Raw genomic sequence first — 72,089 nt, 5'->3', positions numbered from 1 at the left:
CCACCACTAACTTTGTTCGTAGTGATGCTTTCTAAGGCCCACTTGACTTCATATTCCAAGATGTCTGGCTCTAGGTCAGTGATCCTGTTATCGTGGCTATCTTGGTAGTGAAGATCTTTTTTGTACAGTTCTTCTGTGTATTCCTGCCACCTCTTCTTAATATCTTCTGCTTCTGTTAGGTCCATACCATTTCTGTCCTTTATCAAGCCCATCTTTGCATGAAATGTTCCCTTGGAATCTCTAATTTTCTTGAAGAGATCTCTTGTTTTTCCTATTCTGTTGTTTTCCTGAGCAGCAGCAGCTGGTGGCTCAGAGGTTAAAGCATCTGTCCGCAATGCGGGAGACCCAGGTTCGATCCCTGGGTTGGGAAGATCCCCTGGAGAAGGAACTGGCAACCTATTCCAGTGTTCTTGCCTGGAGAATCCCATGGATGGAGGAGGCTGGTGGGCTACACAGTCCACAGGGTCGCAAAGAGTCGGACACAACTGAGCGACTTCACTCACTCTCTCACTTCTCCTCCTGGTCACCTCTGTCTCCCTTCTCCATAGATTACATACTCTTATAATAAATGAAAATGAAACTGAAAGTGTTAGTTGCTCAGTCATGTCTGATTCTTTGCGACACCATGTACTGTAGCCTGCCAGGCCCCTCCGTCAATGGAATTCTCCAGCAAGAATACTGGATTGGGTAACCGTTTCCTTCTCCCGGGGATCTACCCCATCCAGGGATGGAACCTGGGTCTCCTGCATTGCAGGCAAAATTCTTCACTGTCTGAGCCACCAGGGAAGCCCATAATAGCTTAATAAGTGTTCTCAAATTCAGTTCTATTATCAGTCCTATTTTACAGGTGATAATACTTAGAGGCTTAGAGAAGTTAATTTGCTCAAGATCACAGAACACTCAAGTGAAAGAGATGGTATTCACTCCAGATTTGCTGATACCAATGCCCATAGTTACAACCACAATAATTTGTGGACACCTCATGAATAGCTTTTTTGTATTCCTTATTGGCTTAATTTCCCCCACTTAATGCATAGGAAATAATACCACATCTGCATCACAGGGCTGCAGTGATGATTGATTCAGGCCAGATATTTAGGAAGACGGGGTCGCAAAGAGTCAGACACGACTGAGCGACTGAACTGAACTAACTGATGCATATATATATATGAAAGTGAAAGTTTCTCAGTTGTGTCTGACTCTTTGCGACCCCATGGACTTTACAGTGCATGGAATTCTCCAGGCCAGAATACTGGAGTGGGTAGCCTTTCCTTCTCTAGGGGATATTCCCAACCCAGGAATCGAACTCAGGTCTCCTGTATTGCAGGCAGATTCTTTACCAACTGAGCTATCAGGGAAGCCCATATATAAACACACATATATAAAATAGCTTTTCCTTTAACAAACTTGGATTTATTTGAGCTGGAAGAGACATGGTGATCATCTAGTCCAGAAACTTCAATCTGAAGCTAGTTTAGCTAAGAGGTTTGCCCAAGATGGCACAGCTAACTGGTAATAGCTTCAATACAATAAATTTGGTACGTAGACACATCCTGTTTACAAAGCTCATTCATTTTAGAAAGGTATACCAACTGTGCCACCTTGGGCAAATCTCTTAGCTCCACTGGCTTCAGGTCCTAGCTGGGAAGCTGAAGTTACTGGACTAGATGGTCACCATGTCTCTTCTAGCTCACATGAATCCAAGTTTGTTAAAGGAAAAGCTATAATTATGAGATCATCATAGGAATATGGGGAAGAGGGGGAATTGAACCTGAAGGGACATGGCAAAGTGGTGCATGAAATTAGCAGGGACAAAACTCCATGACAACCTTGACTCCAGAGAGAAAGTACCTGGAGATTTTTCACCTCCTACTTGTCTTTTTCCTTTCACTTCTGCCCTTAAAAACACATTTTAGAGGCTCCCCTGTGAGGGCATCTCTCTGACTGCCAGTGGACAGCCAATTTCATGGCCCAAATTTTCTTTTCTGAAGTGCAATAGGAAAATTTCTTGGCAAAAGAAAAATACAGTTTCAACCTTTCTCCAGAACTCTGTCTTCCCAGGTACTGTGTCAAGGTGAGAGGGTGATTTATAAAGAACAATGAATTCTGTGTTGTCTCTATGGCCATGTGATTCTTTCAGTTGGACCTTTGTGGAGCAAGGTTTGTAATCTGTAACCTAAAATTTCAGGTCCTACTCTGTGGTAAGGGATGAATGTTGAATTCTCGTCCTGCAATTTCTTAAGGATACTGTCTTGAACTCTGTTGTCTTCTGGTTTTTCACCTGTAAAATGGGGGTAAATTATCATTTAGAATCAAATGACACGTCTGTAAAGTTTAACATACTGTAAAAGTTAAATGCTCTGGGAGTTGGTGATGGACAGGGAAGCCTGGTGTATTGCAGTCTGTGGGGTCACAAAGAGTCAGACATGACCGAGTGACTGGACTGAACTGAAAAGTTAAATGAATGCTGAATTAAGGTAATATTTTCCTGAATTTCAGGAGAATAATGTATGATAAAACGTGCTTGTTTATGTTTACCATCTTTCTTTCTTTTCTTCTTCTTCACAAAGACTCTTACTTTAATTTATTCCCTTGAGGATCTGCTTTTATATAATAACAATTGGATTTCTATTTCAATATATAGTTTTGAGTCATAATTTCTGAAGAGTAAAGCCAAGTTGGTTACTAACAATGATTCAAATACACACTCATGTACAATTCCACTGGTCTTTTTAAAACATTATTTATTTTAAATGAGAGGATAATTGCTTTACAAATGTTGCTTTGGTTTCTGCCGTACATCAACATGAATTAGCCGTGGGGATATGTGTGTGACCTCCCTCTTGAAACTTCCTCCCCGCTCCCACCCTTTCCCTTCGCACTATGTTGTCACAGATCCTCGGTCTGAGTTTCCTGGTTCTTACCGCAAATCCCCGTTGGCTGCTTTACACGCGGTGGCGTCGGTGCTTCCGTGCTCCTGTGTCCATTCACCTCACCCTCCCCTTCCTGCCCTCGCCCGTGTCCACGAGTTTGTCCTCTATGCCTGCATCTCCACTGCTGCCCTGCAAATTCATCAGCACCATCTTTCCAGATTCCACACGTATGTGTTAATATGCAATATTTGTTTTTCTCTTTCTGAGTCCACTGGTCTTTGGAAATACGTCAAGTAGCTCTCCGGCATCATCCTTGGAGACCCTGGGGGACTGGAGACTCTAGGGTAGGTGACATAGGTGTCAGAGAGGCCCCCTTCCAAGCACGGGGAGGGTGGACATGACCATCCCTTTTAAGCTTGCTCTTCTTCAGCCAGCAGCTTCCTTCATCTTCTTCATTCCTGCCTTTCTTTCCTGATTTTGTGCCCTGTACCACTCTCCCAAATGACCATGTCCTTAGTAGATCACACTTGGATAAGGTTTTAATAAGCTCTTTATGTCATTCAGTCTCTGCAACAGCCTTGTGAGGCAGTAAGTATTATTAACCCCATTACAAATGAGGCAACTGAGGCACAGAAACGTTAATAACTTGCCAGGGGTCACACAGCCAGAAGGTATTAATAAAAGGAAAGTCTGAACATCTATTCTCTGTCATTCTCTCACTGTAACTCTCTCTCTGTCATTTTCCCTCTTCCTCTCTCTATCCTAACAATTAAGGGTTAGAGATTTGCATATCTTAATAAGTTGTTCTTATAAACATGAGCTGTAGAAAACTGAAAACCAACAGATAAGTATAAAGAAGAAAATAAAAATGACGTCACTCATTACTCTGCTGCTGCTGCTCCTGCTAAGTCACTTTAGTCGTGTCCGACTCTGTGTGACCCCATAGACGGAAGCCCACCAGGCTCCCCCATCCCTGGGATTCTCCAGGCAAGAACACTGGAGTGGGTTGCCATTTCCTTCTCCAATGTGTGAAAGTGAAGTCGCTCAGTCGTATCCGACCCTTAGCGACCCCATGGACTGCAGCCTACCAGGCTGCTCCATCCATGGGATTTTCTAGGCAAGAGTACTGGAGTGGCTTGCCATTGCCTTCTCCGACTCATTACTCTAGGCATTTGTAATTGGAACACGCGCTGTGTGCGTGTGTGTGAGAGGGAGAGAAGTAGAGAGAGCGCAGTCATATGATTGTTTTCTTCCAGAAGTGATGAAATTATTTTGTGTACTCATCAGCACTGTGCATGGATGCCCATCTCCTAGTGACATACTCTTCGTATTCATATTGAAGGTTTACCACGTTGTCTGTTTGTATATGTTTTTTACTATGTTTCCCATTTCATTGCGTATTTCAAAATTATATAAGTGGGTTTTCCAACCATAACCAAGTTTCAAGTTGTTATATTTTTTCTCTTAAAGTTTCTGGTTTATTGTTATATTTCATAAATTTGTTTTTCATCCCAAGATTACACAAATGTTTATCTACTCATTTCCCTAATGCTTTTTACTTACAATAAGCCAGGACTGATAGAACACTGAGGAAGGACTTTTCTATCAATTTAAAACTACTAACTTTGTCATATGTTAAATTCTCAGCCATATTTGAATGTATTCTTAAACTTCTATTTATTCTTTTGACATATTCCCATTTCTATAAGAATAATGAAATATCAGTGTTTATAAGACTTCTAACCGGCCCCGGCGGCGCAGACGCGACGCGAGAGACGCCGGCCCCAGCGGCGCAGACGCGACGCGAGAGACGCCGGCCCCGGCGCAACGAACCACACAAAGAGGTGCGGCCGTGAGGAGCTACCCCACGCCTGAGGCCAGGGCCGGCGGCCGAGAGGAGCTACCCCACGTCCAACAGGCGGTGGCTGCGCTGGCGCAGGAGGGCCGAGAGGAGCTACTCCACCTTCAAGGTCAGGAGGGGCGGCCTTGAGGAGATACCCCTCGTCCAAGGTAAGGTACAGCAGCTGCACTTTGCTGGGGCGGCTGTGAAGAGATTTTCCACGACCAAGGTAAGAGAAACCCAAATAAGACGGTAGGTATTGCTAGGGGGCACCAGAGGGCAGACAAACTGAAATCATAATCACAGGAAACTAGCCGATCTGATCACATGGACCACAGCCGAATGTGGTCCACTGGAGAAGGGAATGGCAAACCACTTCAGTATACTTGCCTTGAGAACCCCATGAACAGTAACAAAGGGCAAAATGATAGGATACTGAATGAGGAATTCCCCAGGTCGGTAGGTGCCCAGTATGCTACTAGAGCTCAGTGGAGAAATAACTATAGAAGGAATAAACGGATGGAGCAAAAGCAAAACCAATACCCAGTTGTGGATGTGACCAGTGATAGAAGCAAGGTCCAGTGCTGTAAAGAGCAATATTGCATAGGAACCTGGAATGTTAGGTCCATGAATCAAGGCAAATTGGAAGTGGTCAAACAGGAGATGGCAAGAGTGAACGTCGACATTCTAGGAATCAGTGAACTAAAATGGACTGGAATGGGTGAATTTAACTCAGATGACCATTATATCTACTACTGTGGGCAGGAATCCCTTAGAAGAAATGGAGTAGCCATCATGGTGAACAAAAGAGTCCGAAATGCAGTACTTGGATGCAATCTTAAAAATGACAGGATGATTTCTGTTCGTTTCCAAGGCAAACCATTCAATATTACAGTAATCCAGGCCTATGCCCCAACCAGTAATGCTGAAGAAGCTGAAGTTAATCGGTTCTATGAAGACCTACAAGACCTTATAGAACTAACACCCAAAAAAGATGTCCTTTTCATTCTAGGGGACTGGAATGCAAAAGTAGGAAGTGAAGAAACACCTGGAGTAACTGGCAAATTTGGCCTTGGAGCACGGAATGAAGCAGGGCAAAGGCTAATAGAGTTTTGTCAAGAGAATTCACTGGTCATAGCAAACACCCTCTTCCAACAACACAAGAGAAGACTCTACACATGGACATCACCAGATGGTCAACACCGAAATCAGATTGATTATATTCTTTGTAGCCAAAGATGGAGAAGCTGTATACAGTTAGCAAAAACAAGACCAGGAGCTGACTGTGGCTCAGATCATGAACTCCTTATTGCGAAGTTCAGACTTAAATTGAAGAAAGTAGGGAAAACCACTAGACCATTCAGATATGACCTCAATCAAATCCCTTATGATTATACAGTGGAAGTGAGAAATAGATTTAAGGGACTAGATCTGATAGATAGAGTGCCTGATGAACTCTGGATGGAGGTTCGTGACATTGTACAGGAGACAGGGAACAAGACCATCCCCATGGAAAAGAAATGCAAAAGAGCGAAATGGCTGTCTGAGGAGGCCTTACAAATAGCTGTGAAAAGAAGAGAAGCGAAAAGCAAAGGAGAAAAGGAAAGATATAAGCATCTGAATGCAGAGTTCCAAAGAATAGCAAGGAGAGATAAGAAAGACTTCCTCAGTGATCAATGCAAAGAAATAGAGGAAAACAACAGAATAGGAAAAACAAGAGACCTCTTCAAGAAAATTAGAGATTCCAAGGGAACATTTCATGCAAAGATGGGCTCGATAAAGGACAGAAATGGTATGGACCTAACAGAAGCAGAAGATATTAAGAAGAGGTGGCAAGAATACACAGAAGAACTGTACAAAAAAGATCTTCCCGACCAAGATAGTCACGATAACGTGATCACTGACCTAGAGCCAGACATCTTGGAATGTGAAGTCAAGTGGGCCTTAGAAAGCATCACTACTAACAAAGCTAGTGGAGGTGATGGAATTCCAGTTGAGCTATTACAAGTCTTGAAAGATGATGCTGTGAAAGTGCTGCACTCAATATGCCAGCAGATTTTGAAAACTCAGCAGTGGCCACAGGACTGGAAGAGGTCAGTCTTCATTCCAATCCCAAAGAAAGGCAATGCCAAAGAATGCTCAAACTACCGGACAATTGCCCTCATCTCACACGCTAGCAAAGTCATGCTCAAAATTCTCCAAGCCAGGCTTCAGCAATATGTAAACCGTGAACTCCCAGATGTTCAAGCAGGTTTTAGAAAAGGCAGAGGCACCAGAGATGAAATTGCCAACATCCGCTGGATCATGGAGAAAGCAAGAGAGTTTCAGAAAAACATCTATTTCTGCTTCATTGACTATGCCAAAGCCTTTGACTGTGTGGATCACAATAAACTGTGGAACATTCTGAAAGAGATGGGAATCCCAGACCACCTGACCTGCCTCTTGAGAAACCTGTATGCAGGTCAGGAAGCAACAGTTAGAACTGGACATGGAACAGCAGACTGGTTCCAAATAGGAAAAGGTGTACGTCAAGGTTGTATATTGTCACCTTGCTTATTTAACTTATATGCAGAGTACATCATGAGGAACGCTGGGCTGGAAGAAGCAGAAGCTGGAGTCAAGATTGCTGGGAGAAATATCAATAACCTCAGATATGCAGATGACACTACCCTTATGGCAGAAAGTGAAGAGGAACTCAAAAGCCTCTTGATGAAAGTGAAAGAGGAGAGTGAAAAGGTTGGTTTGAAGCTCAACATTCAGAAAACAAAGATCATGGCATCTGGTCCCATCACTTCATGGGAAATAGATGGAAAAACAGTGGAAACAGTGTCAGACTTTGTTTTTTTGGGCTCCAAAATCACTGCAGATGCTGATTGCAGCCATGAAATTAAAAGACGCTTGCTCCTTGGAAGGAAAGTTATGACCAACCTTGATAGTATATTAAAAAGCAGAGACATTACTTTGCCAACCAAGGTCCGTCTAGTCAAGGCAATGGTTTTTCCCGTGGTCATCTATGGTTGTGAGAGTTGGACTGTGAAGAAGGCTGATCGCCGAAGAATCGATGCTTTTGAACTGTGGTGTTGGAGAAGACTCTTGAGAGTCCCTTATACTGCAAGGAGATCCAACCAGTCCATTCTAAAGGAGATCAATCCTGGATGTTCATTGGAGGGACTGATGCTAAAGCTGAAACTGCAATACTTTGGCCACCTCATGCGACGAGTTGACTCACTGGAAAAGACTCTGATGCTGGGAAAGGTTGGGGGCGGGAGGAGAAGGGGACGACGGAGAATGAGATGGCTGGATGGCATCACCGACTCTGTGGACATGAGTTTGAGTGTACTCCGGGAGTTGGTGATGGACAGGGAGGCCTGGCGTGCTGTGATTCATGGGGTCGCGGAGAGTCGGACACGACTGAGCGACTGAACTGAACTGAACTGAAATAACTGAAATTTCAAGTCCTTTCTAATTACTTTTTTCTAAATTTTCTTTTTTTTGGCCATTATTAATTTCCTCTTTTAGCACAAGGGAAGGCAGTTTGTAGCATAGCAAAGCTGCAAAGCTTGGTTGCAAAACTTCCACATGACTGGGGGAAGCAGAGACTCTTGGAGGCACAAAGAAAACTTGTGAGCACCAGGACGCCCAGAGATCCCTGGAAGAGCCGGAGCCAGCCTGTCTGTCGGTGTGGGGGTCTCCTGCGGAGGCACGGCCGGCAGGGTCCTGCTCTGGGGACAGGGGCCCTGGCAGCTGCAGTCCTGGGTGGCGGGTATGCTGGCATAAGTCTTCTTGAGGAGATCTCCATTAGCCATACCATAGAGCCTGCAAACTCAAGGGCTGGGCTGCCTCAGGCTGAACAGCTGCAGAGAGGGCTCACAGCCCCAGCCGTCTGCAGACAGTTCAATTCAAGTCTTACAGAGCACGGCCCTGCCCACCAGAGGAAGACCTAGTTTCCCCCACGGCCAGTCCCTACCGTCAGGAAGTTTGCACAAGCCTCTTATCCTCATCCATCAGAGGGCAGACAGAAGAAGCAAGAACTATGAACCCACAGTCTCCAGGATGAAAACCACAAGCAGAGAAAGCTAACCAAAACCATCACATGGATCACAGCCTTGTGTAACTCAATGAAGCTATGAGCCATGCCTTGCAGGGCCACCCAAGATGGACAGGTCATGGTGGGAATTCTGACAAAACGTGATCCACTGGAAAAGAGAATGGCAAACCACTTTGGTAATCTTGCTGTGAGAATCCCATGAACAGCATGATAAGACAAGAAGACAGGACACTGCAAGATGAGCCCCCCAGGTCGGAAGGTGTCCAATATGCTACTGGAAAGAGCAGAAAAATAGTTCCAAAAAGAATGAAGAGGCTGGGACAAAGTGGAAACAACTCCTTGTGGTGGCTGTGTCTGCACATGAAAGTAAGCTCCAGAGCTACAGTGAACAATATTGCATAGGAACCCGGGATGTTAGGTCCATGAATCAAGGTAAATTGGACGTGGTCAAGCAGAAGACGGCAAGAGTGAACATTATTTTAGGAATCAGTGAACTAAACTGGATGGTAAAGGGCAAATTTAATTCGGATGACCATTATATCCACTACTGTAGGCAAGAATCCCTTAGAAGAAATGGGGTAGCCCTCATAATAGACAAAAGAACCTGAGATGCAGCACTTGGGTGCAATCTCAAAAACAACAGAATGATCTTGGTTCCTTTCCAAGGCAAATCATTCAACATCACAGTAATCCAAGTCTATGCCCCTGACACTAATCCCGAAGAAGCTGAATTAGAATGGTTCTATGAAGAACTACAAGACCTTCTAGAACTAACACCAAAAAATATCCTTTTCATCATAGGGGATTGAAATTTCAATGTAGCAAGTCAAGAGATACCTGGAATAACAGACATGTTTGGCCTTGGAGTACAAAATGAAGCAGGACAAAGGCTAACAGAGTTTTGTCAAGAAAACATACTGGTAATAGCAAACATCCTCTTCCAACAACACAAGAGATGACTCTACTCATAGACATCAAAAGATGGTCAATACCGAAATCAGATGGACTACATTTTTGCAGCCAAAGATGGAGAAACTCCATACAGTCAGCAAAAACAAGACTGGGAGCTGACTCTGGCTCAGATCATCAGCTCTTTATTGCAAAATTCAGACTTAAACTGAAGAAAGTAGGGAAAACCACGAGGCCATTAGGTATGACCTAAATAAATTCCCTTATAGCTATACAGTGGAGGTGACAAATGGATTCAAGGAATTATATCTGGTAGCAAGAGTGCCTGAAAAACTATGCACAGTAACACTGTATAGGAATCAGTGACCAAAACCATCCCCCCAAAAAAAGAAATGCAAGAAGGCAAAATGGTTTTCTGAGGAGGCCTTACAGATAGCAGACAAAACAAGAGAAGTGAAAGGCAAAGGAGAAAGGGAAAGGGTATACCCAGGTGAATACAGAGTTCCAGAGAGGAGCAAGGAGAGATAAGAAAGCCTTCTTAAGTGAACAGTGCAAGAAATAGAGGAAAACAATAGAATTGGAAAGACTAGAGATCTCTTCAAGAAAATTAGAGATATCAAGGGAACATTTCATGCAAAGATGGGCACAATAAAGGACAGAAATGGTATGGACTTAATAGAAGAAAAAGAGATTAAGAAGCGGTGACAAGAATACACAGAACTGTACAGAAAGGCCCTTAATGACCAGTTAAGCATGATGATGTGGTCACTCATCTAGAGCCAGACATCCTGGAATGTGAACTCAGTGGGCCTTAGGAAGTATCACTATGAACAAAGCTAGAGGAGGTGAAGGAATTACATCTGAGCTATTTAAAATTCTAAAAGATGATGCTGTGAAAGTGCTGCACTCAATATGCCAGTAGATTTGGAAAACTCAGCAGTGGCCACAGAATTGGAAAAGGTCAGTTTTCATTCCAATCCCAAAGAAAGACAATGCCAAAGAACATCCAAAGTATCTTACAACTGCACTCATTTCACATGCTAGCAAGGTAATGCTCAAAATCCTTCAAGCTAGGCTTCAGCTTCATATAAATTGAGAACTTCCAGATGTTCAAGCTGGATTTAGAAAAGGCAGAGGAACCAGAGATCAAATTGTCAACATCTGTTGAAGCATAGAAAAAGCAAGGGAATTCCAGAAAAAAATCTACTTCTGCTTCATTGACTGCGCTAAAGGCTTTGATTGTGTGGATCACAACAACCTGTGGAAAATTCTTAAAGAGGTGAGAATACCAGGCCACCTTACTTGTGTCCTGAGAAACCTGTATGCGGGTCAAGAAGCAACAGTTAGAACCAGACATGAAGCAATAGACTGGTTCAAAATTGAGGCAGGAGTGCGTCAAGTCTGTGTAGTGTCATCCTGCTCATCTAATATATATGCAGAGCACATCATGTGAAATATTGGGCTGGATGAATCACAAGCTGAAATCAAGATTGCTGGGAGAAATATCAGCAACCTCAGATATGTAGATGATATCACTTTAATGGCAGAAAAGAAAAGAAACTTTATAAAAAGTGTCTTGATATGGGTAAAAAAGGAGAGCGAAAATGCTGGCTTAAAACTCAACATTCAAAAAATGAAGATCATGGCATCCAGTCCCATTACTTCATGGCAAATAGATGGGGATAAAGTGGGAACAGTGAGATTTTATTTTCTTGAGCTCCGAAATCACCGCAGACAGTGGATGCAGCCACAAATTTAACAGACGTTTGCTTCTCAGAAGAAAAGTTATGACAAACCTAGACAGTATATCAAAAAGCAGAGACATCTCTTTGCTGACAGAGGTCTGTATAGTCAAAGCTATGGTTTTTCCAGTAGTCATGTACAGACGTGACAGTTGGACAATAAAGAAAGCTGAACGCTGAAGAATTGATGCACTTTAATTGTGTTGTTGGAGAAGACTCTTAGGAGTCCCTTGGACTGCAAAGAGATCCAACCAGTCCATCCTAAAGGAGATCAGTCCTGAATATTCATTGGAAGGACTGATGCTAAAGCTGAAACTCCAATACACTGACCACCTCATGTGAAGAGCTGACTCATTAGAAAAGACCCAGATATTGGGAAAGATTGAGGGCAGGAGGAGAAGAGGGTGACAGAGGATGAGGCAGTTGGATGGCATCATTGACCTAATGAGCATAACTTTGAGCAAACTCCGGGGGACAGTGAAGGACAGAGGAGCTTGGTGCGTTGCTGCCCCAAAGAGTCAGATGGGACTTAGCGACCGAGTGACAGCAGCGAGGGACACAACATAATGATCCGATACGTGTATATGCTGCCAAATGATTACCACGATAAAATAGTTAGCATCCATCACTTTCCATGGACACAATCTTATTCCTTGTATTGAGATCTTTTGAGGTCTATTTTCTTAGAAACTTTCAAATATACAATCAGTTCAGTTCAGTTCAGTTCAGTCGCTCAGTCGTGTCCGACTCTCTGTGACCCCATAAATCACAGCACGCCAGGCCTCCCTGTCCATCATCAACTCCCGGAGGTCACTCAAACTCATGTCCACAGAGTCGGTGATGCCATCCAGCCATCTCATTCTCTGTTGTCCCCTTCTCCTCCCACCCCCAATCCCTCCCAGCATCAGACTCTTTTCCAGTGAGTCAACTTGTCGCATGAGGTGGCCAAAGTATTGCAGTTTCAGCTTTAGCATCAGTCCTTCCAATACAGTATTATTAACTAACATCATCATGTTGTACATTGTATCCCCAAAAATTATCTTCTAACTGGGAGTTTGTATCTTCTGATCATTTTTAACCTGTTCCTCCATCTTCTACTCCTGCCTCTGATAATCACAACCTGATTTTTTTAAAAATGAGATTTATTTTTAGATTCTACATAAAGGGAGATTATACAGTATTTTTTTTTTTCTCTGTGTAACTGATCTCACTTAGTAGAATGCCCTCAAGATCTATCCAAGCTGTTGCAAATGCCAAGATTTTCTTTTCCATGTCTGAAGGTTTCATATCTATGTATGCATGTGTATATATGTGTGTGTGATTTTTTTTATTCATTCACTTTTCAGACAAGATTGGACACGTTCAGGGTAGTGTGGCCATAGTACCCACTCACCTTTCAGTGGACATCTAAGTTGTTTCAATGTTTTGCTTATTGTAATAATTGTAAATAACTCTCTAGTGAGCATGAGTTCTTTATGTATTTTGCATGCTAACTCCTTACTAGATATGTTTCTGCAAATATTTTCTCCCACTTCATGGACTGCTTTTTCCTTTTATTTCTTTTGCTTTTTAGGTTGATATAATCTCACTTTTTTTTTTAAACTACAGCTTTGTAATGCAGTTTGAAATCAGGAAGCACAATGTCTCCAGCTTTGGTCTCTTTCTTAGGATTGCTTCCTCTGTTCAGGGTATTTGTGGTACCATGCCAATTTTAGGATTATTGTTCTATTTCTGTGAAAAATGTCTTTGGAACCTTGATAGGTATTGCATTGAATCTATCAGTGGCTTTGGGCATTATGGACAATTTAACAGTATCCATTCTTTCAATGCACGGATATGGAAGATCTTCCTATTTGCTTGTGTCTTTTCGTTTTCTTTTATCGCTGTCTTATAGTGAGCGCTCATTCTGAAGATCTTTCATCCCCTCAGTTAGTTCATTCCTGAGCGTTTCGTTTCTGATGCTACTGTAAGTGGAATTGTTTTCTTTATTTCTTTTTTTCAGATAATTTGTTCTAGGTAATAGAAATGCAATTGATTTCTGTCTCTTGGTTTTGTTTACTGCAGTTAGCTAAACTTGTTCGTAAGATCTTACAGTTTTGGTGTGGAGTCTTTAGGATTTTCTGTATCAAAAATCACGTTGTCAATAAACAGAAACAGTTTCAATTATTTCCAGTTCTCATGCCGTTTATTTGTTTATTTATCGTTCACACCTGGTTGACCTGGCTTGGATTTCCAGAGCGATGTTGAGCAGGAACGGTTAGTTCCTTGTCTTGTTCCTGATCTTCGGAGAGACGCTTTCAGTCATTCGCCTCTGAGTGTGTTAGATGAAGGCACGTTACCATGTGCTTCACTATGTTGAGATGAAGTCCTTTGATACTTTACTTGTGAATTTTTGTCATGATTGGATGTTGAATTTGTCAAATGCTTTTTGTGCATTTATTGAGAGGATTATGTGATTTTTGCCTTTCATTATATTAAAGCAGTGTATCACATTGATTGATCGACCCGTTCTTGCATCTCAAGAATGAACGCTACCAGATCATGGTGTATGATCCGTTCTATGTGCTCCTGAATTTTATTTGCTAGTATTTTGTTGAGAGTTTAAAAATTTCCATTTATCAAGGGTAATGACCTGTGATTTTTTTTTCTTGTAATTTCCCTATATCACTTAGGTATCAAAGTAATATCGGCTTTGCAAAATGAGTTTGGAAATGATATCTTTTTCTTTAACTTTTTGGAAGACTTTGAAAATGATTGGCATTAATTCTACTTTAAATGTTTGATAGAACTCTCCATGGAGTCTTCTGGTCCTGGGCTTTTCTTTGCTGGGAGGGTTTTAATTACTGATTCAATCTCCTTAGTCGTTGTTGATCTGTTTAGTCTTTCTGCTTCCCCTTGATTCAGTTTTCCTAAGTTGTATATCTCTAGAAATTGACTCATTTTTTCTAGGTTGTCCAGTTTGGCAGGAAAACCATACACCAAGAGGAGCCCTCTTGGCGTGACGCTGACCAGTAGTGGGGAAGGGCAAGGCTGTCAGAGAGGAGCACCTCTACACCCGAACGTGGCTCTTCTTGGTCAGAGTGGTCCAGAGGGGTCTTCACATTCATCTCTGTGCTTTAGGATTTTCACACTGATATTCTTCCTATGACTAGTTGCTAGTTACTGTTTAAGTGAGGGAAACTGAAATTAGGAATGGTCTATACTGCCATCTTGATTATGACACTCAGAACTAAAACTCCAAAGTCTGAACCCTTAACCACAGTTCTCTGCTATTTTCTAAGAAGAAAAATATCATAAAAATAGGTCAATAATGGGGGCCAGTAGTGAGTTGTACTAGCTTATTTTTGAAATATTTTACATGAAGACCTCCCTAAGAACACTTACTACATAACTTAATTGGGCATACCTGCTGTATCTCTCCAATGACACAGGATTACAAATCATGATATATTTTTCTAAGCCATTTAGGAGCCACTGTAATAAAAATATTTGTAAAAAGACTGAGAGGTTATTATAAATGGAGTAACTTTCCTATGGATAAAAGACGAAAATATAAAAAACTCTCTAGATGATCATCTAGGAGAAGAGCTAATTCAAATTTGTCCTGAAATGATACCACTTATGCTATATTATTATAAGGAAGCAGTTATATATTATTAGAGGTCTTCGAAAAACTCAGCATTTTAATCAATGATCTCTTCCTTATATATAATAACCACAAGATTTCTATTGCTTTTTTAAAAAAATTTCAACGTTTTAAATATTTCTTTTAAGTATCATGAGACCTCATGAAATAATTGGGAACCTGGCATGCTGAGGTGGCACTTCTGGACAATTCAAGATGAAAAGCTGAGATCTTTTCTCCAGGGCAGCATAGCATTTCCTTTTATCCAGTACTCAATGGAAGGAGAGTATGGCATATAGGAGAATTGTGATGTTATCATGTTGCCTGAGTCAGCGATGCATTCTTTTGTCTCTATTCTGATTTTAGGAGCATCAAGCCAATGATCGGAGGAGGAAATATCACAGAGATCACCTATTTCATCCTTTTGGGATTCTCAGATTTCCCCAGAATCATCGCAGTGCTCTTTGTCGTGTTCCTGGTGATATACATCTTGACCCTGACTTGGAACCTGTCGCTCCTCATCTTAATAAGAATGGACTCCCACCTCCACACCCCCATGTACTTCTTCCTCAGTAACCTGTCCTTCATGGACATCTGCTACGTGACCTCCACAGCCCCCAAGATGCTCTACGACTTCTTCCAGGAGCGGCAAATTATCACCTTTGTGGGTTGTGCTGTTCAGTACTTTGTATTCTCCACCATGGGGCTGAGTGAGTCTTGCCTCATGACTGCCATGGCTTATGACCGATATGCCGCCATCTGTAACCCTCTACTCTATCCGTCAGTCATGTCGCCCGCCCTCTGCGGTCGGATGGTGCTGGGATCCTACATGGCTGGACTCTCTGCTTCCATATCCCAATTGTGTTTCATGCTCCAGCTCCACTTCTGTGGGCCTAATGTCATCAACCACTTCTTCTGTGACCTGCCCCAGCTGTTAGTTCTATCCTGCACTGACACTTTTTTTGTGCAACTCTTGACTGCCATATTAACAACGATCTTTGGAATAATAAATGCCTTAGTTATCATGATATCCTATGTCTACATTGTCATCTCCATCATGAAGATCACTTCATCAAGTGGCAGGTCCAAAGCTTTCAACACCTGTGCCTCCCATCTGACAGCAGTGAGCCTCTTCTATACCTCAAGTATCTTTGTCTATTTAAGTTCCAGCACTGGTGGTTCCTCCAGTTTTGACAGATTTGCATCAGTCTTCTATACGGTGGTGATTCCCATGTTGAATCCTTTGATTTATAGTCTGAGGAACAAAGAAATCAAAGATGCCTGGAAAAGGTTGCAGAAGAAGAGAGGGTGTTGCTGAGGTCACAGATTGAGATTCCTGACAGATTTGTCTTGTTAGAGTGACCTTCCTTAACCCTCAATAATATTTATATCAATGGACTCCAACAAAGTTCATTCTGCCTTTGACAAAGAAGACTTAATTTGACCCAGATAATATGCCAAAATGGACCAACAACTGAATCAAAGTACACAAACACTGTATCTTTAAGTCCTAGAGACCCATCGTTTTTATCCTCCATGTGGGGTGGCCTCATCATTCATTAATCTATTAACAATTATTCATGAAACATCAAGGTTTAGAGCCTGTTGTTTTTTTTCTATTTCTGAGATGGAAGCCTGTCCCATCTTGGGCTTCTGACCCTGAAGGAGACACACCTGACAGAGGCCCCAGGAGTGCGTAAACCTTGTCCCCCAAATATTCTGACGCAGCACAATCCAGACGTGGTAGTCATTGATGTCCATTCTGTGTTTCTGGCTGGAGTGAGAATGAACACACAGAGAGGGTGTGTCTTTGGACAGAAACAAGGTATACAATTGGCCTACTTGTGCCTTCCCGGAAGACTAGTGCGATAGAGCTAATGTTTGAGTAATACCTCTTTCAGTGCTTTTTATCTGATAAGTTACTGATCACATTCTAGTTCCACAGTTGTAGTCTAAATAGGAGGACATGATTTGAACAATAAAGAGAGGTGGAGTGAAGTGTGTGGCTCCTTCAGGGCAGTTAACTTATGATTTTGATGATGTAACATTTTGCATCTAACGTCTAGTGGGAATTTATGACAGGGATGATATTCAAAATCCATGTCACAGTAGCGATTTCTGATATTATGGAAGTCAAGCCTCTCTTCCCCTGCCTCAGTAAGTCTGGAAAATTTACCCCTGGTTGACACAGCTAGTGGGATCATACTGTCAAAATAATTCCTGCTATTTCAAGTGTTTGAATATATTTGATGTGATGAAAATTGTATGAGAATTCATGGCAATAATAAAGTCACCAAATATTCAATGTTGCAGAATAAGAGCCAATATGGGAAAAGCAATATACATTCCTTTCTATTGTCTGTGTTCAACATGTCATGTCCTGGAAATTTATGGCTGTATGCAGGCAATATAATCACCAAGATGGAATGGCTAGAAGTACTTTAATGCTGATATTTTCCTGGAAACTTCAAACCTCAAGGGGCATAAAAGGAAATAGTTTGTGGGATAAGCAGGATTATCAACTCTAGCCAACTTTTGTCTTCAGAAGCAAGATGTAAATTTATGGTCCCATGGTCTGGTTAAAAAGAAGAACAAGGTGTTTTCCTGACTGTTGAGTTTCCAGATCTCCCAGACTTTAACAAACTAATTGGATTGTACCATTAATTTATATTTTATCCTTAGAGAGCCATTGGATGCTGTTTTAGGGTGTCAATGCCAATGGTCCCATGAATTATCCTACTTAATTAACAACTGTAAGTGAAGAAGTATTTGAAGCCCTTGTACAATTTTCCATTAGTTCACACATGAATATGACTGAGAGAAGGGGATCTGCTGAATTTTTACAAGAGTATAACTAGGGGTACCCCATGCCAAAGAAATAGTGCAATATAAATAAAGGATATGTGCCCACTTCACCCCCATCCAAACATAGGTACATTTTCTTAAGCATTGCTCTTTAAAAATGTGTAAGAGTGTATGCAAAATCTGTTTCTAATAGTCTATGAAGTCTTCAGTAGAAGAGAGACATCTGCTACATGTTGACAATACAGTGTTGATTATAATCACTATGATGTGCATTAGATATCCAGAACTTATTCATCCTCTAATTTCAAGTCTCTGCCCTCTAAATTCACCTCTTCAATTCCCCTGCTCCTATCAAAGTTGAATATTTTTCTGTTCTTCATATGTGCCTTGTCTTCATTATCGAATCATCTGTTGATGAACACTTAGGTTGTTTCCATATTTTGGCTCTGTGATTAATGTGGCAATAAATATGGAAGTACGTATCTTTTTGATATCCTATTTTTATTTACCCTGGATATATACCCTGGATATTTACCCTGGATATATACCCCTGGGTGGATCATATGGTAGGTCTGTTCTTAATTCTGAGGAATCTCCATAATGTTTTCTGTAGCAGCGGAGCCCGTTGGTGTATCCCCGCCCACGGTGTCCAAGCGTTGTCTTATCGCCACATCCTTACCAACACCGTGCTCTCCTTTTTCTTATGCTTGCCATTCTGGCAGTTGTGAGGTGATGTATCATTGTGGTGTTAATTCACATTTCCCTGATGATTAGTGATCTGAATACAAAGAGAACCAAACTGAGCATATCACAAATACAATGTCAAAAAGTAAAGACAAGGAGATAATCTTAAAAGCTGCAAGAGAAAAGCAACTTGTTACATACAAGAGAACTTCCTTAAGGCTGTCAGCAGCTTTTTCACTAGAATGTTTCAGCCCAAAGGCAGTGGCACTATATACTCAAAGTGCTGAAAGAAAAACTTGCCAACCAACAGTGGTCTAGCTGGATAAGTTGTCCTTCAGGACTGAAGGAACGATAGGTAGTTTTTCAGAAAAACGAATCTGAAGATTTTACGCTAGATTGACTTTATAACAAATGTTAACGGGACTTTTTCAAGCAGAAACAAAAGGTCACTAATTAACAATGCAAAACATATAAAAATATAAATCTCTCTGGTAAGAGTCAATAATGTTGAATTCTGAATATGCTAGAGTAGCCATGCTGGTATGTCACTTATAAATCTGGTGTGAAGATTAAAACTCAGAAGAGGTAAACATAACTAACACTCCAATAATTTGTTAATGGATATACAAGATAAAATAATGTAAATGATTACATCAGAAAAGTAAAATGTGAGAGAGAAAGGTAAAAATTGTTCTGACATGCATTTGAATATTAAGTTGTTTTCATGTTAAAATAGACTGTTTTAGGATAAAATCTTTAATGTAAGCCTCATTACAAAGCCAAAGTATAGTAAATTCACAAAAGATAAAGAGAAATGAATCTAAGCATACCACTGCACAAAATCAGCAAATTATAAAGAAAGCAGAAGAAGAAGAAAGAAAGGAATTACAAAACAGTCAGGAAAAAAATGGCAATAGTAAATTCACATCTTTCAATAATAATTTAAATATAAATACTAAATTCTCTGATCAAACACAATGAGTGGCTAATGGATATGAAAGTTGAGCCCAGCTATATGTACCTACAAGAGACTCACTCCAGCTTTAAGAACTGAAAGAAATTGAAATAGATTGAAAGTGAAGGGATGGAAAAAGTAATTCCATGTAAGTAAAAACCAAAATAGAGCAGGGTTAAGCTATACTTATCTCAGAAAAAATTAAACTTTAAGACAAAAAGAAGTATAAGAGGCAAAGAAAGTCATTATACAATGATAAAAGGATCAGTCCCACAAAAGGATATAGCATTTGTAAGTATAGATAAACTCAGCATAGAACATGTAAATATACAAATAAAATATTGACAGACTTGAAGGAAGAAGCAGATAGCATTACAATAATAGTAAGGAAATTCAATATCCCACTTTTTTTAATATTAAAATATGGTATTTTATTAATTTGAAGAAGCTCCAAATTTCAGAAAAGTAGAGAGAATAATAAACTATAAACCTTTAAATTTTTTTTGAAAAATAATGTATTTCATATATATAAAAAGGCATTAAAAGAATATTAAGAGCATCACTATGTCCATTTCTTGGTTCAATCTTACAAACAGTTGAAGGCACCTTCCTGACCCCATTCCCCTCTGTTTTGCTTCTGCCAAAACACTATTGTCCTGAATTTCATGTCTATCATTCTCAGGTAAGTCTTTTTTTTTTCAAAAACAATTTTAGGAATCTTTACTTAAAAACAACCTTATCTTAAAATGGAGTAACTTTGGTTTTATGAGCAGCAAGCAAAGTACAGAAGCAAAAATGCATTACAGGAGCATTAAGTTCTACATTAGGTCACAGCGTCTAATCTGAAATCACACCCTAATATCATTTTTCAGGGTATCTGGGAAATAGTTATTTCCCAGGATGTCTGAACCATAGCGACTCTATTTTGACTTTTAATTGTAAAAAAAAAACAACAATTTTTTTTAATAGCCAAAGCAGATTTTACCATTAATGACGTCAGTGTTTTTCTAGGTATGAGAAGATGCAAGAATTGGAACTCATAAAACCTTTTTCTGAAAAGATCTAACTATCTGAAGGACTGTTCTGCCGTTTTTTTTTTTTTTTCAGAGCACAGAGTGCCTCATTCCTGATTTTCACCCTGAACTTCTTTCAGGGGGTGTTGAAGGTCAGCAGCTTGCAATGGTCATGATGTAATCTTTGTAGAGGCAGCTGGCAAGTACCAACTTCCAGTCAGCAGGGTCCCTTCATAGCCACATATCTGACCATGTGACACCATTTCATGGCCATTGTGTCCCGTGGTGCTGGGAAGGCTCATTCCCAGGTCTAGGGAAGTGATGGGCCACTCAGTGTGCTAAAATTGGACCAGGCCTTGCAAGTAGCAAAAGTCTCTGGACCACTGTCTTACTAGCCTCCTGGTCCAGGAAAATATTTCCTCTTGTTGCTTTTTCCCATACCCAGAGTCACATTATTACAATTATTGATCTCATATGGAACTGTCAGTTCAGCATTATATCACAGGCTCAGTGAAACAAGTGACATAGAAAATAATATAGCCATAGCTAGCAGTTATTAGTCAAATAAGAATTATAAGTCAAGAACTTTCATTAGATAAAGCCTGGTATACCCCAAGTCACCTGACTTCATTCGTTAAATGATTATAGTCTGGTGTTAATCTCTTGGTTGTACATCATGGAGCATCCGACCTTTATCTGAAGATTGGTTACTGAGATAAGCCTTAGAAACTAACCTAGAGTGTCCTTTTTAATAACTTAATTAAATCTTTTAGCAGTATCACGTAACAAGAAACTGTCTCAGCAGTGAGTCTTAGTAAACACTAGACATTAACAAAACTAGAAACTTAATTTAACAATTTACAAAACTTAATATTCCGTGATTTTTCATTATGGAGGCCCTGTAGCCAGGGAGGCTTTAACCCATCAAATAAAAAATGAGGTTTGCCAGGGAGCTGGGAAAAGCTAAGCAGCCATCTTGGATTTCCCATAGCCCTGACTTTGATTTCCAGCTATTGATTTTAATTTTCCAATTTAGAAGCAGACTATTGCCATGGTTTAAGGACATTAGGATGGCACAAGTCTAGCAGAGTTTTTGTATAAGCAGAATGAGCTTTTACATGTCTACAAACCCGACAATTGGATTAATTTCTAAAACTGGCATAGGATCAGGCCTATGGTAGAAAAGCATTTGATTTATATGCAGAGGGCTAAGAAGTCAAGAAAACATTATAAATGATCATACGAATCAGGTCCAGCATCTTGGGCAAACTGTCTGCCTCTGATGTCGTTGTCTTCTCATCCTGGTGTAGTGTAGTTTCTTCTGCGGTGGTGTGCACCTGTAGTCCTAGCTACTCGGGAGGCTGAGGCTGGAGGATCGCTTGAGCTCAGGAGTTCTGGGCTGCAGTGCGCTATGCCCATTGGGTGTCCGCACTAAGTTCGGCATCAATATGGTGACCTCCCGGGAGCGGGGGACTACCAAGTTGCCTAAGGAAGGGTGAACCGGCCCAGGTTGGAATATCCCACTTTTAACAAACAGACAAAACATCAGTAATGAAACATTGGAATTAAGCTGCACATTAAAACAGAGATGTTTAAGTGACACAGAACATATGCACAAAGGAAGTGAAACACACTCCCTTTACAAGTGCATATAAAGCAGACTCTAAGGTAGAGCATATGTTAGGCCACAAAACAAGTCTCAAGAACTATAAGAAGATTGAAATGATATCTCACATCTTTTCCAGACACAAATGTGTGACATTAGAAATTAAGTACAGGAAGAACACTGGAAAATTTGCAAATCTGAGGAGGTTAAACAACATGCTACTGAACATCATGGGTCATGGAAGAAATCAAATTCAAAATTTTTTAAAATTTGGGACATCCTTGGTGGTCCAGTGGTTAAGAATCTGCCTTGCAATGCAGGGACATGAGTTTGATGCTGCAGAACAACTAATCCTGCACACTCCAATGACTGAGCCCATACACCACAGCTAGAGAGTCCGTGCAGTGCAATGAAAGATCCCCCATGCTTCAGATAAAACCCCATGCAGCCAAATAAATAAATAAATGAATATTTTAAAAAATGCTTTGAGACAAAGGAAGTAGAAATACAACATGTCATTTATGAAATGAAGCAAAATCAGGTTTAAGAGGGAAATTCATAGCAATGAATGACTGTATAAATAAAGAAGGTCTTCCAAAGTGACCGTATCAATTTACATTTCCACCAACAGTGCAAAAACATTCCTTTTCTCCACACTCTCTCCAACACTTATTGTTTGAAAACATTTTGATGATGGCCTTTCTTACCAGTGTGAAGTGATATCTCATTGTAGTTTTGATTTGCCTTTCTCAAAATGCCAGCAAATATGAAAAACTCAGCAGTGGCCACAGGACTGGAAAAGGTCAGTTTTCATTCCAATCCCAAAGAAGGGCAATGCCAAAGAATGTTCAAACTACTGCACAATTGCACTCATTTCACATGCTAGCAAGGTCATGCTCAAAATCCTTCAAGCTAGGGTTCAATACTGCATGAACTGAGAACTTTCAGATGTACAAGCTGGATTTAGAAAGGGCAGAGGAACCAGAGATCAAATTGCAAACACCCATTGAATCATAGAAAAAGAAAAGGAACTCCAGAAAAACATCTATTCTGCTTCATTGACTGTGCTAAAGGCTTTGACTGTGTGGATCATAACAACCTGCGGAAAATTCTTAAAGAGATGAGAATATCAGACCACCTAATTTGTGTCCTGAGAACCTGTGTGCATGTCAAGAAGCAACAGTTAGAACCAGGCATGAAACAACAGACTGGTTCAAAATTGAAGCAGGAGTATGTCAAGGCTGTATATTGTCAGTTCAGTTCAGTTCAGTCGCTCAGTCGTGTCCGACTCTCTGCTACCCCATGAATCACAGCACGCCAGGCATCCCTGTCCATCACCAACTCCCGGAGTTCACTCAAACTCATGTGCATAGAGTCGGTGATGCCATCCAGCCATCTCATTCTCGGTCGTCCCCTTCTCCTCCCCGCCCCCAACCCTTCCCAGCATCAGAGTCTTTTCCAGTGAGTCAACTCGTCTCATGAGGTGGCCAAAGTATTGCAGTTTCAGCTTTAGCATCAGTCCTTCCAATGAACATCCAGGATTGATCTCTAGAATGGACTGGTTGGATCTCCTTGCAGTCCAAGGGACTCTCAAGAGTCTTCTCCAACACCACAGTTCAAAAGCATCAATTCTTCGGTGATCAGCTTTCTTCACAGTCCAACTCTCACATCCATACATGACCACGGGAAAAACCATTGCCTTGACTAGACGGACCTTTGTTGGCAAAGTAATGTCTCTGCTTTTTAATATACTATCAAGGTTGGTCATAACTTTCCTTCCAAGGAGTAAGCGTCTTTTAATTTCATGGCTGCAATCAGCATCCGCAGTGATTTTGGAGCCCCCCAAAATAAAGTCTGACACTGTTTCCACTGTTTTTCCATCTAGTTCCCATGAAGTGATGGGACCAGATGCCATGATCTTTGTTTTCTGAATGTTGAGCTTCAAGCCAACCTTTTCACTCTCCTCCCTCACTTTCGTCAAGAGGGTTTTGAGTTCCTCTTCACTTTCTGCCATAAGGGTAGTGTCATCTGCATATCTGAGGTTATTGATATTTCTCCCAGCAATCTTGATTCCAGCTTGTGCTTCTTCCAGCCCAGCGTTCCTCATTATGTACTCTGCATATAAGTTAAATAAGCAAGGTGACAATATACAGCCTTGACATATTCCTTTTCCTATTTGGAACCAGTCTGTTGTTCCATGTACAGTTCTAAGTTTTGCTTCCTGACCTGCATACAGGTTTCTCAAGAGGCAGGTCAGGTGGTCTGGGATTCCCATCTCTTTCAGAATGTTCCACAGCTTATTGTGATCCACATAGTCAAAGGCTTTGGCATAGTCAATGAAGCAGAAATAGATGTTTTTCTGGAACTCTCTTGCTTTCTCCATGATCCAGCGGATGTTGGCAATTTGATCTCTGGTGCCTCTGCCTTTTCTAAAACCTGCTTGAACATCTGGGAGTTCACAGTTCACATATTGCTGAAGCCTGGCTTGGAGAATTTTGAGCATGACTTTACTAGCGTGTGAGATGAGTGCAATTGTGCGGTAGTTTGAGCATTCTTTGGCATTGCCTTTCTTTGGGATTGGAATGAAGACTGACCTTTTCCAGTCCTGAGGCCACTGCTGAGTTTTCCAAATTTGCTGGCATATTGAGTGCAGCACTTTCACAGCGTCATCTTTCAAGGTTTGAAATAGCTCAACTGGAATTCCATCACTTCCACTAGCTTTGTTCGTAGTGATGCTTTCTAAGGCCCACTTGACTTCACATTCCAAGATGTCTGGCTCTAGGTCAGTGAGAGACGCAGGCCCTGTCAGCGCAGATGCGGGAGACGCCGGCTACGGCGGCGCAACCGACCATGCAAAGAGGCATGGCCGTGAGGAGCTACCCCATGCCTGAGGCCAGGGCCGGCAGCCGAGAGGAACTGCCCCACGTCCAATAGGCGGTGGCTGCGTGGGCGCAAGAGGGCCGAGAGGAGCTACTCCACGTTCAAGGTCAGGAGGGGCGGCCTTGAGGAGATACCCCTAGTCCAAGGTAAGCTGAAGCGGCTGCGCTTTCTTGGAGCAGCTGTGAAGAGATATCCCACGCCCAAGGTAAGAGAAACCCAAAAGAGATGGTAGGTATTGCGAGGGGACATCAGAGGGCAGACACACTGAAATCATAATCACAGGAAACTAGTCGATCTGATCACATGGACCACAGCTAAGTGTGGTCCACTGGAGAAGGGAATGGCAAACCACTTCAGTATACTTGCCTTGAGAACCCCATGAACAGTATCAAAGGGCAAAATGATAGGATACTGAATGAGGAATTCCCCAGGTCGGTAGGTGCCCAGTATGCTACTGGAGATCAGTGGAGAAATAACTCTAGAAGGAATGAAGGGATGGAGCAAAAGCAAAACCTATACCCAGTTGTGGATGTGGCCGGTGATAGAAACAAGGTCTGGTGCTGTAAAGAGCAATATTGCATAGGAACCTGGAATGTTAGGTCCATGAATCAAGGCAAATTGGAAGTGGTCAAACAGGAGATGGCAAGAGTGAACATAGACATTCTAGGAATCAGTGAATTAAAATGGACTGGAATGGGTGAATTTAACTCAGATGACCATTATATCTACTACTGTGGGCAGGAATCCCTTAGAAGACATGGAGTAGCCATCATGGTCAACAAAAGGGTCCGAAATGCAGTACTTGGATGCAATCTTAAAAATGACAGAATGATTTCTGTTCGTTTCCAAGGCAAACCATTCAATATTACAGTAATCCAGGCCTATGCTCCAACCAGTAACACTGAAGAAGCTGAAGTTGAACAGTTCTATGAAGACCTACAAGACCTTATAGAACTAACACCCAAAAAACATGTCCTTTTCATTATAGGGGACTGGAATGCAAAAGTAGGAAGTCAAGAAACACCTGGAGTAACAGGCAAATTTGGCCTTGGAGCACGGAATGAAGCAGGGCAAAGGCTAATAGAGTTTTGTCAAGAGAATGCACTGGTCATAGCAAACACCCTCTTCCAACAACACAAGAGAAGACTCTACACATGGACATCACCAGATGGTCAACACCGAAATCAGATTGATTATATTCTTTGCAGCCAAAGATGGAGAAGCTGTATACAATTAGCAAAAACAAAACCAGGAGCTGACTGTGGCTCAGATCATGAACTCCTTATTGCCAAATTCAGACTTAAATTGAAGAAAGTAGGGAAAACCACTAGACCATTCAGATATGACCTAAATCAAATCCCTTATGATTATACAGTTGAAGTGAGAAATAGATTTAAGGGACTAGATCTGATAGAGTGCCTGATGAACTCTGGACGGAGGTTCGTGACATTGTACAGGAGACAGGGACCAAGACCATCCCCATGGAAAAGAAATGTAAAAAAGCAAAATGGCTGTCTGAGGAGGCCTTACAGATAGCTGTGAAAAGAGAAGCGAAAAGCAAAGGAGAAAAGGAAAGATATAAGCATCTGAATGCAGAGTTCCAAAGAATAGCAAGGAGAGATAAGAAAGCCTTCCTCAGTAATCAATGCAAAGAAATAGAGGAAAACAACAGAAAAGGAAAAACAAGAGATTTCTTCAAGAAAATTAGAGATTCCAAGGGAACATTTCATGCAAAGATGGGCTCGATAAAGGACAGAAATTGTATGGACCTAACAGAAGTAGAAGATATTAAGAAGAGGTGGCAAGAATACACAGAAGAACTGTAGAAAAAAGATCTTCAGGACCAAGATAGTCACGATAACATATATTGTCACCCTGCTTATTTAATTTATATGCAGAGGACATCACATGAAATGCCAGACTGGATGAAACACAAGCTGGAATCAAGATCGCCTCATGTTTTAAAATCTGTCTTAACAATCTTTTCAGTCTAAATGGTTAAATCATTGGTTTTTATTACAAGGGTATATAACTACTAAGAAACTGAAAGTGAAATTTGCTCAGTGGTGTCCGACTCTTTGTGACCCCATGGACTATACAGTACATGGAATTCTCCAGGCCAGAATACTGGAGTGGGTGGCCGTTCCGTTCTCCAGGGGATCTTTACATCCCAGGGATCAAGCCCAGGTCTCCCAAATTACAAGCAGATTCTTTATCAGCTGAGCTACAAGGGAAGCCCAAGAATCCAGGAGTGGGTAGCCTATCCCTTCTCCAGCATATCTTCCCAACCCAGGAACTGAACTGGGGTCTCCTGCCTTCCAGATGGAATCTTTACCAACTGAGCTCTCAGGGAAGCCAGAAGTGTCAGTGAGTAGTAGTAGTGTTAGTCGCTCAGCCGTGTCCTACTCTTTGAGACCCCATGGATTGCAGCCCACCAAGCTCCTCTGTCCATGGGATTCTCCAGGCAAGAATACTGGAGTGGATTGCCATTCTTTTCTCCAGACGATCTTCCTGACCTAGGGATTGAACCTGGGTCTCCTGCATTGCAGACAGATTCTTTACCATCTGAGCTTTACCATCCCTGACCCAGGCAACCTGGGTCTCTATTATCAAGAGTTAAATCACATAATTAATTCATTACCCACCCAACTCTTTCTCCCTAGAAGTAAGATTAGTTGAAGAAGATGAAACTGAGAATGGGGCCTTCCTAAAATATCCCTATATCCCGAGGAATGACAGGATAGATGAGTTCCATTTAAAACAAACAAACCAAAAAACCCCAAAAAAGTTTGTGAGAATCATCTTAAGTAGATATTTTTAGTGAATGATTAGTAATTCAGCATATTTTGGAAAGAACTCCAATTTAGAACACATTAGTTACACCTACTATTTGCGGGGGGTGGGGGAGCTGCATCGTGTACTGGGCAGAATCTAAGTTCCACAACCAGGGATGGAACCCATGCACCATGCATTGGGAGCTCAATTCTTTACCACTGGACCCCAGGGAAGTCCCCGTTACACCTACTATTAACAGAAGGCATGCTGCATACTACACACTCTAAATACTCTATGAGCATTCTCTAACTTGAATCTACTATCAGTCCTATATTATAGGTGATACTGCTAAATCTCAGATATGTTAATTTGGTGGAGGTCACACCCTCATCAAGTAGAAGAGCTAAAATTCAACTCAGTTTGGCCAATACCAACGCCTGTGGCTGTAACCATGATAATTTATGGCCCCACTATGAATTAGTTTTATTGTACTTCTTTTTGCTTAAATTTCTCATTTAGGCATAGGAAATAATGCCATGGCCATCTCTCAAGGTGCTGATTGAGTGAGGTTAGGTATTTGAGAAAATGTATGTATGTGTATGGGCTTCCCAGGTGGCACGATTGGTAAAGAAACCGCCTGCAGGAGACATAAGGGACACAGGTCGCTCCCTGGGTCTGGAAGATCCCCTGAGGAGGGCACGGCAACCCACTCCAGTATTCTCGCCTGGAGAACCACACAGAGAGAGGAGCCTGGTGGGCCACTGTCCGCTGGGTTGGAAAGAATAGGACAGAACTGAAGGGACTTAGCACGCATATAGTTATGTGTATATGTATAAAATGAAATCGCTTTGCAAACAGGAAAGTGTTCATATATATGTATTTTGTTATGTTCAAAGTATTTTTCCGGCTAACTGTGTCATCTTGGGCAAAATTTTAGCTCCATATATTCAGACCCTTACTTGGAAATCATAGACGTAGGACTAGAGGATCACCATGTCCATTTCACTTCTTAGGACTCCAAGTTCATGAAAAGGAAAGCTATAATGATGAGACCATGTCAGGCCCAAGGGAGAGTGAGAACTGAATCAGAAGGGACAAGGTAACATAGGGCATGAAATTAGCAGGGACAAAAACTCCATGACAACCATGACTCTAGAGAGCAAGTACTTGGAGTTTTTGACCCCTAATTATCTTTCCTCCCACCCAACTCTGCCCTTAGTAACACATTTAAGAGGATATTCAGTGTGGGCACCTCTCTGGCTGTGAGTGTATAATGGTTTAAAGGTTCCCATCTCAGAGAGCAATAGGACCTGCCTGGAAAATTCCTTTGGAAAATAAATACAAAATTTCAGCCTTTGGCAAGAACGCTGTCTTTCTGGGTATCTGAGTCAAGGTGAGAGGGCAAAATTTAGAGAGACTAGTAGACTGCATGATGTCTCTACAGCCGCGTGAACTGTCCAGCAGGACCTTTGCAGAAGACAGTTTATGGCTCTCAGTATCTCCCATCTGTCTACTCCTCCCCCTCTCTCAAGTCCATACCTTCCGCTTATGGCTCCTCCTCAAGTTTTCTCTCTCCTTTATAGCAGTTCTCTAACCTTCAGTGAAAAGATTAATCTGTAGTGTAAACATCAGCTATTGCTCTGGGGTGACGGATGGATGTGGAGTTCCAGTTCTGCAATTTCTTAAGGATGGGATCTTAAACTTTGTTACCTTCTGATTTTTTTTTCACCTTGAAAATGAGGGTAAAGGATCATCTAGAATAAAACGAGATAATGTCTGTTAAGCCTACTACCTTGTAAAAATGAATTGTGTTGAATCAAAAATAATCGTTTACTGAACTTCATGGGAATTAACTATGGTCTAAACACGTCTGACTTATTCTTGCCAAGAGCATTTCTAATTTAATTTGTTCCCTTGAGCATGCTTTCATATAATAATGGTTGATTTGATATCTGCTTCAATATATAGCTTTGAATCATTAATTTCCGTACAGGAAAGCCAAACTAGTTACTCCATGATAATATGTCAGAACTACTCATGTATAATTCCATGGCCTTTTGAATTATACTTCACTAGTTTTCCCTTGTCATCTTTGGAGATCCTGGGGTTCTGAGGATGCTCGAGTGGGTGACACAGATATCAGAGGTAACCCCGCTCTAAACACATGTGTGTGTTAGTCACTCAGTCGTGTCTGATTCTTTAAGACCTCCACGGACTAGAGCCCACGAGGCTCCTCTGCCCGTGGAATTCTCCAGGCAAGAATACTGGAGTGGGTTGCCATTTCCCTCTCCACCAAACAGACGTAGTGATTGTTTCACTGCCTCCTTTGAACCTTCTTACATCGTTCTTTATCCGGTGACATTCTTGGCTTTCTTTACCTGCACAAACGCCCAAGTGACCATGTCCTTGGTAGATCAGATTTGAAAAAAATTTTGATATATATGTATGCCCACACTTTATTGGCTTATGTTTTTTATGTTACAGGCTTTACCACATGGCCTCTTAAAAATATTTTGCGATTATATTTGCCATTTCATCAAGTGTATTTCAAAATTATTTCAGGTAAGTGGAATTTTCAGTCATAATCAACTTTCAAATTGTTATAATTTTTCTCTTATAGTTTCTGGTTCATTGTTCTACTTCAGAAATTTCTTTTTCATCCCAAGATTATATAAAAGCATATCTATTAAGTTTGATAATCCTTTTAAAAAACTGTTGATTTACAATATTGTGTTAATTTCAGGTATACAGCAAGGTGGTTCAACTGTACACGTACATGTAAATATATACATATTCATTTTCAGATTCTTTTCCTTATAGGTTATTACAAGATGTTGAATATCTTTTCCTGTGCTGGACAGTATGTTCTTGTCATTTATCTAGTTTAAACATAGTAGTGTTGGACGTTAATACTAAACTCCTAGTTTGTGTCTCCCCCTTTACCCTGCTGTCCCCGTTTGTTTTCTATGTCTCTGAGTCTACTCCTCTTTTGTAGAGAAGTTCGTTTGCATCATTTTTTTTTAGATTACACATGTAAGTGATATCATGTGATCTCTGTCTTTCTCTTTCTGACTTATTTCATTTCATATGATAGTCTCTAGGTCTGTCCATGGTGCCACGAATGGTATTGTTTCATTCTCTCTAATGGCTGGGCAATGCTTCATTGTATATGTGTACCAAGTCTTCTTTTCCTTTCTTTTAGAAAGTTTTGCTTCTTTGTATTATTTTCCTTTCAGGCCTGATGCTCCCATGTCACTTTTGTACCCAGTAATGATTTATGCTCACATATTTTCAAAAGAAAATGATGGGAAGTTGTGTTTTATTTTATTTAAGATTTAGTTTCCAACCACTAAAACATTTCTCATTCTCTGATCTCATTCACAGAGTTTAAATTTTTTTTCATTTTATTTTTAACTGGAGGATAACTATTTTACAATTCTGTGTTGATTCGTGCCATACATCAGCATGAATAAGCCACAGGTTTGCATATGTCCCCTTGTTCTTAACCATCCCCCCCACCTCCCTCCCATCCCACCCCTCTAAGTTGGCACAGAGTACCAGTTTTGGGTTCCCTGTGTCACATAGCAGATTCCCACTGGCGATCTATTTACTATATGGGAATGTATATGTTTCAATGCTACTCTCCCAAATCATTCCACCTTCTCCCTCCCCAGCTGTGTAATATTTCACTGTATATATGCACCACATCTTCTTCATCCATCCTTCTGTTAGTCGACATTCATACTGCTTCCAAATCTTGGCTATCATAACTGGCACTGCTATGAACATTGGAGTATATGCATCTTTTTGAATTAGTCTTTTCTGAGCACATGCCCAGGAATGGGATTGTAAGCTCATATATTGGCCGCAGCAATTTACATTCCTACCCAACAATGTGGGAGGGTTCCCTTTTCTCCACACCTGCTCCAGCATTTATTATTTTAAAATGTTTTGATGGTGGCATTCTGACTGAAAACAACAACAACATTCTGACCAGCGTGTGATGATTGTTCTGCAGAACATTTTACTTATGCTTTAGGGGCAAAGGATCGTTAACCAAAGAAACCATTTGATACATACAAATAAATAATTTCAATTTTTATAGATTATCTGACTTAATTTCAATATACAGCCATTAAAAGAAAGGAAATAGAAACAATAGGGAGAAGTAACAGCGCACATCACACATCGCCATGGGCCAGCAACCTACATGCAGACCTGAACAGCACTGGGAAGTCCCAAGTAATGGTCTGGAGTCTCTACTGGGAAACGGTCCCAGGTGGTGCATCCACCCTAAGGGTGAGACTTCCAAATTTTGGGGGCTCCTGTTTGCAATCCGAGACTGCAAACTGATAGCATCATCAGTTTGTGTAAAAATGCAGCTTTGATTTTACTTTAACTTTTACAATGCTGTTTGTTTCACGATGTGAATCATAAGACTTCTTGGACCCCAGGGAGGGTGTTGGCCAGACCTTCAGGGGCTCAAGAATTCCAAGACCCAATCCCTTTTATCTAAAGTACCACCTGACTTCCTGTGCTTGCAAGCGGGCACAGAATCCAAGCAGTGTCCAGGCAGGTCAGAAGCAGGTGAGAGGTCTGTTTCTGAAGTCTGAACAAGACTTCCTCCATCTAATTCCCCTGACAGGTGATACCTCATTGTACTTTTATGTGCATTTTCTGATAAATAGCAATATGGAAAATCATTTCATGTGCCTGTTGGCCATCTGTGTGTCTTCTTTGGAGAACTGTTTATTTAGGTCTTCTGCTCATTTTTTGATTGAGTTATTTGGTCTTTTTGTAATTGAGTTTCATGAGCTGTCTTTATGTTTTGGAAATTAAGCCTTCGTCAGTTCCATCATTTGCAAATATTTCCTCCCAGTCTGTTGGCTTTCTTTTTGTTTTGTTCATGGTTTCCTTTGCTGTACAGAAACTTTTAAGTGTCATTTATTTTTGGTTTTGTTTCTTTTACCTTGGGAGACCATTACTGTCATTTATCAGTGAATGTTTTGCCTCTGTTCTCTTCTAGGTGTTTTGTGGTGTCCTGACTTATATTTAAGTCATCAGGTTAGTTTTGTTTATTTTTATGTGTGGTGTGAGAGTGTTTTCTATTGATTTACATGTGACTGTCCAGCTTTCCAAACACCACTTGCTAAACAGGCTGTCTTTTGTCCTTGTGTACCCTTGCTTCCTCTGTTGCAGACTAATTGACTGTGAGTGGATGGATTTATTTCTGGGCTCTTGATTCTGTTCTATTGATCCATGTTCTGTTTTTTGCCAAAACCAGTCTATTTTGATTGCCATAACTTCACAGAATTGTCTGAAGTCTGGAAGAGGTATGCCTCCAACTTTGCTCTTTTTCCTTAGAACTACTCTGGCGATTCTGGGTTTTTTGTAGTTGCATATTAACTTCAGGATTATTTGTTTTAACTCTGTGAAAACAGTCACAGGTGTTTTGATAGGGATCATGTTAGATCTGTAGATTGCTTTGGGTAGAATGACTATTTTAGAGATATTAATTCTCCAATTCAATAGCATGGGATATCTTCATATCATTTTCAATTTCTTTTGCATTATTTTCAGTTTCCTTTGTTAATTTTTTACAGTTTTCTGTGTGTATGTCTTTCACATCCTTGGTTAGGTATATAATTTTTTTGATATGACTTAAATAGAATTGTTTCTTTTTTAACTTTCTATTATATTCCATTTTTTGTTTAAAGAAATGTAAAAGATATTTGTGTATGATCTTGTATCCTGCTACCTTACTGAATTCATTTATTAGTTTTATTAAGTTTTTGTGTGGGGTCTTTAGGGGTTTCCCTTCCAACTTGGGTACATTTTATTTCTTTTTATTGTCTGATTTCTGTGGCTAGGACTTCCAATACTATAGTGAATAGTCTTGATGAGAGTGGTCCTTCTTGTCTTGTTCCAGAATTTAGCAGGAGGGGTTTCAGTTTTTCACTGTTATGTGTTATATTGGTTGTGGATTTGTCATTATGGTATTTGTGGATTTGGTATTATGCTGAGATATGTTCCCTCCATATCCATTTTGGTGAGAGTTTTTATCATGTTGAATGAGGTTTTTGATGTTGAATTTTATCAAATGCTTTTTCTGCATCTATTGAGATACTGTGGTTTTTGTCTTTTTTTTTGTAATATGGTGTACCACACTGATTGATTTGCGTATGTTGAACCATTCTTGTGACCCTGGGATGACTCCAACTTGATTGTAGTATATCATCCATTTTATATGTTGTTGGATTCAGTTTGGTAGTATTTTGTTGAGGGTTTCTGGATCCATATTCATCAAGCTATTGGCTTGTAATTTTCCTTATTGTAGTGTCTTTGTCTATTTTTGGTATCAGAGTGATAATGGCCTCATAGAATGACTTTGAGAGTGTTCCTTCCTTTTCAGTAAAATGTTCTTTATTATGTTGACGTCCACTCCTTCTATACTCTGTTTGATAAGTTGCTGTCAGTCATGCAGTCGTGTCCGACTCTTTCCGACCCCATGGACTGCAGCGTGCCAGGCTTCTCTGTCCTTCACCATCTCTCGGAGCCTGCTCAAACTCATGTCCATTGAGTCTGTGATGCCATCCAACCATCTCATCCCCTGTTGTCCCCTTCTCCTTCTTTCTTCAATCTTTCCCAGCATCAGGGTCTTTTCTAATGTCAGCTTTTCACTTTAGGTGGCCAAAGTATTTGGAGCTTCAGCTTCAGCATCAGTCCTTCCAGTGAACATTCAGGATTGATTTCCTTTAAGATGGACTGGTTGGATCTCCTTGCAGTCCAAGGGACTCTCAAGAGTCTCCTCCAACACTGCAGTTCCATAGCATCAATTCTTTGCCGTTCAACCTTCTTTATGGTCCAACTCTCATATCCATGCATGACTACTAGAAAAACCATAGCTTTGACTAGACGCATCTTTATCAGCAATGCCTCTACTTTTTCATACGCTGTCTAGGTTGGTCATAGTTTTTCTTCCAAGGAGCAAGCATCTTTTAATTTCATGGCTGCAGTCACCATCTGCAGTGATTTTGGAGCCCAAGAAAATAAAGTCTCTCACTGTTTCCATTGCTTCCCCATCTACTTGCCGTGAAGTGATGGGATCAGATGCCATGATCTTAGTTTTTTGAATGCTGAGTTTTATGCCAGCTTCTTCACTCTCCTCTTTCACTTTCATCAAGAGGCTCTTCAGTTCCTCTTAGCTTTCTGCCACAAGGGTGGTGTCATATGCATATCTGAGGTTACTGATATTTCTCCCGGCAATCATGATTCCAGCTTAAGCTTCATCCTGCCTGGCATTTCGTGTGATGTACTCTGCATATAAGTTAAATAAGCAGGGTGACAATATACAGCCTTGACATACTTCTATTTTAATTTGGAACCAGTCCATGTTCCATGTCCAGTTCTAACTGTTTCTTCCTGACCTGCATACAGGTTTCTCAGATAGCAGGTAAGGTGGTCTGGGATTCCCTTCTCTTTAAGAATTTTCCACAGTTTGTTGTGCTTTACACAAAGGCTTTAGTGTAGTCAATGAAGCAGAAGTAGATTTTTTTCTGGAATTCTCTTGCTTTTTCTGTGATCCAGTGGAACTGGCAGTTTGATCTCTGATAAGAGTATTTTTAAAATCATGAATAGATGCTATATTTTGTCAAATGCTCTTTCTGCATCTGTTGAGAGGATCATGTGATTTTTATCCATTCTTTTGTTAATATGGCATATTACATTGATTGATTTGGTGTGTTAAGCTAGTCTTGTGACCCTGTAATAAATCCAACTTGATCATGGTGTTTGCTTGTTTCATAACTTGGTGGATTCAGTTTGTTAGTATTTGTTGAGAATTTGTACATCCTTGTTCATCAAAATTATTGGCCTGTATTGTTTTGTTTGTTTTGTTTTGTCGTGTCTTAGCCTGATTTCGGCTTCAGGGCATGAGTGACCAATAGTAGAGAGAATCTAAGTGTGTTCTCCCCAGTTTAGTTATTTGTAATAGCTTAAGAAAGATTGTTATTAGTTCTTCTTTATATGTTTGATAGAATTCCCCTAGGATGCTCTCTGGTCTGGGCATTTTGGTAGGCGTTTTCTTACAAATTCATTTTCGCCACTAGTAATCAGTTTGCTCGAATTGTCTGTTTCATTTTGATTCAGTCTTGGCAGGTTATATGTTTCTCAAAATTTTCATTTCTTCTATGCTGTCCAATTTGTTGGTGTGTAACTTCGCAGTATTCACTTATGATTTTCTTTATATCTCTGTGGGATTGATTTTTACAGCTAGTGCCCAAGATACAACTGAGTGACTGAACAGCAAACACACGAATGAGTTCCACACCGAGAGGGCATTGCAAGTCCAATGTGCCTATAAATCTAGCAGAATTAGCCTAGGTACCCAACTAACATGATCAGCTATGTAGTATGGTACTGTTAGAAGTTTATAACACTCTTCACACAAATAATACATAAAAGACAAACACACACACACAAAACATTTTTAATCTTACAATATAGTAACTTGAAAAGTACCATAGACTGCCAGCTGCATTACTTCTGGCTCTATGCTTGCTTTCAGACATTGTGGGCTTAAAATAAAGATATTATACTACTGCACCCTGGACAGTATTGTATAATAAAGTACACAAAAGCCCCCTTGTAGAAGATGGAAGCATGTGACAGCGTACGCCAGACACTTGAACTAACTCACCTGATTGGACATGCAAAGGCATGTTTGCATCTTTGAAGGTTTGCAACTGGAAAGTTTATATATAAGGGATTTACTGTATTTCTCCTCTTTTGTTTGCTGTTTTGTTTACTTGGGTCCTCTCTCCTTTCTTCTTGGTGGTCCTGGCTAAAGGTTTGTCACTTTTGGTTATCTTTCCAAAAAGCAGCTCTCGGTTTCACTCGTCTTTTCCATTTTTTTTAATTTTTTTTTTTTTTTTACTATTTCTTATGTGATCTTTATTCTTTCTGCTGACTTTAGGCTTTATTCTTCTATTTCTAATTCTTTTAGGTGGTACACTAGGTTTTTCCTTTTTTCCTAAAGAAGGCCTCTATCTCTATGAAGTTCCCACTTAAAAATGCTTTTGGTGTATCCCATAGATTTTGAAAAGCTGTACTGCCATTTTCATTTGTCCTGAGGTATTTTCTGGCTTCCTGTCAGATTTTGTCACTGACCCATTGTTTATTAAGGTATAGTTAATGTACAATATTATATAAACTTGAAGTGTACAGTGTGGTGATTCACAATTTTTGAAGGTCGTACTCAGTCCATAATTATTATAAAATATTGGTTACACCCTATACACTGCACAATGTATCCCTGTAGCTTATTTATTTTATAAGCAGTAGTTTTTAATGTCTTAACTCCGTCCCTTTGTCTTGCCCCTACTCTCTTCCCTCTCCCAGCTGGTGACTATCAGCTCGTTCTCTGTAACTGCTATTCTGTCTTTTTATTACTTTCATTCTTTTGTTTTATTTTTTAGATTCCACATGTAAGTGATATCACATAGTATTTGTCTTTCTCTATCTGGCTTATTTCACTAAGTGTAGTACTCTCCAAGTTCATTTACATTTTTGAAAATAAGCATACCTTCTAGGTCCCCACAAAATATCAGATTTATAAATCATGATATAATTTTCCAGATATTTAGGAGCTGCTGTGCTAACTATACTATTCAAAGTTTTAGAAGTTATCTTGTGAGTAAAAGAAGAAAGCTTAAAAATCTGTCCAGATGGCCATCTGGGAGAGAAGAGCTGTTTTGAACGAGATCTCTTAAAAACCCGGTATTTTAATCAATGATCTCATTTATATGTAGCAATCACAGGATTTCTGTTGTTTTATTTCAAAGTATTTTTATTTGAAGTTTTAAAAATTAATTATTTTAATTGGAGGCTAATTACTTTACAATATTTTAGTGGCTTTTCAGCTTTTTAAATAAGTCTTTTAAGTTTCCTGAGACCTCCCTCATGAGATAATTGAGAACCTGGAACACTGAGACATTACTTTTTGACAAGTTAAGACGAAAGACTGAGGTCTTTCCCCAGGACAGTAAAGTGTTTGCCCTTTTCCAGTGCTCAATGGGGGGAAAATTATGAGATTTGTGATGCTACCATCTCACCTGAATCAGCAATTCATCCTCTCTTCTCTCTTCTAACTTTAGGAGCATCAAACCAATGACTGGAGGAAGAAATATCACTGAGATCACCTATTTTATACTTTTGGGATTCTCAGATTTCCCCAGAATCATCGCAGCGCTCTTTGTCGTGTTCCTGGTGATATACATCTTGACCCTGACTTGGAACCTGTCGCTCCTCATCTTAATAAGAATGGACTCCCACCTCCACACCCCCATGTACTTCTTCCTCAGTAACCTGTCCTTCATGGACATCTGCTACGTGACCTCCACAGCCCCCAAGATGCTCTACGACTTCTTCCAGGAGCGGCAAATTATCACCTATGTGGATTGTGTTATTCAGAATTTTGTATTCTCCACCATGGGGCTGAGTGAGTCTTGCCTCATGACCGCCATGGCTTATGACCGATATGCCGCCATCTGTAACCCTCTCCTCTATTCGTCAGTCATGTCGTCCGCTCTCTGCGGTCAGATGGTGCTGGGATCCTACATGGCTGGACTAGCAGCTACTATATCCCAATTGTGTTTCATGCTCCAGCTCCACTTCTGTGGGCCTAATGTCATCAACCACTTCTTCTGTGACCTGCCCCAGCTGTTAGTTTTATCCTGCACTGACACGTTCTTTTTACATCTCTTAACTGTTATATTGACAATGATCTTTGGGATAATAAATGTTTCCATTATCATGATATCCTATGTCTACATTGTCATCTCCATCATGAAGATCACTTCAGCAAGCGGCAGGTCCAAGGCTTTCAACACCTGTGCCTCCCATCTGACAGCAGTGAGCCTCTTCTATACCTCAGGTATGTTTGTCTATTTGAGTTCCAGCTCTGGGGGCTCCTCCAGCTTTGACAGATTTGCATCATTCTTCTACACTGTGATGATTCCCATGTTGAATCCCTTGATATACAGTCTGAGGAACAAAGAAATCAAAGATGCCTTGAGGAGGTTGCAAAAGAAAAGCAGGTATTGCTGAGGCCATAGATTCTGAGATTTCTGATGGATTTTTCCTTTCAGACTCACCTTACACAATAACATTCTTATGAATGAAGTATAGCATAAGTCATACTGCTTTTGGACCAAGAAAGCTTAATTTGACATGTAATATTCCCAAGTGGATCAACTGGATCATGCTACACAAACACAGTATTTATACATCCTAAGGGTTCATTACTTTCAGCCTACATGCAGAGAGGCCTGACCATCTATCAGTATATCCACAAGTATTTGTGAAACACTGGAGTTTCGTGCCTTGGTATCTCTTTTTCACTTCTGAAATGGAGCCCTGTTCATCTCAAACTTCTGACCCTGAAGGAGAGACAGTTGACAGAGGCCTCAGGACTGTGAAAACCGTGTCTCCCCGATATTCTGATACAGCATAATCCAGATGTGGTGGTGGCCAATGTTTGTTCTGTGTTTCTGATGAGAATGTACGCAGAGCAGGAATATACCTTTCAGCAGAAACAAGGTGTACTGTTGGTCTGATTGTGCTTCCCAGGTGGCTCAGACAGTAAAGAATCTGCGGAGAAAGGAAAGGCTACCCACTCCAGTCTTCTGGCCCGGAGAATTCCATGGACTGTATGGTCCATGGGGCCGCAAAGAGTCAGACACGACTGATCCACTTGCACTTCACTTCACTTCATTGGCCTGATTGTGCCTCCTGGGAAGACCAGTATGACACAGCTTATGTTTGAGTAAGTCCTTCTCAGGGACACTTACCTAATAGTTTGGGAGTATATCCTAGGCTCCTCCACTGTAATCTGCAGAAGGCGGAGGTGACAAGGATCGTAGAGAGGAAAGGAATGAAGCATGTGTTCCCTTCTGTGCCATTTACTCATGAGTTCCGTGATGTAATTTCTTGCCTGCAGTGTACAATGGGGATTTCTCATGGGGATGATATTAAAAATCTATATCATAGTCAATAGAGATTTCTGATGTTTTAGGACTCAAATCTCTCTCTCTCTCCCATCAAATTTGGAAAGTTCACCCTAGATGGCAGGCTTCCCTGGCGGTGCTAGTGATGAAGAATCTGCCTGCCAACGCAGCAGATGCAGGAGACGCAGGCCTGACCCCTGGGTTGGAAGATCCCTTGGAGTAGGAAACGGCAACCCACTCCAGCACACTTGCCTGGGAAAATCACACGAGCAGAGGAGCCTGGTGGGCTACAGTGCATGGGGCTGCAGAGTCAGATGCAACTGAGCACACCCTTGTCGGACATCGACAGTGTGATCATGCTACCAAATACTTTCTGCGGTTTAAAGCATCTGAAAATGTTTGATGTGATGAGAATTGTGTGAGAATTCATGGACATAATAAAGTTACTAAATATTTCGCGTTGTAGACCAAGAACAAATATGGAAAACTGGTATAAATTCTTTTCTTTTATCTGTGTTCAACATTTTATGTCCCAGAAACTTGTGGTTGTATGGTGTAGTATAATGGTTGAAGTAGAATGGTTAGAGTTACTTTAATGCTGATATTTGCCAAGAAACCTTAAGATTGAAGATTGAAGATAGGCAGGGTTCTTAACTCTGGCCAATTTTCATCTTCAGTAGGACGATGTAAATTTGTGGTCCTTGTGATCTGTTTAAAAATAAGAAAAAGATGTGTACTGACTGTTGACTTGCCAGATTTCCCAGACTTCAACAAAGTGATATAAAGTACATATTGCTGCTGCTGCTGCTAACTCACTTCAGTCGTGTCCGACTCTGTGTGACCCCATAGACGGAAGCCCACCAGGCTCCCCCGTCCCTGGGATTCTCCAGGCAAGAAAACTGGATTGGGTTGCCAATTCCTTCTCCAATGTGTGAAAGTGAAAAGTGAAAGTGAAGTCGCTCAGTCGTGTCCGACCCTTAGCGACCCCACGGACTGCAGCCTACCAGGCGCCTCCATCCATGGGATTTTCTAGGCAAGAGTACTGGAGTGGCTTGCCATTGCCTTCTCCGAAAGTACGTATTACTCCCTGCAATAAGAAGCCCATGCCCCACAGTGAGAGAGTAGCCCCCGTGCATGGCACGGGGAAGAAGCCCAAAGGCAGCAACAAAGATCCAGAAGCGGAAAAGACTTAAATTTCTAATAAATAAATAAAAATGACAATTCAGTGAGTTTTGACAAATGTATCAGTTCAGTTCAGTTCAGTCACTCAGTCGTGTCCAACTCTTTGCAACCCCGTGAACTGCAGCACACCAGGTCTCCCTGTCCATCACCAACTCCGGAGTTTATTCAAACTCATGTCCATTGTGTCCGGGATGCCATCCAACCATATTGTCTTCTGTCGTCCCCTTCTCCTCCTGCCTCAATCTTTCCAAGCATCAGAGTCTTTTCAAATGAGTCAGTTCTTCCCATCAGGTGCCCAAAGTATTGGAGTTTCAGCTTCAACATCAGTCCTTCCAATGAATATTCAAGACTGATTTACTTTAGGATGGAATGGTTGAATCTCCTTGCTGTCCAAGGGAATCTCAGGAGTCTTCTCAAACACCGCAGTTCAAAAGCATCAATTCTTCAGCGCTCAGCTTTCTTTATAGTCCAACTCTCACATCCATATTTGACCACTGAAAAAACCAAAGCTTTGACTAGACAGATTTTTGTTGGCAAAGTAATGTCTCTGCTTTTTAATACACCGTCCAAGTTGGTCATTTTCTTCCAAGGAGCAAGCGTCTTATAATTTCATGGCTGCAGCCACCGTCTGCAGTGATATTCAGTTCAGTTCAGTCTCTCAGTTGTGTCTGATTCTTTGCAACCCCGCGAATTGCAGCATGCCAGGCCTCCCTGTTCATCACCAACTCCTGGAGTTCACTCAAACTATCTCCATCGAGTCGGTGATGCCATCCAGCCATCTCATTCTCTGAGCTCAAAAATAAAGCCTCTCACTGTTTCCCCATCTATTTGCCATGAAGTGATGGGACCGAATGCCATGATCTTAGTTGTTTGAATGTTGAGCTTTGAGCCAACTTTTTCACTCTCCTCTTTCAGTTTCATCAAGAGGCTCTCTAGTTCTTCACTTTCTGCCATAAGGGTGGTGTCATCTGTGTATCTGACGTTATTGATATTTCTCCTGGTAGTCTTTATTCCAGCTTGTGCTTCATCCAGCCCAGCGTTTCTCATGATGTACCCTGCATAGAAGTTAATAAGCAGGGTGACAATATACAGCCTTGACATACTCCTTTCCTGATTTGGAACCAGTCTGTTGTTCCATGCCCAGTTCTAACTGTTGCATCCTGACTTGCATACAGATTTCTCAAGAGGCAGGCCAGGTGGTCTGGTATTGCCATCTTTTTCAGATTTTTAAAGGCTTTGGCATAGTCAATAAAGCAGAAATAGATATTTTTCTGGAAACTCTCTTGCTTTTTTGATAATCCAGTGGATGTTGACAATTTGATCTCTGGTTCCTCTGCCTTTTTAAAACCAGCTTGAACATCTGGAAGTTCACGGTTCACGTACTGTTGAAGCCTGGCTTGGAGAATTTTGAGCATTACTTTACTAGTGCGTGAGATGAGTGCAATTGTGCGGTAGTTTGAACATTCTTTGGCATTGCCTTTCTTTGGGATTGGAGGGAAAACTGACCTTTTCCAGTCCTGTTGCCACTACTGAGTTTTCCAGATTTGCTGGCATATTGAGGGAAGCACTTTCATAGCATCATCTTTCAGGATTTGAAATAGCTCAGCTGGAATTCCATCACCTCCACTAGCTGTGTTCATAGTGATGCTTCCTAAGGCCCACTTGACTTTGCATTCCAGGATGTCTGGCTCTAAGTGAGTGATCACACCATCGTGACTGTATTGGTCATGAAGATCTTTTTTGTACAGTTCTTCTGTGTATTCTTGTCACCCCTTCTTAATATCTTCTGCTCTGTTCAGTTCAGTCGCTCAGTCGTGTCCGACTCTTTGCGACCCCATGAATCACAGCACGCCAGGCCTCCCTGTCCATCACCAACTCCCGGAGTTCACTCAAACTCATGTCCATCGAGTCGGCGATGCCATCCAGCCATCTCATTCTCTGTCATCCCTGTCTCCTCCCACCACCAATCCAAAGCAGAGACATTATTTTGCAAACCAAGTTCTATCTAGTCAAGGCTATGGTTTTTCCCGTGGTCATGTATGGATGTGAGAATGGACTGTGAAGAAAGCTGATTGCCAAAGAACTGATGCTTTTGAACTGTGGTGCTGGAGAAGACTCTTGAGAGTCCCTTGGACTGCGAAGAGATCCAACCAGTCCATTCTAAAGGAGATCAATCCTGGGTGTTCATTGGAAGGACTGATGCTGAAGCTGAGACTCCAATACTTTGGCCACCTCATGCGACGATTTGACTCACTGGAAGAGAGTCTGCTTCTGTTAGGTCCATACCATTTCTGTCCTTTATTGAGCCCATCTTTGCATGAAATGTTCCATTGGTATCTCTAAGTTTCTTGAAGAGATCTCTAGTCTTTCCCATTCTATTGTTTTCCTCTATTTCTTTACATTGATCACGCAGAAAGCTTGCTTATTTCCCCTTGATATTCTTTGAAACTCTGCATTCAGAGGGGTATATCTTTGCTTTTCTCTTTTGTCTTTCATGTCTCTTCAATTCTCAGCTATTTTAAAGGCCTCCTCAGAAAACCATTTTTCCTTTTTGCATTTCTTTTTCTTGGGGATGGTCTTGATCACTGCCTCCTGTACAATGTTACGAACCTCTGTCCATAGTTCATCAGGCACTCTGTCTATCCTATCTAATCCCTTGAATCTATTTGTCACTTCCAGTGTATAGTAGTAAGGGATTTGATTTAGGTCATACCTGAATGGTCTAGTCGTTTTCTCTACTTTCTTCAATTTAAGTCTGAATTTGGGAATAAGGAGTTCATGATCTGAGCCACAGTCAGCTCCTGGTCTTGTTTTTGCTGACTGTGTAGAGCTTCTCCATCTTTGCCTGCAAAGAATATAATCAATCTGATTTCGGTATTGACCATCTGGTGATGTCCATGTATAGAGTCTTCTCATGTGTTGTTGGAAGAGGGTGTTTGCTATGATCAGTGCGTTCTCTTGACAGAACTCTATTAGCCCTTGCCCTGCTCCATTCTGTACTTCAAGGCCAAATTTGCCCGTTTCTCCAGGGATCTCTTGACTTCCTACTTTTGCATTCCAATCCCCTATAATGAAAGGAACATCTTTTTTGGGTGTTAGTTCTTTAAGGTCATATAGGATAGGTCTGCATAGAACTGTTCAAGTTCAGCTTCTTCAGCATTACTGGTCGGGGCATTAACTTGAATTACCATGATATTGAATGGTTTGCCTTCAAAATGAACAGAGGTCATTCTTTCGTTTTTGCGATTGCATCCAAGTACTGCATTTGGGACTCTTTTCTTGACTATGATGGCTACTCCATTGCTACTAAGGGCTTCTTGCCCACAGTAGTAGATACAATGGTCATCTGAGTTAAATTCACCCATTCCAGTCCATCTTGGTTCTCTGATTCCCAAAAAGTCGATGTTCACTCTTGTCATTGCCTGTTTGAACACTTCCAATTTGCCTTGATTCGTGGACCTAACATTCCAGGTTCCTATGCAATATTGCTCTTTACAGCGTTGAACCCTGCTTCTATCACCAGTCCTATCCACAAGTGGGTGCTGTTTTTGCTTTGGCTCCATATCTTCATTCTTTCTGGAGTTATTTCTCTACTGATCTCCAGCAGCATATTGGGCACCTACCAACCTGGGGAGTTCATCTTTCCGTGTCCTGTCTTTTTGCCTTTTCATACTGTTCAAGGGGTTCTCAAGGCAAGAACACTGAAGTGGTTTGCCATTCCCTTTTTTAGTGGACCACATTCTGTCAGACCTGTCCACCATGACCTGTCAGTCTTGGGTGGCCCTACGTGACATGGTTCATAGTTTCATTTAGGGTTAAGGTCAGGGTTAATTTCTCTCATTTTCAGTCTAGCTAAGCTTTGTCACCTTGCTATCCCTCTGAAAATTATCTTTGATTTTATTAACTTTCCTATTGCTTTTCTTATCTTTATATAATTTATCTTGCTTTTAAAAAAATCTTGGGTGATTAAGCACACACACACACACACACACACACACACACACACACACACAAGAAGAGCTACTCTATGGAATAGCTACTATTCTCAGCTCCATGATAACCCTGAGGTGACAATTCTGAGGCTTAGGGAGGTTAATTGCTGAAGATTATGAAATCTCCAAGAGGAAGAGATGATATGAACTCAGATTTGCTGATACCAATGCTCATGGTTGTAACCACAATAATTTGTGGCCTTGTCATCTATTAAGTTTTTGTGTCCCTTATTGCTTGATTTCCTCACTTATGCATAGAAAATGACATCTTGACTGCCTCGCAGGGCTGCTATGATGATTGACTCAGTTAAGGCAATTGAAAACATATGCATGCATAGATCTAAAATAAAATGCTTTGCAAAAAGAAAGTCCACGTTTACTTTTTTCATGAGATTTTACCAACTGGCTGTGTTTTGTTGAGCAAAGCCCTTAGCTGCACTGGCTCCATGTCTTCACCTGGAAACTGAATGTATTGCACGAGATAATCCCTAGGTCCAGGGATCTCCAGCTCTAATGACTCCAAGTTCATTAAAAGAAAAGTTCTAATCATACGATCATGATTGGACTAGGGGGAAGTGGGGAATGGATCCAGAAGGGACAGAGTAAAATCGAGCATGAAATTAGCAGGGACAAAGACTCCGTGACAACCATGACTCCAGAGAGCAAGTGCCTGGAGAGTTTTCTTTCCCTAATTGTCCTTTCCCTTTCACCTTTGCCATTATGAACACATTGAAGAGTGTCCCCCGTGTGGCATTCTCTCTGGCTGTGAATGAACGGTCAGCTCATGGACAAAAGGGTCCATCATGGACTGCAATAGGCCCCATCTGAACATTTTAGGGAGATAGAAATAGACAATTTCAATCTTTGGCAAGAACTCAGTGATTCTGGGAGATCTGAGTCAAGGTGAGAAGGCAAGATTTATAGAGAAGAGTGGATTTTGTGCTGTCTCTGTAGCTATGTGAGTCTTCAGAGAGAAAGGTTTTTAGGCCTGTTTCTTTCTTTCTTCACCTCTTCCCCCTCCTGCAGGTCCATGACCTCCTCCTCAGCTCATCCTTAGGCTCCCTTTCTCCTTACCTAAATTCTCTGACTTTCAGCGACAAGGATAGTCTCTAACTTAAACTTTCAGGTCTCGCTCTGTGACAGACAACTGCTGAGATCTAGCTCTGCAGTTTCCCAAGGATGTAGTTTTGAACTGTTTCCTCCTCTTTTTCACTGGTAAACTAGAGGTAATAAGATCATTGGGACTCAAATGAAATGGTGCCTGTGAAGCCCAGCACGCTGTGCAAGCTGAGTGCTGAATTTAACGAATAATTTACTGAATTTCAGGGGTATTTCCTAAGCTCAGAAATGCTTGCCTGTGTTTCCCAACTTTATCCATCCCAAGGACCCTTTAAATTTATGCTTGCTGAGAATGGTTGTAAAAAATAATAATGAATTTGAATTCCACTTCAGTATACAGCTTTGATCCATCATTTCAGTGTAACGAAAGTCCAGCTGGTCATGCCATAATGATATGAAAAAGTACTCAAGTACCACTCCACCGGGCTTTTGAAATACTTTAAGTGACTGTCTACTAGTATTTTGAATAATTTGGGGGTCTGGAGACCAGAGCTTAGATGAAACAGACATCAGAGATTCCCCACTGCAAGTAGTAACATTCTTGGCTTAAATGTCACTTTTAGTCTTTTCTTCCTTACATTGTTCTTCTTTATGCAGCAACATTCTTGGCTTTCTTAACCTGACTTTGTATCTGCACAACCTGGCAAATGACCATGTCCTTAGCAGATAAGATTTGGAAAAAGTTTAATAGGCTATATCTCCCTAGTGAAAATCTCCAACCAATATTTGCATCAGTCACCTTTTCTGGTACAAACCATCTTGGAAGTGGTGAACACATACAGAAGAGTCATTCGAAGAGAGTAAGTATAGTCACACACAGCTCTTCATTCTTTTCTGGCAGTGATGGGTTACATAGATAGCTTCAGTTGAGGCTGAGTCTGTTTCTAGAATGTATTGGGAGGATGGAAGATTTCAGTGTGATTTCATTGGTCAAAAGCTGGACTTACTTTCACTGAACTGATTAATTGTGTTGATATACTGGGAATGTGGGTGAGAGTTTATACTTTCAAAATATTTTCATGGAATCCTACACATCTTGGACAAAATGGCTGAGAAATATGTTGGCAGTACTCTATTATAAGAGTAAACAGAAAGATCTTAAATTTCATAAAACTATAAATTGAAATGAACCAAATGTATTTTTACTTTCATATCCAAAAATGGGTAAAAGAATTATTTCTTAAGGTATCCAGCACATATTCATTGAGTAACACAAGTATTAGTATATGAGATGCCCAGAGCAGAGCCTCTCCACTAGCCCACATGCTGTCTACAGGGAATATCCAAGCTCCACTCTACTTGGTGTCGGTGGAACTTAAAAAGCAGAAATCGGAGCTTACAACTTCTCTGATTGGGAAATAATACAATATAGAAATAAAGATAATCACGTATTAACAACATCTAGAGTCTCGGTTTGGAAGTCATTTAATTTAGGAGATAATTTTATGAGGAACTCCTTGCTACTTCAGGATCAGTTCTGCCTTGTTTTCCCCTTCATGGTGAGGAACGATCATGGAAATGACAGCCGCTAACATTTATTCGTCTCTGACTGTCTCGAGCCCTTTATGTCATTCAGTCCCTGCAACAACCCAATGAGGTGGTAAAGGATTATCAGCCCCATTATAGGTGACGACCTGGGAGGGGATAACTGCTAAGTGCTGGACAGCCAGTAGGTCAACGTCAGGAGATCGATCGTCTCTGACGTGTTTCCTCGTTCTCGCTGTCATTCCCCCTCCCTGTCTCTCTGTCTCCCTTACTGTCTCTCTGTCATTAAGGATGAAAGATGCATACATCTCAGTAACGTGTTCTTATTATAAATATAGGAGTTGCAGAATGTTGAAAAACAATATACAAGTAAAGGAGAGAATAAAACCCATACCATTCACTACTTTTGGCCTTTCTATTTAGTTCACATGCAGTGTGCATGAGAGAGAGAGATTAACTAGCCCACATGCCTTTTGTCTTGGTGGTGATGTTGTCCCATAGCAAATCTCTTAGGCTTTCTTAACTCTTCTTCATTGTCTTCCCTCCTGCTTTATGGAGTGTGCTGTTAAAATCTCTATTGATTTCTTCAGCTCTAGGATTTCTTTTTTTTTTTTTTTAATGGTTTCTCTTTCTTCATTAAACACATTTTATTCATTTTGCTAATGTATTGTTTTCTTAATTTCATCCGGTTGTCTGTTTATCGGTTTTGTATTTCAACAAACTTTTATTTCTTTTTCCCTTTTCTTTTCTTTTTATTGGAGGCCAATTATTTTACAATATTATATTGGTTGGTTTTGCCATACATTGACATGAATCCACCCCGAGTGTACATGAGTTCCTCTTCCTGAACCCTCCTCACACCTCCCTCCTCCCTTTATCCTCCCTCTGGGTCATCCCCGCACACCAGCCCTGAGCATCCTGTAACATGCATCGACCCTGAACTGGTGATTCGTTTCACATATGACAACATCCATGTTTCAATGCCATTCTCCCAAATCATCCCACCCTCACCCTCTCCCACAGAGTCCCAAAGACTGTTCGATATCTGTGTCTCTTTTGCTGTCTCGTATACAGGGTTATCATTTGCATCTTTCTAAATTCCATATAGATGTGTTAGTATATTGTATTGGTGTTTTTCTTTCTGGCTTACTTCACTCTGTATAATAGGCTCCAGTTTCTTCCACCTCTTTAGAACTGATTCAAATGCGTTCTTTTAAATGGCTGAGTAATACTCCATTGTGTATATGTACCAAAGCTTTCTTGTCCATTCGTCTGCAGATGGACATCTAAGTTGCTTCCATGTCCTGGCTATTATAAACAGTGCTGCAATGAACATTGGAGTACATGTGTCTCTTTCAATTCTGGTTTCCTCGGTGTGTATGCCCAGGAATGCGATTGCTGGATCATATGGCAGTTCTATTTCCAGTTTTTTGAGGAATCTCCACACTGTTCTCCATAGTGGCTGTACTAGTTTGCATTCCCACCAACAGTGTAAGAGGGTTCCCTTCTCTCCAACCCTCTGCAGCATTTATTGCATGTAGACTTTTGGATAGCAGCCATTCTGACTGGTGTGAAATGGTATCTCATTGTGGTTTTGATTTGCATCTCTCTGATTATGAGGGATGTTGAGCATTTTCTCATGTGTTTGTTAGCCATCTTTATGTCTTCTTTGGAGAAATGCCTGTTTAGTTCTTTGGCCCATTTTTTGATAGGGTCATTTATTTTTCTGGAATTGAGCTACAGGAGCTGCTTGTATATTTTGGAGATTAATCCTTTATCAGTTGCTTCATTTGCTATTATTTTCTCCCATTCTGAAGGCTGTCTTTTCACCTTACTGATAGTTTCCTTTGCTGTGCAGAAGCTTTTGATTTTAATTAGGTCCCATTTGTTTATTTTTGCTTTTATTTCCAATATTCTGGGAGGTGGGTCTTGGAGGATCCTGCTGTGATTTATGTTGGAGAGTGTTTTGCCTACGTTCTCCTCTAGCAGTTTTATAGAATCTGGTCCATTTTGAGTTTATTTTTGTGTATGGTGTTAGGAAGTGTTCTAGTTTCATTCTTTTACAAGTGGCTGACCAGTTTTCCCAGCACCACTTATTAAAGAGACTGTCTTTTCTCCATTTTATATTCTTGCCTCCTTTGTCGAAGATAAGGTGTCCATAGGTGCGTGGATTTATCTCTGGGCTTTCTATTTTGTTCCATTGATCTATATTTCTGTCTTTATGCCAGTACCATACTGTCTTGATGACTGTGGCTTTGTAGTAGAGCCTGAAGTCCGGCAGGTTAATTCCCCCAGTTCCATTTTTCTTCCTCAAGATTGCTTCGGCTATTCGAGGTTTTTTGTATTTCCATACAAATTGTGAGATTATTTGTTCTAGTTCTGTGAAAAATATCGTTGGTGGCTTGATAGGGATTGCATTGAATGTATAAATTACTTTGGGTATTATGCTCATTTTTACAATATTTATTCTTCCAATTCATGAACACGGTATATTTCTCCATCTATTAGTGTCCTCTTTGATTACTTTCAGTAGTGTTTTATAGTTTTCTACGTAGAAGTCTTTTGTTTCCTTAGGTAGATATATTCCTAAGTATTTAATTCTTTTCATTGCAACAGTGAATGGAATAGTTTCCTTAATTTCTCTTTCTATTTTCTCATTATTAGTGTATAGGAATGCAAGGGATATCTGTGTGTTGATTTTATATCCTGAAACTTTACTGTATTCATTGATTAGTTCTAATAGTTTTCTGGTAGAGTCTTTAGGGTTTTCTGTGTAGAGGATCATGTCATCAGCGAACAGTGAAAGTTTTACTTCTTCTTTTCCAATTTGGATTCCTTTTATGTCTTTTTCTGCTCTGATTGCTGTAGCCAAAACTTCCAGAACTATGTTGAATAGTAGTGGTGAGAGTGGGCACCCTTGTCTTATTCCTGACTTTAGGGGAAATGCTTTCAGTTTTTCACCATTGAGGATAATGTTTGCTGTGGGTTTGTCATTTATAGCTTTTATTATGTTGAGATATGTCCCTTCTATTCCCACTTTCTGGAGGGTTTTTATCATAAATGGATGTTGAATTTTGTCGGAGGCTCTCTCTGCATCTATTGAGATAATCATATGATTTTTATTTTTCAGTTTGTTAATGTGGTGTATTACGTTGATTGATTTGCGGATATTGAAGAATCCTTGCATTCCTGGGATAAAGCCCACTTGGTCATGATGTATGATCTTCTCAATGTGTTGTTGGATTCTGATTCCTAGAATTTTGTTAAGGATTTTTGCATCTATGTTCATCAGTGATATTGGCCTGTAGTTTTCTTTTTTTGTGGCGTCTTTACCAGGTTTTGGGATTAGGGTGATGGTGGCCTCATAGAATGAGTTTGGAAGTTTCCCTTCCTCAGCAATTTTCTGGAAGAGTTTGAGTAGAATAGGTGTTAGCTCTTCTCTAAATTTTTGGTCGAATTCAGCTGTGAAGCCGTCTGGACCTGGGCTTTTGTTTGCTGGAAGATTCCTGATTACAGCCTCTAGTTCCGTGCTTGTGATGGGTCTGTTCAGATTTTCTATTTCTTCCTGGTTCAGTTTTGGCAAAGTGTACTTTTCTAGGAATTTGTCCATTTCTTCCAGGTTATTCATTTTATTGCCATATGATTGCTGATAGTATTCTCTAATAATCCTTTGTATTTCTGTGTTGTCGGTTGTGATCTCTGCATTTTCATTTCTAATTTTATCGATTTGGTTCTTCTCCCTTTGTTTCTTGATGAGTCTGGCTAGTGGTTTGTCAATTTTATTTACCTTCTCAAAGAACCAGCTTTTGGCTTTGTTGATTTTTGCTATGGTCTCTTTTTACGATTTCTTTCCTTCTACTGACCCTGGGGTTCTTAATTTCTTCCTTTTCTAGTTGCTTTAGATGTAGAGTTAGGTTATTTAGTTGACTTTTTTCTTGTTTCTTGAGGTGTGCCTGTATTGCTATGAACTTCCCTCTTAGCACTGCTTTTACAGTGTCCCAGAGGTTTTGGGTTGTTGTGTTTTCATTTTCATTCATTTCCATGCATATTTTGATTTCTTCCATGATTTGTTCATTATTCAGCAGCGTGTTGTTCAGCCTCCATATGTTGGCATTTTTAATAGTTTTTCTCCCGTAATTGAGATCTAATCTTACTGTATTGTGGTCAGAAAAGATGCTTGGAATGATTTCAATTTTTTTGAATTTACCAAGGCTAGATTTATGGCCCAGGATGTGATCTATCCTGGAAAAGGTTCCGTGCGCGCTTGAGAAAAAGGTGAAATTCATTGTTTTGGGGTGAAATGTCCTATAGATATCTATTAGGTGTAACTGGTCTATTGTATCATTTAAAGTTTGTGTTTCCTTGTTAATTTTCTGTTTAGTTGATCTATCCATAGATGTAAGTGGGGTATTAAAATCTCCCACTGTTATTGCATTGCTGTTAATTTCCCCTTTCATACTTGTTAGTAATTGTCTTACATATTGCGGTGCTCCTATGTTGGGTGCATAAATATTTATAATTGTTATATCTTCATCTTGGATTGATCCTTTGGTCATTATGTAGTTTCCTTCTTTGTCTCTTTTCACAGCCTTTGTTTTAAAGTCTATTTTATCTGATATGAGTATTGCTACTCCTGCTTTCTTTTGGTCTCTATTTGCATGGAATATCTTTTTCCAGCCCTTCACTTTCAGTCTGTATGTGTCCCTCGTTTTGAGGTGGGTCTCTTGCAGACAACATATATGGGGGTCTTGTTTTTGTATCCATTCAGCCAGCCTTTGTCTTTTGGTTGGGGCATTCAACCCATTTACGTTAAGGTAATTATTGATAAGTACGATCCTGTAGCCATTTTCTTTATTGCTTTGGGTTTGAGTTTATACACCCTTTCTGTGTTTCCTGTCTAGAGAAGATCCTTTAGCATTTGTTGGAGAGCTGGTTTGGTGATGCTGAATTCTCTCAGCTTTTGCTTGTCTGTAAAGCTTTTGATTTCTCCTTCATATTTGAATGAGATCCTTGCTGGGTACAGTAGTCTGGGCTGTAGGTTATTTTCTTTCATCACTTTAAGTATGTCTTGCCATTCCCTCCTGGCCTGAAGAGTTTCTGTTGAAAGATCAGCTGTTATCCTTATGGGAATCCCCTTGTGTGTGATTTGCTGCTTTTCCCTTGCTGCTTTTAATATTTGTTCTTTGTGTTTGATCTTTGTTAATTTGATTAATATGTGTCTTGGAGTATTTCGCCTTGGGTTTATCCTGTTGGGGACTCTCTGGGTTTCTTGGACTTGGGTGATCATTTCTTTCCCTATTTTAGGGAAGTTTTCAACTATTATCTCCTCAAGTATTCTCTCATGGTCTTTCTTTTTGTCTTCTCCTTCTGGGACTCCTATGATTCGAATGTTGGAGCATTTAACATTGTCCCAGAAGTCTCTGACATTGTCCTCATTTCTTTTAATTCTTTTTTCTTTTTTCCTCTCCGTTTCATTTATTTCTACAATTCTATCTTCTAGCTCACTTATCCTGTCTTCTGCCTCTGTTATTCTACTGTTTGTTCCCTCCAGAGTGTTTCTGATCTCATCTATTGCATTATTCATTGTATATTGACTCTTTTTTATTTCCTCTAAGTCCTTATTAAACCTTTCTTCCATCTTCTCAATCCTTTTCTCCAGGTTATTTATCTGTAACTCCATTTTGCTTTCAAGATTTTGAATCATTTTCACCACCAAAATTAAAAATTCTTTATCAGGTAGATTCCCTATATCGTCCTCTTTTGTTTGTGTTGGTGGGCATTTATCTTGTTCCTTTACTTGCTGGGTATTTCTCTGCCTCTTCATCTTGCTTATATTTCTTTGCTTGGGGTGGCCTTTGCCTCTTCTGGCCTTTTGTGGAGTTCTCTTTATTATGAAGTTTCCTCACTGTGTGTGGGGTTGGACGGGTGACTTGTTAAGGTTCCCTGGTTAGGGAAGCTTGTGTCGGTGTTCTGGTGGGTGGAGCTGGATTTCTTCTCTCTGGATTGCAATGAAGTGTCCAGTAATGAGTTATGAGATGTCAGTGGTTTTGGAGTGACTTTGGGCAGCCTGTATATTGAAGCTCAGGGCTATTTTCCTGTGTTTCTGGAGAATTTGCGTGGTATGTCTTGTTCTGGAACTTGTTGACCCTTGGGTGGTGCTTGGTTTTAGTGTAGGTATGGATGTGTTTGATGAACTCCTATTGATTAATGTTCCCTGGAGTCAGGAGTTCTCTGGTGTTCTCAGGATTCGGGCTTAAGCCTCTTGCCTCTGGTTTTTGGTCTTATTCTTGGAGTAGCCTCTAGACTACTCTATCTGTCATTTCTAAGGTGGTTCCCTCTGTTTTAGCTTCTGTTTGCTGGTCTCTTCAGTGGCTAATTTCCACCCTGATACTAGGGGGCAGGTGGACACTTCTTAAGGCTCAGTTGTTCAGTCCTGTTCTGGGAAGGGAGGAACACTGCAGACAAATATCTCTGGCGTCTGTGGGGAATGCTCGCAGCGTCGTGGCCACACTAGGTTTGCCCCCTCTTGCAGCACGTGCGCTGTCCCAGTCTACACTGCACAGGCTCTAGGTTGCTCTGCCGGGAACTGTCCGTGGCCGGTGCTGGGTTGTATGCACTTCCCACGTCTGAGCGGCTCAAGTTCAGTTTCTCGGGTACTCCACAAAGGTGCAGACTTGTCACCAAACGTTTAAAAGAGAATTATGCTGAGTTCTTTGTCAGACCATTTATAGATCTTTATTTCTTTAGTGAAAGTCACTCAGTCATATCTGACTCTTTGCAACCCTATGGATTTTACATTCCATGGAATTCTCCAGGCCAGAATACTGGAGTGGGTAGCTGTTCTCTTCTCCAGGGGATCTTCCCAACCCAGGGATCGAACCCAGGTCTCCCACATTGCAGGCTGATTCTTCCAGTGGATTCTTATAAAGCTATTAAAGCTTTATAAGTGTCCTTTAGTGGTGTCATATTTACCTAATATTTCATGATCCTTGATTCCTTTGTTAGTGTGTGCACGTTTGAGTAAATGATCTGTACTTCCAGATTTTCCAGGCTTGCTTTACTAGAGACAGCCCTTGCCCAGTCAGCTCACCTTGGCATTCTAGATAGTGACCTTGATGAATTGGGCTAGCTATCAAAATCTGGTTGGATGAAGCACAAGCTGAAATCAAGAATGCTGGGAGAAATATCAATACCCTCAGATATGCAGATGACACCAACCTTGTGGAAGAAAGTGAAGATGAGCTAAAGAGCCTCTTGATGAAAGTGAAAGAGGAGAGTGAAAAAGCTGGATGTAAACTGAACATTCAGAAAACTAAGATCACGGCCTCCAATCCCATCACTTCATGGCAAATAGATGGGGAAACAATGGAAACAGTGACAGACTTTATTTTAGGGGGCTCCAAAATCACTGCAGATGGTGACTGCAGCCATGAAACTAAAAAACACTTGCTCCTTGGAAAGAAAGTTATGACCAACCTAGACAGCATATTAAAAAGCAGAGACATTACTTTGCCAGCAAAGGTCTGTGTAGTCAAAGCCATGGTTTTTCCAGTAATCAGGTATTGATGTGAGAGCTGGACTATAGAGAAAGCTGAGTGCTGAAGAATTGATGCTTTTGACCTGTGGTGTTGGAGAAGACTCTTGGGAGTCCCTTGGACAGCAAGAAGATCCAACCAGTCCATCGTAAAGGAGATCAGTCCTGAGTATTCATTGGAAGGACTGATGTTGAAGCCGAAACTCCAATACTTTGGCCACCTGATGTGAAGAGCTGACTCATTTGAAAAGACCCTGATGCTGGGAAAGATTGAAGGCAGCAGGAGAAGGGGACGACAGAGGATGAGATGACTGGATGGCATCACCGACTCAATGGACACGAGTTTGAGTAAACTCCGGGAGTTGGACACGAGTTTGAGTAAACTCCGGGAGTTGGTGATAGACAGGGAGGCCTGGCGTGCTGCAGTCCGTGGGGTCTCAAAGAGTCGGACACGACCAAACAGCTGAACTGATACTGATCAAAGTCTATTTTTGGGTGAGGACACTGCCCAGGCTCTGATGCTGGGCTGCAGATGCTGCTGCCTGGGAGTAGTTGATACGATTGCTGCCTTGGTTTCTTGGCCAAGAGCGGCATTAGGACGGCTTCTCTTCTTACGTGGATTCTCAGGCCAGGCTTCTGAGCTGAGCAGGACTGAGAACTCTATCCAGCAGGAGGTAGGGCTGGGAATTAACTTCACAATCTGAACGGGGCTGCAGAATGGGCTCCAAGGCTGTCGTAACCAATGAACTGGGGACCGAAATCAGAGGAACTGTACACCGAATTCCTTGGTCACGTGGGGGCCCACCTTTGCTCTGCAGAGAGGCAGAGAGGTCGGGCTCTCTGCTCAGGCACTACTGTAAGCAGGGCTGTGGGATGGGCTAGGCAGTTTCCCACGTGCTTCGGTCAGATTTCCTGGATGGTGGGACTGAAGGTTGTGTTCAGCAGTGGTTAAGATACACGTTACCCTTCTTGCCTGGACACGGACACAGAACAGACCCAAGAATGGCAAGGCTGCTTGTTTCGGAAACAAATTAGGCAGAAATGCACACAAAGTTCTCTAGCCAGATGAAGCCATGCAAATGGGCGGAGCTCCTGTGCAATGGGCGGAGCTCCTGTCCAATGGATAGAGCTTCTGTCTGGACACTACTCCAGTGCTCCCGGGTGATAGAATTTACTGAGTGTTCTAGCCATGCTTGAATATCCTCAGTAATAGACGGGATTATGAATCATAGGTGCAGGAGCAGAGAGCCTCCCAGGATGGCAAGGCTCATGTTTCAGGGTCCCAAATCAGACAAAACTGCTGGAACTCAGTTGGCCAAGGTCCAAGCCCTGACTCTTCCAAGGCCTGTCTCCCTTCTCTGTCGCATTGGCATTCTCAGTGGTCACACCCCACAGATTCCTGCATGGTTTCGAGGACATGAGACCAGAGTGGGTCTTCCTAAGGAGTGACCCGTAATGCCGGGGGAGGTGGAGGTCCACACTGGGCTCTCTCTCTTTTCCATGAAGAAACCTTAGCTCGAGAAGGATGGGGCAATGCAGTCAGTGGAAATGCTCCTCTGCCCGTCTGATATGGTCTTTCTCCATCTCTCCAGTTCACCGGGGTGCTTCCGCCTCATTCCTGTGCTTTAGGATTTTTTCGTTGGTACCATGCCTACGAATAACTGCTAATTATTTTTCTGGTGGGGCTTCCCTGGTAGCTCAGCTAGGAAAGAATCCACCTGCAGTACAGGAGACCCTGGTTTGATTCCTGGGACGGGAAGTTCCTCTGGAGAAGGGATAGGCTACCCACTCCAGTATTCTGGCCTGGAGAATTCCACCGACAGAGGAGCCTGGCAGGCTGCAGTCCAGGGGGTCACAGAGAGTGAGACATGGCTGAGAGACTTTCAGTTTTCTTTTTTTTGGTGAGGGGAACTGAAGTCAGGAATGACCTATGTTGTCATCTTGATTACATCACCGAGAACTAAATCTCTGAGTTGGAATTTAACCACAGTACTAATTGTTTCCTTGTTGTTGTTCAGCCGCTCAGGCGTGTCTGACTTCTTGCAACCCCATGGACTGCAGCAAGCCAGGGCTCCCTGTCCTTCACTATCTCCTGGCATTTGTTCAGACTCATGTCCATTGAACTGATGGTGCCTAACATGCAGAATATTAGGACAATAATTAGGGCTAGTAGTGAGTTGTACTAGGCTCCCTTTAGAACAGTTTGTACGAGGCTTCCCTAAGAAGACTGATTTCATAACTATTGGGTACACATGCTGTGCCCTACCAAATTATATAGGGAATATAAATTAAGATAAATTTCCAGATATTTTGGTGATGATGTGTTGAATATATATGGAAAAAATAAAGATGCTATTATAGACAGGGTAATTTTTTATGGGTAAAGAAGAAATTTTGAAAACCCATCTGGGTGACCATCATGGGAAGAAGGGCTAGTTCAAATTTATCCTGAAATGATGCTGCTTATCCTTTTATTATTATAAAGCAACAGTTATATGTATTAAATCATCAGAGGTCTTTAAAATCCCTGTTGTTTTAACCAAAGGTCTCTTCATTATACACAAGCACAGAATTTCAATTGCTTTGGTAGAGATAGACTTTGCTTTATTTCAAAGTTTCAGTCAATTTAAAAAATATGCCTTTTAAATTTTATGAGACCTAATAACATAATTTGTCTTCCCTTGTGGCTCAGTTGGTAAAGAATCTGCCTGAAATTCTACAACTGCAGAGACACCAGGTCAATTCCTGGGTTGGGAAGTTCTGCTGGAGAAATGATAGGATACCCAATCCAGTCGTCTTGGGCTTCCCTGGTGGCTCAGCTGGTAAAGAATCTGCTTGCAATGCAGGAGACCTGGGTTTGATCCCTGGGTTGGGAAGACCCCCTGGAAGGGAAAGGTTACCCACTCCAGTATTCTGACCTGGAGAACTCCATGGCCATGGAACACTGAGAAGGCACTTCTTGACAATTCAAGATGAAACGCTGGGGTCCCTCCCAGGACAGTGGAGCATTTCCAGTCTTCCAGTGCTCAATGGGGGGAAATATGGTGCATATGAGACTTGTAATGCTAACATTTCATGAGTAGGCAATGTATTCCTTTGTCTCTTTTCTGATTATAGGAGCATCAAGCCAATGATTGGAGGAGGAAATATCACAGAGATCACCTATTTTATCCTTTTGGGATTCTCAGATTTCCCCAGAATCATCGCAGCGCTCTTTGTCGTGTTCCTGGTGATATACATCTTGACCCTGACTTGGAACCTGTCGCTCCTCATCTTAATAAGAATGGACTCCCACCTCCACACCCCCATGTACTTCTTCCTCAGTAACCTGTCCTTCATGGACATCTGCTACGTGACCTCCACAGCCCCCAAGATGCTCTACGACTTCTTCCAGGAGCGGCAAATTATCACCTTTGTGGGTTGTGCTGTTCAGTACTTTGTATTCTCCACCATGGGGCTGAGTGAGTCTTGCCTCATGACCGCCATGGCTTATGACCGATATGCCGCCATCTGTAACCCTCTCCTCTATCCGTCAGTCATGTCGCCCGCCCTCTGCGGTCGGATGGTGCTGGGATCCTACATGGCTGGACTCTCTGCTTCCATATCCCAAGTGTGTTTCATGCTCCAGCTCCACTTCTGTGGGCCTAATGTCATCAACCACTTCTTCTGTGACCTGCCCCAGCTGTTAGTACTATCTTGCACTGACACGTTCTCTGTACAACTCTTTACTGCTTTATTGACAATGGTCTTTGGGATAATAAATGTTTCCATTATCATGATATCCTATGTCTACATTGTCATCTCCATCACGAAGATCACTTCAGCAAGCGGCAGCTCCAAAGCTTTCAACACCTGTGCCTCCCATCTGACAGCAGTGAGCCTCTTCTATACCTCAAGTATCTTTGTCTATTTAAGTTCCAGCACTGGTGGTTCCTCCAGCTTTGACAGATTTGCATCAGTCTTCTATACGGTGGTGATTCCCATGTTGAATCCTTTGATTTATAGTCTGAGGAACAAAGAAATCAAAGATACCTGGAAAAGGTTGCAGAAGAAGAGAGGGTGTTGCTGAGGTCACAGATTGAGATTCCTGACAGATTTGTCTTGTTAGAGTGACCTTCCTTAACCCTCAATAATATTTATGTCAATGGATTCCAACAAAGTTCATTCTGCCTTTGACAAAGAAGACTTAATTTGACCCAGATAATATGCCAAAATGGACCAACAACTGAATCAAAGTACACAAACACTGTATCTTTAAGTCCTAGAGACCCATCGTTTTTATCCTCCATGTGGGGTGGCCTCATCATTCGTTAATCTATTAACAATTATTCATGAAACATCAAGGTTTAGAGCCTGTTGTTTCTTTTCTATTTCTGAGATGGAAGCCTGTCCCATCTTGGGCTTCTGACCCTGAAGGAGACACACCTGACAGAGGCCCCAGGAGTGCGTAAACCCTGTCCCCTAAATATTCTGACGCAGCATAATCCAGACGTGGTAGTCATTGATGTCCATTCTGTGTTTCTGGCTGGAGTGAGAATGAACACACAGAGAGGGTGTGTCTTTAGACAGAAACAAGGTATACAATTGGCCTACTTGTGCCTTCCCGGAAGACTAGTGCGATACAGCTTATGTTTGAGTAATACCTCTTTCAGTGCTTTTTATCTGATAAGTTACTGATCACATTCTAGTTCCACAGTTGTAGTCTAAATAGGAGGACATGATTGGAACAATAAAGAGAGGTGGAGTGAAGTGTGTGGCTCCTTCAGGACGGTTAACTTATGATTTTGATGATGTAACATTTTGCTTCTATGGTCCAGTGGAAATTTCTGACGGGGATGATATTCAAAATCCATGTCACAGTCAGTAGCGATTTCTGATATTATGGAAGTCAAGCCCCTCTTCCCCTACCTCAGTAAGTCTGGAAAATTTACCCCTGGTTGACACAGCTAGTGGGATCATACTGTCAAAATAATTCCTGCTATTTCAAGCATCTGAACATATTTGATGTGATGAGAATTGTGTGAGAATTCATGGCAATAATAAAGTCACCAAATATTCAGTGTTGCAGAATAAGAGCCAATATGGGAAAAGCAATGTACATTTCTTTCTATTGTCTGTGTTCAACATGTCATGTCTTGGAAATTTATGGTTGTATGCAGGCAATATAATCATCAAGATGGAATGGCTAGAAGTACTTTAATGCTGATATTTTCCTGGAAACTTCAAACCTCAAGGGGCAAGAAAAGAAATTGTGGGATAAGCAAGATTATCAGCTCTAGCCCACTTTTGTCTTCAGAAGCAAGATGTAAATTTATGGTCCCATGGTCTGGTTATAAAGAAGAACAAGGTGTTTTCCTGACTGTTGAGTTTCCAGATCTCTCAGACTTTAACAAATTAATTGAATTGTATCATTAATTTATATTTTATCCCTAGAGAGCCACTGGATTCTTGATGCTGTTTTAGGGTGTCAATGCCAATGGTCCCATGAATTATCCTACTTCATTAACAACTGTAAGTGAAGAAATGTTTGAAGCCCTTGTACAATTTTCCATTAGTTTACACATGAATATGACTGAGAGAAGGGGAACTGCTGAACTTTTGCAAGAGTATAACTAGGGCTACCCCATGCCAAAGAAATAGTGCAATATAAACAAAGGACATGTGCCCACTTCACCCCCATCCAAACATAGGAACATTTTCTTAAGCATTACTCTTTAATCTTTAAAAAGAGTAATGCTTCTCTGGTGGCTCAGAGGTTAAAGCGTCTGCCCGCAATGCAGGAGACCTGGGTTTGATCGCTGCGTTGGGAATATACCCTGGAGAAGGAAATCACAACCCACTCCAGTATTCTTGCCTGGAGAATCCCATGGATGGAGGAGCCTGGTGGGCTACAGTCCATGAGGTCGCAAAGAGATGGACACGACTGAGCAACCTCACTCTCACTTCACTCTTTAAAATTGTGTAAGAGTGTATGCAAAATCTGTTTCTAATAGTCTGTGAAGTCTTCAGTAAAAGACATCTGCTACATATTGACAATACAGTGTTGATTATAATCACTATGATGTGCATTAGACATCCAGAACTTATTCATCCTCTAATTTCAAGTCTGTGCCTTCTAAATTCACCTCTTCAATTCCCCTGCTCCTATCAAAGTTGAATATTTTTCTGTTGTTCGTATGTACATTGTCTTCATTATCAAATCATCTGTTGATGAACACTTAGGTTGTTTCCATATTTTGGCTCTGTGATTAACGCGGCAATAAATATGGAAGTACGTATCTTTTTGATATTCTATTTTTATTTACCCTGGATATATACCCCTGAGTGGGATTGGTGGATCATATGGTAGGTCTGTTCTTAATTCTGAGGAATCTCCATAATGTTTTCTGTAGCAGTGGAGCCCATTTGTGTATCCCCACCCACGGTGTCCAAGCATTCTCTTATCGCCACATCCTTACCAACACCGTGCTCTCCCTTTTTCTTTTTTTTTTAATTTTTAATTGATTTATTTTTTATTGGAGGCAAATTATTTTACAATATTATATTGGTTGGTTTTGCCATACACTGACATGAATTCGCCCTGGGTGTACATGAGTTCCCCCTTCTGAACCCCCCTCCCACCTCCCTCCTCCCTTTATCCTCCCTCTGGGTCATCCCCGCATGCCAGCCCTGAGCATCCTGTAACATGCATCGACCCTGAACTGGTGATTTGTTTCACATATGACAACATACATGTTTCAATGCCCTTCTCCCAAATCATCCCACCCTCACCCTCTCCCACAGAGTCCCAAAGACTGTTCGATATCTGTGTCTCTTTTGCTGTCTCGTATACAGGGTTATCATTTGCATCTTTCTAAATTCCATATATATGCGTTAGTATACTGTATTGGTGTTTTTCTTTCTGGCTTACTTCACTCTGTATAATAAGCTCCAGTTTCTTCCACCTCATTAGAACTGATGCAAATGTATTCTTTTTAATGGCTGAATAATACTCCATTGTGTATATGTACCAAAGCTTTCTTATCCGTTCATCTGCAGATGGACATCTAGGTTGCTTCCATGTCCTGGCTATTATAAACAGTGCTGCAATGAACATTGGAGTACATGTGTCTCTTTCAATTCTGGTTTCCTCGGTGTGTATGCCCAGGAATGCGATTGCTGGATCATATGGCAGTTCTATTTCCAGTTTTTTGAGGAATCTCCACACTGTTCTCCAAAGTGGCTGTACTAGTTTGCATTCCCACCAATAGTGTAAGAGGGTTCCCTTCTCTCCACACCCTCTCCAGCATTTATTGCATGTAGACTTTTGGATAGCAGCCATTCTGACTGGTGTGAAATGGTATCTCATTGTGGTTTTGATTTGCATTTCTGATTATGAGGGATGTTGAGCACTTTTTCATGTGTTTGTTAGCCACCTTTATGTCTTCTTTGGAGAAATGCCTGTTTAGTTCTTTGGCCCATTTTTTGATTGGGTCATTTATTTTTCTGGAATTGAGCTACAGGAGCTGCTTGTATATTTTGGAGATTAATCCTTTTAGTCTTATTCTTGGAGTAGCCTCTAGAGTTCTCTGTCGTTTTCAAGGTGGTTCCCTCTGTTTTAGCTTCTGTTTACTGGTCTCTTCAGTGTCTAATTTCCGCCCTGATACTAGGGGGCGGGTGGACACTTTTTAAGGCTCAGTTGTTCAGTCCTGTTCTGGGAAGGGAGGAACGCTGCAGACAAATATCTCTGGCGTCTGTGGGGAGTGCTCGCAGCTTCTCGGCCACACTGGGTTTACCCCCACTCGCAGCGCGTGTGTTGTCCCAGTCTACACTGCACAGGCTCTAGGTTGCTCTGCCAGGAACTGTCCGAGGCCGGCGCCGGGTTGTATGTACTTCCCAGGTCTGGGCGGCTCAAGTTCAGTTTCTCAGGTACTCCACAAAGGCTCAGACTTGGTTAGGCCTGCGTTTTGTGCCTTCCCCGGTCCGAGCAGCTCAGGGGACCAGGTGTTTGGCGAGTGCCGTCGCTGCAACTTATTGCCTCCCCAGTCCCTGCCACTCGGTTTTCTGGGTGTATAACCGGCGCACTTTCTTAGGGAGATATCAACCGGCCCAAGCCCAAGAAGTCCTGATTAGCAACAAGCCTGCATGCAGTTTGTATCGGATGCCTTTTTGGGGCCGTGGTTGCCCGCCTCGGCTCTGGCTGCCCTCCCTGCCTGTCTCGGTGGGGGATGGGGGATGGGCCGACCACAGCTGACTCTCTCTGCTCAGTCCTTTGTTCTCTGAGCGGGGCTGGCAGAGTCTTAGGTTAGAGCTTTCCGCCTTTTCGTGGGGCAGCTATCCCAGTCTGCTTTGCTATCCCCAGTTCTCTCAGATTGTTCTCATGGCATTCAAGCCCAGTCCTCTCTCTAAGCAGTTCAGCTGGCTCCTCCCTGCCCAGCCCCTGCTTGCCAATGGCGTATGCAGGCATCTGCGCTGCTTCTCTGCTGGGAGTTTCTGTTTGGTGGGTAATCTGTGGGTTTTAAAAAAATCTTGAAAAAAAAGAAAGGGTTATGTGGCCCTCTGAGGTTTCAAGGTTCGCCACAGATTCGCCAGTGAGAGTGTCCCCTGGTGTTTGGAAACTTCTCTCTTTTTAAAGCCTCCCTTCCCGGGACCGAGCTCCATCCTTACTTCTTTTGCTTCTCTTTTTATCTTTTATGTTTTTTCCTACCTCCTTTCGAAGACAATGGGCTGCTTTTCTGGGTGCCTGATGTCCTCTGCCAGCATTCAGAAGTTGTTTTGTGGACTTTACTCCGTGTTCAAATGTTCTTTTGATGAATTTGTGGGGGAGAAAGTGGTCTCGCCGTCCTATTCCTCCGCCATCTTGTTCCTCCACTCCTCCCTTTTTCTTAATGCTTGCCATTCTGACAGTTGTGAGGTGATGTATCATTGTGGTGTTAATTCACATTTCCCTGATGATTAGTGATCTGAATACAAAGAGAACCAAACTGAGCATATCACAAATACAGTGTCAAAAAGTAAAGACAAGGAGATAATCTTAAAAGCTGCAAGAGAAAAGCAACTTGTTACATACAAGAGAACTTCCTTAAGGCTGTCAGCAGCTTTTTCACTAGAATGTTTCAGCCCAAAGGCAGTGGCACTATATACTCAAAGTGCTGAAAGAAAAACTTGCCAACCAACAGTGGTCTATCTGGATAAGTTGTCCTTCAGGACTGAAGGAACGATAGGTAGTTTTTCAGAAAAACGAATCTGAAGATTTTACGCTAGATTGACTTTATAACAAATGTTAACGGGACTTTTTCAAGCAGAAACAAAAGGTCACTAATTAACAATGCAAAACATATAAAAATATAAATCTCTCTGGTAAGAGTCAATAATGTTGAATTCTGAATATGCTAGAGTAGCCATGCTGGTATGTCACTTATAAATCTGGTGTGAAGATTAAAACTCAGAAGAGGTAAACATAACTAACACTCCAATAATTTGTTAATGGATATACAAGATAAAATAATGTAAATGATTACATCAGAAAAGTAAAATGTGAGAGAGAAAGGTAAAAATTGTTCTGACATGCATTTGAATATTAAGTTGTTTTCATGTTAAAATAGACTGTTTTAGGATAAAATCTTTAATGTAAGCCTCATTACAAAGCCAAAGTATAGTAAATTCACAAAAGATAAAGAGAAATGAATCTAAGCATACCACTGCACAAAATCAGCAAATTATAAAGAAAGCAGAAGAAGAAGAAAGAAAGGAATTACAAAACAGTCAGGAAAAAAATGGCAATAGTAAATTCACATCTTTCAATAATAATTTAAATATAAATACTAAATTCTCTGATCAAACACAATGAGTGGCTAATGGATATGAAAGTTGAGCCCAGCTATATGTACCTACAAGAGACTCACTCCAGCTTTAAGAACTGAAAGAAATTGAAATAGATTGAAAGTGAAGGGATGGAAAAAGTAATTCCATGTAAGTAAAAACCAAAATAGAGCAGGGTTAAGCTATACTTATCTCAGAAAAAATTAAACTTTAAGACAAAAAGAAGTATAAGAGGCAAAGAAAGTCATTATACAATGATAAAAGGATCAGTCCCACAAAAGGATATAGCATTTGTAAGTATAGATAAACTCAGCATAGAACATGTAAATATACAAATAAAATATTGACAGACTTGAAGGAAGAAGCAGATAGCATTACAATAATAGTAAGGAAATTCAATATCCCACTTTAACAACGGATAGATCTTCCAGACAAATATCAACAATGAAACATTGGAATTAAGCTACACATTAAAACAGAGCTGTTTAAGTGATACAGAACATACACACAAAGGAAGTGAAACACACTCTCTTGACAAGTGCATATAAATAGGCCTCTAAGATAGAGCATATGTTAGGCCACAAAACAAGTCTCAAGAACTATAAGAAGACTGAAATGATATCAAACATCTTTTCCAGACACAAATGTATGACATTAGAAACTGAACACAAGAAGAATACTCAAAAATTTGCAAATCTGAGGAGGTTAAACAACATGCTACTGAACATCATGGGTCGTGGAAGAAATCAAATTCAAAATTAAAAAATTTGGGACATCCCTGGTGGTCCAGTGGTTAAGAATCTGCCTTACAATGTAGGGGACATGAATTATATCCCTGGTTAAGGACCTAAGATCCCACAGGCCACAGAACAACTAAGGCTGCACACTCCAATGACTGAGTCCATACTCCACAGCTAGAGAGTCCGTGCAGCACAATGAAAGAGCCCACACACTTCAAATAAGACCCAGTGAAGCCAAATAAATAAATAAATGAATATTAAAAAATGCTTTGAGACAAAGGAAGTAGAAATACAACATATCATTTATGAAATGAAGCAAAATCAGGTTTAAGAGGGAAATTCATAGCAATGAATGACTGCATAAATAAAGAAGATCTTCCAAAGTGACCGTATCAATTTACATTTCCACCTACAGTGCAAGGACACTCCTTTTCTCCACACTCTCTCCAGCACTTATTGTTTGAAAACTTTTTGATGATGGCCATTCTTACCAGTGTGAGGTGATATCTCATTGTAGTTTCGATTTGCCTTTCTCAAAATGCCAGCAAATATGGAAAACTCAGCAGTGGCCACAGGACTGGAAAAGGTCAGTTTTCATTCCAATCCCAAAGAAGGGCAATGCCAAAGAATGTTCAAACTACTGCACAATTGCACTCATTTCACATGCTAGTAAGGTCATGCTCAAAATCCTTCAAGCTAATATTCAACAGTGCACGAACTGAGAACTTTCAGATGTACAAGCTGGATTTAGAAAGGGCAGAGGAACCAGAGATCAAATTGCAAACACCCATTGAATCATAGAAAAAGCAAAGGAACTCCAGAAAAACATCTATTCTGCTTCATTGACTGCGCTAAAGGCTTTGACTGTGTGGATCATAACCTGTGGAAAATTCTTAAAGAGATGAGAATATCAGAACACCTTACTTGTGTCCTGAGAAACCTGTGTGCAGGTCAAGAAGCAACAGTTAGAACCAGGCATGAGACAACAGTCCTGTTCAAAATTGAAGCAGGAGTATGTCAAGGCTGTATATTGTCACCCTGCTTATTTAATTTATATGCAGAGTTCAGTTCAGTTAGTTCAGTTGCTCAGTCGTGTCCGACACTTTGTGACCCCATGAATGGCAGCACTCCAGGCCTCCCTGTCCATCACCAACTCCCAGAGTTCACTCAATCTCATGTGCACAGAGTTGATGATGCCATCCAGCCATCTCATTCTCTGCCGTCCCCTTCTCCTCCTGCCCCCAATCCCTCCCAGCATCAGAGTCTTTTCCAGTGAGTCAACTCATCGCATGAGGTGGCCAAAGTATTGGAGTTTCAGCTTTAGCATCAATGAACACCCAGGATTGATCTCCTTTAGAATGGACTGGTTGGATGTCCTTGCAGTCCAAGGGACTCTCAAGATTCTTCTCCAGCACCACAGTTCAAAAGCATCAATTCTTCAGTGATCAGCTTTCTTCACAGTCCAACTCTCACATCCATACATGACCACTGGAAAAACCATGGCCTTGACTAGACGGACCTTTGTTGGTACACCACATGAAATGCCAGGCTGGATGAAACACAAACTGGAATCAAGATTGCCTCATGTTTTAAAATCTGTCTTAACAATCTCTTCAGTCTAAATGGTTAAATCATTGGTTTTTATCACAAGGGTATATAACTACTAACAAATTGAAAGTGAAATTTGCTCAGTGGTGTCCGACTCTTTGTGACCCCATGGACTATACAGTACATGGAATTCTCCAGGCCAGAATACTGGAGTGGGTGGCCGTTCCGTTCTCCAGGGGATCTTTCCAACCCAGGGATCAAGCCCAGGTCTCCCATATTGCAAGCAGATTCTTTATTAGCTGAGCTAAAAGGGAAGCCCAAGAATTCAGGAGCGGGTAGCCTATCCCTTCTCCAGCGTATCTTCCCAACCCAGGAACCGAACTGGGGTCTCCTTCCTTCCAGATGGAATCTTTACCAACTGAGCTCTCAGGGAAGCCAGAAGTGTCAGTGAGTAGTAGTAGTGTTAGTCGCTCAGCCGTATCCTACTCTTTGAGACCCCATGGATTGTAGCCCACCAAGCTCCTCTGTCCATGGGATTCTCCAGGCAAGAATACTGGAGTGGTTTGCCATTCCCTTCTCCAGAGGATCTTCCTGACCTAGGGATTGAACCTGGGTCTCCTGCATTGTAGACAGATTCTTTACCATCTGAGCTTTACCATCCCTGACCCAGGCAACCTGGGTCTCTATTATCAAGAGTTAAATCACATAATTAATTCATTACCCACCCAACTCTTTCTCCCTAGAAGTAAGATTAGTTGAAGAAGATGAAACTGAGAATGGGGCCTTCCTAAAATATCCCTATATCCCGAGGAATGACAGGATAGGTGAGTTCCATTTAAAACAAACAAACCAAAAAACCCCAAAAAAGTTTGTGAGAATCATCTTAAGTAGATATTTTTAGTGAATGATTAGTATTCAGCATATTTTGGAAAGAACTCCAATTCTGAACACCTACTATTAGTTATACCTACTATTTGCAGGGGGTGGGGGAGCTGCATCGTGTAGTAGGCAGAATCTAAGTTCCACAACCAGGGATGGAACCCATGCACCATGCATTGGGAGCTCAATTCTTTACTGCTCGACCCCAGGGAAGTCCCTGTTACACCTACTATTAACAGAAGGCATGCTGCATACTACACACTCTAAATACTCTATGAGCATTCTCTAACTTGAATCTACTATCGGTCCTATATTATAGGTGATACTGCTAAATCTCAGATATGTTAATTTGGTGGAGGTCACACCCTCATCAAGTAGAAGAGCTAAAATTCAACTCAGTTTGGCCAATACCAACGCCTGTGGCTGTAACCATGATAATTTATGGCCCCACTATGAATTAGTTTTATTGTACTTCTTTTTGCTTAAATTTCTCATTTAGGCATAGGAAATAATGCCATGGCCATCTCTCAAGGTGCTGATTGAGTGAGGTTAGGTATTTGAGAAAATGTATGTATGTGTATGGGCTTCCCAGGTGGCACGATTGGTAAAGAAACCGCCTGCATGTCCATTTCAGTTCATAGGACTCCAAGTTCATGAAAAGGAAAGCTATAATGATGAGATCATATCAGGCCCAAGGGAGAGTGAGAACTGAATCAGAAGGGACAAGGTAACATAGGGCATGAAATTAGCAGGGACAAAATCTCCATGACAACCATGACTCTAGAGAGCAAGTACTTGGAATTTTTGACCCCTAACTATCTTCCCTCCCACCTAACTCTGCCCTTAAGTCTCTTCAGTCGTGTCCGACTTTGTGCGACCCCATAGACGTCAGCCCAATAGGCTCCCCCGTCCCTGGAATTTTACAGGCAAGAACACAGGAGTGGGTTGCCATTTCTTTCTCCAATGCATAAAAATGAAAAGTGAAAATGAAGTCACTCAGTCATGTCCGACTCTTAGCGACCCCATGGACTACAGCCCACTAGGCTCCTCTGTCCATGGGATTTTCCAAGCAAGAGTACTGGAGTGGGTTGCCATTGCCTTCTCCGAACTCTGCCCTTAGTAACACATTTAAGAGGATATTCAGTGTGAGCATCTCTCTGGCTGTGAGTGTATAATGGTTTAAAGGTTCCCATCTCAGAGAGCAATAGGACCTGCCTGGAAAATTCCTTTGGAAAATAAATACAAAATTTCAGCCTTTGGCAAGAACGCTGTCTTTCTGGGTATCTGGGTCAAGGTGAGAGGGCAAAATTTAGAGAGACTAGTAGACTGCATGATGTCTCTACAGCCGCGTGAACTGTCCAGCAGGACCTTTGCAGAAGACAGTTTATGGCTCTCAGTATCTCCCATCTGTCTACTCCTCCCCCTCTCTCAAGTCCATACCTTCCGCTTATGGCTCCTCCTCAAGTTTTCTCTCTCCTTTATAGCAGTTCTCTAACCTTCAGTGAAAAGATTAATCTGTAGTGTAAACATCAGCTATTGCTCTGGGGTGACGGATGGATGTGGAGTTCCAGTTCTGCAATTTCTTAAGGATGGGATCTTAAACTTTGTTACCTTCTGATTTTTTTTTCACCTTGAAAATGAGGGTAAAGGATCATCTAGAATAAAACGAGATAATGTCTGTTAAGCCTACTACCTTGTAAAAATGAATTGTGTTGAATCAAAAATAATCATTTACTGAACTTCATGGGAATTAACTATGGTCTAAACACGTCAGACTTATTCTTGCCAAGAGCATTTCTAATTTAATTTGTTCCCTTGAGCATGCTTTCGTATAATAATAGTTGATTTGATATCTGCTTCAATATATAGCTTTGAATCATTAATTTCCGTACAGGAAAGCCAAACTAGTTACTCCATGATAATATGTCAGAACTACTCATGTATAATTCCATGGCCTTTTGAATTATACTTCACTAGTTTTCCCTTGTCATCTTTGGAGATCCTGGGGTTCTGAGGATGCTCGAGTGGGTGACACAGATATCAGAGGTAACCCCGCTCTAAACACATGTGTGTGTTAGTCACTCAGTCGTGTCTGATTCTTTAAGACCTCCATGGACTAGAGCCCACGAGGCTCCTCTGTCCGTGGAATTCTCCAGTCAAGATTACTGGAGTGGGTTGCCATTTCCCTCTCCACCAACCAGACGTAGTGATTGTTTCACTGCCTCCTTTGAACCTTCTTACATCGTTCTTTATCCGGTGACATTCTTGGCTTTCTTTACCTGCACAAACTCCCAAGTGACCATGTCCTTGGTAGATCAGATTTGAAAAAAGATTTTGATATATATGTATGCCCACACTTTATTGACTTATGCTTTTTATGTTACAGGCTTTACCACATTGCCTCTTAAAAATATTTTGCGATTATATTTGCCATTTCATCGAGTGTATTTCAAAATTATTTTAGGTAAGTGGAATTTTCAGTCATAATCAACTTTCAAATTGTTATAGATTTCTCTTATAGTTTCTGGTTCATTGTTCTACTTCAGAAATTTCTTCTTCATCCCAAGATTATATAAAAGCATACCTATTAATTTTGCTAATCCTTTTAAAAAACTGAAATATAGTTGATTTACAGTATTGTGTTAGTTTCAGGTATACAGCAAGGTGGTTCAGCTGTACACGTACATGTAAATATATACATATTCATTTTCAGATTCTTTTCCTTATAGGTTATTACAAGATGTTGAATATATTTTCCTGTCCTGGACAGTATGTTCTTTTCATTTATCTTGTTTATACATAAGGAGGGAAATGGCAACCCACTCCAGTGTTCTTGCCTGGAGAATCCCAGGGACGGGTAAGCCTGGTGGGGTCGCACAGAGTCGGAACCGACTGAAGTGACTCAGCAGCAGCAGCAGCAGTGTATGGACGTTAATCCTAAACTCCTAGTTTATGTCTCCCCCTTTACCCTGCTGTCCCCGTTTGGTTTCTATGACTCTGAGTCTACTCCTCTTTTGTAGAGAAGTTCATTTGCATCATTTGTTTAGATTATACATATGAGTGATATCATGTGATGCCTGTCTTTCTCTTTCTGACTTATTTCATTTCATATGATAGTCTCTAGGTCTATCCATGGTGCCACGAATGGTATTGTTTCATTCTCTCTAATGGCTGGGCAATGCTTCATTGTATATGTGTACCACGTCTTCTTTTCCTTTCTTTTAGAAAGTTTAGCTTCTTTGTATTATTTTTCTTTCAGGCCTGATCCTCCCATGTCACTTTTGCACCCAGTAATGATTTATGTTCACATATTTTTAAAGAAAATGATGGGAAATTGTGTTTTATTTTATTTAAGATTAAGTTTCCAACCATTAAAACATTTCTCATTCTCTGATTTCATTCACAGAGTTTAAATTTTTTTTCATTTTATTTTTAACTGGAGGATAACTATTTTACAATTCTGTGTTGATTCGTGCCATACATCAGCATGAATAAGCCACAGGTTTGCATATGTCCCCTTGTTCTTAACCATCCCCCCCACCTCCCTCCCATCCCACCCCTCTAAGTTGGCACAGAGCACCAATTTTGGGTTCCCTGTGTCACATAGCAGATTCCCACTGGCGATCTATTTACTATATGGGAATGTATATGTTTCAATGCTACTCTCCCAAATCATTCCACCTTCTCCCTCCCCAGCTGTGTAATATTTCACTGTATATATGCACCACATCTTCTTCATCCATCCTTCTGTTAGTCGACATTTATACTGCTTCCAAATCTTGGCTATCGTAACTGGCACTGCTATGAACATTGGAGTATATGCATCTTTTTGAATTAGAGTCTTTTCTGAGCACATGCCCAGGAATGGGATTGTAAGCTCATATATTGGCTGCAGCAATTTACATTCCTACCCAACAATGTGGGAGGGTTCCCTTTTCTCCACACCTGCTCCAGCATTTATTATTTTAAAACGTTTGATGATGGCCATTCTGACTGAACAACAACAAAATTCTGACCAGCGTGTGATGATTGTTCTGCAGAACATTTTA

At 41.1% G+C, this 72,089-nt stretch overlaps 3 protein-coding genes across 3 annotated transcripts; all 3 read left to right on the top strand.

Moving 5' to 3' along the window:
- The first annotated feature begins 15,413 nt into the window (after positions 1-15,413).
- LOC129554190 (olfactory receptor 5AN1-like) lies at positions 15,414-16,355 on the top strand. The gene has a single exon (XM_055422800.2). The coding sequence runs from the start codon at positions 15,417-15,419 to the stop codon at positions 16,353-16,355; it is 939 nt and encodes a 312-aa protein (XP_055278775.1). The 5' UTR covers positions 15,414-15,416.
- Positions 16,356-37,919: 21,564 nt separating this feature from the next.
- On the top strand, positions 37,920-38,861 carry LOC129554189 (olfactory receptor 5AN1-like). Its single transcript, XM_055422799.2, has one exon. The coding sequence runs from the start codon at positions 37,923-37,925 to the stop codon at positions 38,859-38,861; it is 939 nt and encodes a 312-aa protein (XP_055278774.2). The 5' UTR covers positions 37,920-37,922.
- Positions 38,862-58,199: 19,338 nt separating this feature from the next.
- On the top strand, positions 58,200-59,141 carry LOC129554188 (olfactory receptor 5AN1-like). The gene has a single exon (XM_055422798.2). The coding sequence runs from the start codon at positions 58,203-58,205 to the stop codon at positions 59,139-59,141; it is 939 nt and encodes a 312-aa protein (XP_055278773.2). The 5' UTR covers positions 58,200-58,202.
- The last annotated feature ends 12,948 nt before the right edge of the window (positions 59,142-72,089 follow it).

The sequence above is a fragment of the Moschus berezovskii genome, chromosome 14 (assembly GCF_049115385.1).
Source record: "Moschus berezovskii isolate FMDL1 chromosome 14, NW_MosBer_1.0, whole genome shotgun sequence".
In the NCBI taxonomy this organism is placed as follows: Eukaryota; Metazoa; Chordata; class Mammalia; order Artiodactyla; family Moschidae; genus Moschus; species Moschus berezovskii.
This window is presented reverse-complemented; position numbering and strand designations above follow the sequence as displayed.

Bases quoted from the DNA above. Each gene is read 5' to 3' on its own strand.
- LOC129554188 (XM_055422798.2), top strand. From the start codon at position 58,203: ATGATTGGAGGAGGAAATATCACAGAGATCACCTATTTTATCCTTTTG.
- LOC129554189 (XM_055422799.2), top strand. From the start codon at position 37,923: ATGACTGGAGGAAGAAATATCACTGAGATCACCTATTTTATACTTTTG.
- LOC129554190 (XM_055422800.2), top strand. From the start codon at position 15,417: ATGATCGGAGGAGGAAATATCACAGAGATCACCTATTTCATCCTTTTG.